The 71,113-nt window shown below is 46.2% G+C and overlaps 1 protein-coding gene and 1 pseudogene across 2 annotated transcripts; one reads left to right on the top strand and one right to left on the bottom strand.

Annotated features, from left to right (window-relative positions):
- The first annotated feature begins 25,111 nt into the window (after positions 1 to 25,111).
- On the top strand, positions 25,112 to 61,039 carry LOC136009184 (store-operated calcium entry regulator STIMATE-like). 2 transcript variants are annotated; one of them, XM_065669270.1, is made up of 8 exons: positions 25,112 to 25,342; positions 40,181 to 40,229; positions 41,383 to 41,478; positions 44,048 to 44,169; positions 52,024 to 52,136; positions 53,161 to 53,244; positions 53,950 to 54,066; positions 60,393 to 61,039. In XM_065669270.1, the coding sequence occupies exons 1-8, from the start codon at positions 25,237 to 25,239 to the stop codon at positions 60,504 to 60,506; spliced, it is 801 nt and encodes a 266-aa protein (XP_065525342.1). In that variant the 5' UTR covers positions 25,112 to 25,236; the 3' UTR covers positions 60,507 to 61,039. The 2 variants fall into 2 exon arrangements, with proteins under 2 accessions (XP_065525342.1, XP_065525383.1); XM_065669311.1 differs by lacking the exon at positions 25,112 to 25,342 and adding an exon at positions 30,478 to 30,629.
- A 7,861-nt stretch (positions 61,040 to 68,900) lies between these two features.
- LOC136006651 (USP6 N-terminal-like protein) lies at positions 68,901 to 70,263 on the bottom strand (annotated as a pseudogene).
- Positions 70,264 to 71,113: the final 850 nt, after the last annotated feature.

Genomic DNA, 71,113 nt, shown 5'->3' with positions numbered 1-71,113 from the left:
TAATTTCTCTACTTCCCTTTTATGCAGGAATCTCCATAATGGCCAGACAAGACCAAAACCTCTGACAGACAAGGATGACCAGGAGCTCACATCATATTAAGAACTGTAAATTGTGCCTCACATCTGCATTACTCATCATTGCTGCAGCACCCTGATGGGAGATCAAAGCAGTTAGCGCACTTTGAGTGAATTCTGTATCATAGTCCCTCTTCATCAGGGACTGTAGCGATAGGACAAGGGATGATGGGTTAAAACTGAAACAGGGGAAGTTCAGATTAGATAGAAGGAAGAAGTTCTTCCCTGTGAGTGTGATGAGGCACTGACACAGAGTGCCCAGGGAAGTGGTGAATGCTCCATCCCTGGCAGTGTTCAAGGCCAGGTTGGACAAAGCCTTGGGTGACATGGTCTGGTGTGAGGCATCCCTGCTCATGGGAGTAAGATAATTCCTATGGGAATAAGTATATAAGTAATTTATTTTATTTAAAAAACAAAGATTAAAATCATGCATTTGGCAGCATCTCTCTGAAACTGACTCTGAAATGGGCTTGTGAATGGCTTTTTCTCTTTAATGGCTTCTTCTGTATTAAGGAGGAAGATTAAGAATGAAATACCACTAATTGCACATAAAGGCCCCAGCTTCCACAACAGTGTAACTGTACATTGTATTCAGCTCAATCTCCATCTGTCCCTAAGAGCGTAATTGATTCTTTATTTTAATTTGAAGGAGATGACATTTCTATTTCTTCACCGCCACGTTGCTAAGCACATTTAATAAGAGTGGGTATGAGTGGAGGAGTCTACAGTATGCCATTAAAGGTAAAAGGTAACATATTTAAGGTTATAATGAGCTCAGGACTAAGTAACTCAGGGATGAGGATGGAAGGTGTATAAATACTTTCTTCACTAGGACTGTTGAGTAAGATATAGCTGTGAGTTAATAAATAAAGAAGCAAATAGAGGAGGTTTTCATGAAGTGGATTTTCTGATCTCATTTCAGACCATGCCCCTTTGGTCCTGCCTACAGGTGACTGGTTTTACTCTAGATTGGCTGACCTCTGACAAGTGGCAGCCTCTGTGCCTGTTTCCCCATCTCCACAATGAAGAGAGGAGTAGTAAACTTTGTAAACTGCTCGAAGAATTCACTGATGCAAATGCCAGTATCCTGTCCCTTGTAATTGAGCCTTGCCAACCCAATGAGCCTTTTACTCCACAGCAAACCCTGTGGCCCCTCTCCTCTTCCATCCCTTTTCTCCACCCTCCAGTGATACAGCTATGCAGGATCTATTCCCTCCTGAAATAAATATTCCTAAAGCCACATCTCTTTTAAAAGCATCATGTGCTCATAGGTCTTACCTGCACCTCTGATAACCCACAAGCCTTGAGAATACAGGTTCTTGACAAGAAATACCTTAAGATCTAATATTCCTGGCCAGCTTGCATGCACAGACAACGCTCAGCTGCAGCACAGTTTGTTCTGCTCTCCTGCTCTTCCTCTTCCTCAGTCTTGCTGCTGGGCAGCTCATTGAGGTGTGCAGGGTGTGGAGGTCAGTGAGGATGAGGAAGATCACAGTTATGGTGACCCACATCAACATTGAGCCCTTACAGACAGGGGGGTTAACAGAAAATAAAGTACATCCCTGTGAAGTGAGATGAGTTCTTATTCTCATTTGAAGCTGGAGGGTACACAGCAGAATGGATGGCATCCATTGCAGGTCTCTACTCAGAGTTAGCAGTTTGGGATTTCCCTTTCATCATACCCTGGAGCTCTCGCTGGACTGTTGGGGAATCAAACCACATGGATATAGTTTTAGTGACAAATACAGCAAAAGATACATGCAGTAAGAGCCTGATTCTGCTCTGGAGCTGTTTGGATCCAAAGACCCAAAGGAAGGAGTAATCCCTGCTTCCCTGAAATCTTGCCTATAGAAAGGAAGCAGCTTGTTCCTGCCACAGTTACACCATGAATATTGACCAGCCACACATCATAAATGCGCATTTTCTCCCAGGTTTTCTTTTGGATTGAACCAACCAGTTCCCTGTGAGATGAAACCTGGGTGCATTCAGGGGTAACTTGAAGGATTTCCCTTTGTAGGCAGCGTGACCCATAATAGGTTTACCTCCCTCTGTCCTATATGGCTCTCCAGCATCATCCCCACAAACTTCAATCTCAAGTGCGCTTAGGAGATTCTGCCAGGATCCCATGGGAAGGATGTGCCACATAAATGCCACTCAGGGACTGCATTTTCTGTTATTTTGCAGTGAAAATTAACTCTTTCCTTACAGCCAGAGAGATTCCGTGTTAATCCCAGAAGAGACAATGGCCAAGTACCAATGCAAGGTAAACATGGCAAGGTGAACAAGGTGAACATGAGCAGGATGGAAGTGACTTGGCCTGGCAGATGCAGATCTCCCCTTACAGCAAACAACATGAGCAGGGTAGATGCAGTCAATATGTCCCTGGCACTGGGCAGGTTTTATGGGGTCTTCTCTAGGGAAGGTGTACTACCAACAGCTATGACATTTTAACATGAAAAAATTCTCTACCTTCCTTTCCCTGCATTTTGACCACCTCACATCATAAGTGTGAGGTATAAATGCAAAACCTTTGTGGTGTGATATCTTGAGAATAGAGTAGGTTGTAGTACTCTGAAAAAAAGCTTTTGTCTATAGGAACATGTCTCTGCACAGGGTGAATCACAGTTTTATTTGCTCAGCTAAAACAGCTCAAACAACTCATGTTTTCGTGTTCACATCTACAGTTCCATATTGTAAAATGAAAGAAGAATTTATCCTGACAATTTTTCTTAGTCCTTATCTCAGTGTTCCTTAATTTGCCTCTTTACAACCAAAAGGATGTTGCCCAGTCCTGTCAAGAAAGCTACTTGCTGAAAAGCATTGGATTTACAGTAGTGTTTAGGTAACTAAATCACGGTCCAGTCTAGTATTAATTTATTATCTTACTGTCTGTGAAATATCCTATTTATCTAGGATCCACAAAAGACAGCTCATTACATTAGCATAAACAAAGCTTGCAAAGTAGGAGCCATGGTAAAGGGGGGTCTATGGAAGAGATGCCACCAAGACAGGTCCCGGGCAAATATTCTCTGTTTGAAAAGCAAGAAGTTAGAAATGTCAGGGATGAAAGCTCGTGTGACAATGCCTTTGCTTAAACTAGCAGGTGTAATGTCACTGCTGCATAATTGGGATGTGTCAATGGTTGTGCTTGAAAGGTTTATTCAGGTGGGTTGCACCTCCCTCCATCAGTACAACACAGGCTTCACAGCCAGTGCTCTTGACTCCTATTTGGCTTTGGAAGAAGCATATCTACAAAACCCTTCCAGTGTTTGTAATGATGCCTTTTCACAAGATTTCTCCAAACATAATTCTGTGATAGCCATAAAACAAGATTCACCTATTTATAACCAGGGGATAAGTGGTTTTTGTGTTATAACCAGCCCAAACCGGCCTAGGAAAACCTAGAGAGCAAGGCAGAGCATGCAAGGAGGAAGAGGGGGAGATGTTGGCTGTGGGCAGATCATTCTGTATTGCCTGTCTACGTCCATGGACTGGCTACAGAGTCTGGACCATCAGCCTGATGAAGTGCCTGGGATGCAGCTCCAGATTAGCACACCTCAATAGGTTTCATCAACCTGAGCATCTCCATGTGGCTCAAGAGATTGATTGAAATGCCTAAATAGTTGTGGTCTTTGGTCTCTGACAACTCTTATGTTCTTCTATTATAAAATGACTTGTGCCCTCCCCAGTAGAAAGATGGGAGTAGTGAGCTATGTCCATGAAGACAGATCCTGATCTGATCAGTGTGACAGCACACGGCGGAGAATTCACCTTCCTCCTCTGCTAAGTGACAACAGGAGCCAAGATAGGGAAGGAATTTGGTTTTCCTCATGACAAGCTTTTAAATAGACTGGATTTTAAGCTCAATTTTCAAAAACCTGACCCTCTAGAAGTAGCTTTCCAGTTATGGAATTAACTTTCCAGGCATGGATGGACCATGCTTCCTGACGGAACAGGCTCCAAAGGCACTTCTCCAGCTATTTCAGAGCACTCTGCTACAGCAGAAGGTCAGACAACAGAGCATGAAAAGTCGTTCAAAGGTGTTTGCACAGCAAAAGCAGAACTTCAAAAGGAGCCAGTGCAAATTCAGACCGAGTGGGAAAGGGGCAACATTTCCTTTGGGCTGCTTGGAAAATCATCCCTGTGTGCCCTTGTGAGGGCAACCGATGTGCCTACAGGGCAGCTTCCAAAAAGGATTAGCACCAGTGCTTGCAGGTTGGAGGCACAGAAAGGTGTCTTTCCATGTGAGTGGTCACAGCCCAACAATCCATCATTAGGCCATTCTGCCTCTCCATTCTTCATTTCACCAGGTATTTTGAATGCTAATCTGCTTAAATGCTTTTTATAGCTGGTAGCTGGAGGCTAGTTGAGTTGAAAAACTGTACAGCCGTACAGCCGTTTACAGGGCTGCTTTAAGACACGGCATATATTATGTATGAAGCTTTATAACAACTATCCATATCAGAGCTGATGGAGAACATGAAAGCAATACAGCAGCACTCCTTCCTATAGCACTTTGTTACAGGTGACAAGAGATAGAAGATCCAAAGGCTGAACAAAACCAGTAGCAGGAAATTATTTTCCTAAGAGACTCCTACAGAATGTAATGAAAAATAAGACTTTTAAAGTTACTGTGAAACAAAGGGACCCTTTAATTAAAAAGAATGTGATCCCTTAAATGTTGAAGGTTGTATTCATCTGTCTCAATTAGGATATATTGAGACAACTGCATCTGAAATATTAATCCCCTATGTAACTGGTGGAGCAAATCACTGTAAGGACATGCACAGGAAACTCGTATCACTCCAGGGTAAATAACAAATGTTGTAACTGTGCTTGGGACTTCTGATTCCCACATTTGAGTATCTATTCCACTCATGCCCTGCCTCAGTGCAAGGAAAATTGGCTCCCACGACCAAAGTAGCCTGTGAGGCCCCATGGTCTGGAGCTTCAGGTGAAAAGAGTTCTATATCTAACTCAAATCCAAGAAGAAATCCTGGCCCTTAGGATTCCCCACAGGGTCACTATTCATATGACAAAATTACTACATGCACGTAGGGGTTTCACTGCGCTGGCTCTACACTGCTTTGAGCACATTTGAATTCAACCCTAAATGAGTGCTATAACTTGGAGAAGTTTTCCTTATCAAAGACAAACTCAAAACTACCTTAAATTCACTATTGCTGTAATCTTTCCCTGTGCATACAGAAATCCTAATCATCCTCCTCCTATCCCAAATCAAAGCTATCAACTCCCATCTTCATGTTTCAATGCTGATTACAAACAGAAAGTCATGATTCTCCTGGAGTTTAGACAGTTTTGCTTTCATGCCAAAGTGGAGCACAAAAGTTGAGTTTCTCTCTCAGTGATTTCAGCTTTTTCCTTTCTGGAGAGCTCAAGACCCAGCTCTTGTGAATTAAAACCAATTCCCATCACTAAATGCTTCTCATTTACACCCACAGAGCACTTGGTCCAGCTGTTCCATTTGTGTTCTCCCTCGTTACCATGGTGGTCTACCTCCAGGTAAAGCAAAACTTGTATAAACGCATTATAAGAAGCTCATGAGAAAGACACATGGGTGTAATGAGACTGAATGAAAATACATGTAATGAAAGCTTGGAGGGAAAACATTCTCTCTTGGAGGAGTGTTATCACATTAGCACTGGTTATGAAGAGCTAATGTCCACTTTAAGTGATATCAAGAGCTGGAGCAATTGAAAGACAATAAGAAGACAACGAGTAATGAATCAATTTTATCGTGTTCTGTTGAGCAGTGCTGGCTAGAAGAGAATGCGTTGGTACGGCTCACTAAAAGGGATGGATGGGAACTGACAGCAGCAGGGACAAGCACTCCCACGATTTCTGAAGAAAGAAATGATTTTTGGAATTATTTCTGCCTTAGCCAATAGGATTCTGCTGAAAAAATTGGAAGTTTTCTTCTGGAGCTCAGCAGACACAGCAAGCAAACACCATGCTCTTTATTTATGCAGAGAGAAAATACCAGCTTCATTGGAGAGACAAACTCACTTTGCACCTTTCCTGAAGCTGGCTGTGCTGGCGTCCCCAGGAAAGGTTTTGTGTCACTCAGATCTCTTTATGGGACTTGTCTCTGCTGCCACATCTTCCTTTTTCATGCACTACATCCCTAAGCCACCACTCTCCATTTCACCTCCTAGGTTTGGTACAGGTTCCTAATTCACACTTGCATCCTGATGCACACACACCTACCCAGAAGCGTTGAACACACTAGCACTGACCTATCTAAGGCTGTTGAAATACATTCCCTGTTGAAAACAGGGTAAAATGAGCCCACAGAGACATTTATTCCTACTACAGCAAGACTGATTCCTGCAACCAAGCAAGATAGGGTGTCCTTACTCTAGGCTGAATGGTAGCAACTGTTGTCTTCTGAAATGACAGTGATGTAAAGACTCTCTGATTAGTTAGGACCACTTCACACACAAGCTTCCATCCCAAGGTCACTGCTGCAGTCTTCCAGTGTATAGTATATAGTTCCCCAATTTAGGCTGCCCAGATGTTCATTATGGTTAAAAAGACACCTCCATAGGGCGATCCCAAGCACTTCTAGATATTGGTCCCACACAGAAGGACTTGCAGGCTGGAGAATTGCATGTCTTTTCCTGGAAGAGCAGTCCAGGCAACAGGCTTAAGATAGATGCCCAGTTTCTCCTGGCTAACTCTCAGCAAGAGTCCCCAAATGTCTTTGCAGCGCCTATATGGTGAGTTTTGCCTTGGGAGTGGACTCAAGCCCACCATCCCCATGCTGTAATACTTGGTCAGAGAAGAAAAGCCAATGCTATTTCATTTCCACTACAATGAACAAGTTCCTTTTCTTACTGCTTCCTATGTTTCTATGTCTTTCATCCCTGTTTAATTCTTCATCAAAGCACAATTTAAATATAATTTCATAATCTCACTGACCAATATTATTTCTCCCCTGTGTTAAGCTGCAAACATCTCTGATTGTAAGTTGCAAACATCTCTGATAGCAAACAGATACCATCTGGCCTTTGGGAATATCTGGACATTCAGAAGTTTGTGTTTCAGTTGTAACATCCAGAAGAGAGGAGGTAAGAGAACAAAAACGTACATCCTACATCAGCATTAAGCTATCAGGTCAACTGTTACAACAGCAACAGCAAGGGTGAAAAAAGAAGAAACAGAAAAAAGTAGAAACACCACTTATGGTGAGTCTGAAATAAGCACTGAATTCAAGAATAAATCCTTATTGAATGGTATACAATAACAGACCTACTCCTCCCAGACAAAGAGGAAAAATGTCGGTTTTGGAACCTCACCTTGAGCTGTGTCAAAGGCTAAGATCTCAAGAGAGGTCATGTGGGAACAGATAGCAAAAGTCACTAGGCACAGATCTCCTTGCAAAAAATTAGGTTTCCTGCCTGTAGAGTTACTGTTCAGCTGAAATGAGTAAAATTTAAGTCAGTTAAGTCTTGTTTTCAACTGCATGTACCACATGAAGGTGGTTCTAAAACTACACACCTTCACTGGTGCAACATCATAAAGACTTCTAAGAGTAGACCTGGTCTCAGACACATGCAGAGATTTGTAAATCATTTTCACAAATACTAATTTTCTATCACTTTTTGTTACAAGAACTTTTTGTTATATTATGAAAAAACATATTCAGGTTGGTTAAACAAGGAGCTGCTGGGCAAACTCAAGTGGAAAAGGAGAATCTATGGATTATGGAAGGAGGGGCTGGCCGCTTGGGAGGAATATAGGACAGTTGTTAGAGGATGTAGGGAGGCAATTAGGACAGCTAAGGCCTCCTTGGAACTCAATCTTGCTAGTCGGGTTAAAGACAATAGAAAGGGCTTCTTCAAATACATAGCAAATAAAACTAACACAAGAGGCAATATAGGCCCACTGCTGAACGAAGTGGGTACCCTGGAGACAGAGGATATAAAGAAGGCAGAGGTGCTGAATGCCTTCTTTGCCTCTGTCTTTACTCCTGCAGACTCTCCCCGAGGGCCCCGGATTTCTATAGCCCCAGAAGGAGTCAGGACAAAGGAGGAGTTTGCTTTGGTAGATGAGGATTGGGTTAGGGATCAGCTATGCAATCTGGACATCTGTAAATCGATGGGTCCGGATGGAATGCACCCACGGGTGCTGAGGGAGCTGGCGGAGGTCATTGCTAGGCCACTTTCCATCATCTTTGGAAAGTCGTGGGAAACGGGCAAGGTGCCTGAGGATTGGCGGATGGCAAAGGTCACACCAATCTATAAGAAGGGCAAGAAGGAGGACCCGGGTAATTATAGACCGGTCAGCCTTACCTCCATCCCTGGAAAGGTGATGGAACAACTTATTCTTGACTCCATCACTAGGCATATCAAGGATGAGGGGGTCATTAAGAACAGCCAACATGGTTTTATGAGGGGGAAGTCATGTATGACCAACCTTATAGCCTTCTATGAGGAAGTGACTAGGTGGAGGGATGATGGTAGAGCGGTAGATGTAGTTTTTCTTGATTTCAGTAAGGCATTTGATACTGTCTCCCACAGCATCCTCATAGATAAGCTAAGGAAGTGTGGGCTTGACGATCAAGTAGTGAGGTGGATCGAGAACTGGTTGAAAGGAAGAAGGCAGAGAGTTGTGGTCAATGGCGCAGAATCTAGCTGGAGGTCTGTGACTAGTGGAGTTCCTCAGGGGTCGGTGCTGGGACCGGTGCTGTTTAATATTTTCATCAATGACCTGGATGAGGGAACTGAGTGCACCCTCAGCAAGTTTGCTGATGACACAAAACTGGGAGGAGTGGCTGACACACCAGAGGACTGTGCTGCCATTCAGCGAGACCTGGACAGGCTGGAGAGTTGGGCGGGGAGAAACTTGATGAAATTTAACAAGGGCAAGTGTAGAGTCTTGCATCTGGGGAAGAACAACCCCATGTACCAGTACAGGTTGGGGGTTGACCTGCTGGAAAGTAGTGAAGGGGAAAGGGACCTGGGGGTCCTGGTGGATAGGAGGATGACCATGAGCCAGCAATGTGCTCTTGTGGCCAAGAAGGCAAATGGCATCTTAGGGTGCATTAGAAAGGGAGTGGTTAGTAGGTCAAGAGAGGTTCTCCTCCCCCTCTACTCAGCCTTGGTGAGGCCGCATCTGGAATATTGTGTCCAGTTCTGGGCCCCTCTGTTCAAGAAGGACAGGGAATTGCTTGAAGGAGTCCAGCGCAGAGCCACAAAGATGATTAAGGGAGTGGAACATCTCCCTTATGAGGAGAGGCTGAGGGAGCTGGGTCTCTTTAGCTTGGAGAAGAGGAGACTGAGGGGTGACCTCATCAATGTTTACAAATATGTAAAGGGTAGGTGTCAGGATGATGGAGCTAGGCTTTTTTCAGTGATATCCAGTGATAGGACAAGGGGCAATGGGTGTAAACTGGAGCATAGGAAGTTCCACGTTAACATCAGGAAGAACTTCTTTACTGTAAGAGTGACAGAGCACTGGAACAGGTTGCCCAGGGGGGTTGTGGAGTCTCCTACACTGGAGATATTCAAGGCCCGCCTGGACAAGTTCCTGTGTGATGTACTGTAGGTTACCCTGCTCTTGCAGGGGGGTTGGACTAGATGATCTTTTTAGGTCCCTTCCAACCCTTGGGATTCTGTGATTCTGTGATTCTGTTTTTCCTTCTGAACCATCTGTAGGAAAAATCACCTTGTGGATGCTACTTGCATAGTTTACAAAAAGCCTGCAGGCATCTTTCCATGGGTACACATGTGTATGCTCACCTAATTATGTTCCTGAATGAACCACTCCAGCAATAAACCCTGATTTACCTACAGATACTTTCCAGCTTCCAGGAGCCATATGTCAAATCAGTCCCTAAATAGAATAACCTTTGCTCAGCTTCCCCAAGGAGCAAACACTGGATCAGAAAATCAATGTCTATTTGTCACCAACTGGCTGAGTCCAGAAGCACTTGCTGGGGAGCTGTGAGTGTGGGGACAGAACTGCTCACCTACTGTATGGTTGTCTTCAAGCAAAGGTCCCTGGTAGGTTTGATAGGACGTTAAGGTGACAGTACTACATCTTCCTTGTCCAAATAGTAGGCAAATAAGTAAATAAAAGACATTTCCATTAGAAAAAGACATCCCTATTAGAAACACCTTGTCATGCTGTAAAATAAGCCTATCAGTTCACTAGAGGGAAACTTGGTTTTGCCCTTCTACCACAATGAAGGGAAAGACACCCTCTGCCTTAGAATTTTAACCACCCCTTCTAGCTCTGGAGAACTCAGCTATTCCAGGAGCCACGTGCAGCTTGATACGTACGTGTATGACCAAGGCTCTCTCCAAAGTGTAGAGGAGGCCACCATCCCTGCTCTGAAAGCATTGCTGTTTCCCACACTGAGATCATGGCCATCTGATACTAAGCATCTCATTGCAGCAGAAAATGGAAAGCTATTGATGGAAGAGGAAGCAGATGAGATGCATATGTCAGCTGCAGCAGCAATAGAAGCTGAAGTTACAAAGCTGTTTAAGGCCTGCTCTTCATAAGGCCAACCGTGGCAAAACACATTGGGGTCTGCAATGCAAACAAATAGGCAGCTGCTGGAAGGGGACAAATGGGATTTCCAGCCAAAGAAAAAGCAGGCACAGGCTATGGTTCTTCCCAACTGACTGTAGATGTTTAGGATTAAGGTGTCCAGGTCCCATGAAGAGAGATTGCACTGTTGGAGAGCAATTAATCTCATTATTTCAGACAGCAGTATTAACAGAGTTCTAAGAGGAGATGTATTCTATGATTCTAAGAGGAGATGTAGAGAACTCTGTTTCCCTCTGCAGGCTCTGGAGGCAGCTCAGACAGGTAACAGACTAATGGTCTAACTTTGGACAGCTGAAATTGACTGAGATGAATCCCACCCCACTGATATTTGGGTCTGAGTGACAAGAGTACTGCCATACTTTACATACAAAAACCCTGACCAAGGGTGCTTCAGCATCCTTAAGGGCAACAAGTGAATGTGCTGAGCTTATAATCATTATCCTTCTTTGTTAGAACTGACACCACCTTAGTGCTCTCTCTTTTTTTAATTGCATGCTGTCAGCATTGCTTTGTCATCTGATTTTTCAGCAGAATCAACATTTTTTTAATCAGGATATATTCTTGGTGATAATATTCTTTTCAAAGGGAAATTTGTCTTTCTTTAGCTACTTCTATACTTGGAGTTTAACATTATGTAGATGTTACCTACATCCTTCTGCCTTTATATTGTATTTATGCATGAGTTTGGATTAGATGGCCAAAGACAGGTCACCGTCTTGCCCATTGCTGCGGGCTAGTGCTCAGAAGTAAACCCAGTTTTAGCTTGCATCAAGACATGGAGGTGTTTCTTTCACAGCCTGAGCCATTGACCACGGTTCAAGATAGTCGCAGATGGACCTTCTACCCTTGCCTTGCCAATGAGGGAACAAGGTTGGTTCCGTTTGTTCTGGAAACCTTTGCAGGAAAGGTCCTTGCAGACACTGTTGAGAAAATAATGATCATAGAGAATAAATCAAAGATTTGAACCATAATGAAATCTGCAACTAACTCTGGAAAGTATTTCAGGCAGTTATGGAAAGCAAAAACGGCTGCAGGGTGGGGTGGATCTGTATGGCTGCTGCCCTGCTCCACCAAATAGTTTTCTCCTGCTAAAGATGGAAATGCAGTAAAAACCCCATGTCTCCTCTGGGATACAGCTTCTCTGGGCAGTTGCCAGGCATTTCGGATAGCTTTGCATCTGCACAGTGCAGGGTTTTGGAACAGAGAAAAGAATACAGCCTGGTCTGTGAGCTGTGCTCTGGGGCTCCCTTGTAATCAGATTCAAAGCTCCTTTTGTCTATCCCAGATGTTAAATTCAAGCATGGGGTGAAAAGACACAAGTTGAGAAAGCCTGGAAAGCCACCTTTGACTGTATGTCTGCATCTCAAACACCTTACACTGTTCAAAAAGCAATATACCCAATGTCCTGCAGCTTCGCCCCCAGGACCAAAGGAGATGGTGAGCTCAGTATGTGTCTGTATTTATACTATAATATTTCTGCTCTAAATTGCATGTTGACTTATTTGTGGCATGGGTCCAGTGTTTGGGAACTGAAATGTGAAAACATATCTGTAAGTGATGGACTCATTCAACTGAGGTTGTTTTGTATCAGATCTCATCTAAAGAGTGTTTTACAGATCTGAGCTAACATCAACTGGGGCCAGGAAGAAGATTCCCCTTGAATTCAAACAACACAGAACTAACCTAAGTAACCTTATCACTGTGTTCATTGCTTTGGAAAACCACTGGATATCATCATAAGTGAAAAATAACAACAGTAAAGTTATGATTTTAAACAAAAGGCATATTTTAGAACAACTTGTCAGGTTTCCTGTCACAGAAGAAACAAGCAGTTCCCCCCCCCCCCCCCCCCCTTGATACTGTCTTTGTGACTTTTTTCCTGCTTAAACAGAGGATTGAACCCAAAATAGAGATCCCAGCACTCAATCCTCCACGAAGAACTGATTTGGGATATTCAGTTCATCTGCCTCTTCCACCATTTGCCTTCTCCAGCACAAAAACAATGTTTGTTGGATGATGTACTGGGATGAGACTCACACTGGCTGGTTTCCTGGATAGGATCCTAAGTATCCCAAGAAAAACAACACAGGTCTCATTGCTTTTATTCCTCCCTCCCGTTTAATGTTCAGTATGATCATTATGGACTCTCTTGTGCTTCTTGTACAGCTATCAAGAACTTTGGAATCTCTGCACTTGACTTTCATCCTGAAAAAAGGGTGCGCCTGTTTCTCATCAGAAACCAGCTAGAAGAGGAACAAACAACAGTTTTAAGACAGTTGATGGGTTTTTAGCAATCCCTTGGAAGAAACACTGGGGCAAATTTTACTGTGTTTCTAGGCTGAAGTCAGGCTTCTTCCTGAAGCTTAAAAAGGCTTATTTGCTGCAATATTCATTGTGTAATTTCTAAACCCAGCACCTTTAACACCCCTTTTCCTGAACACCCAGATGTTTCTCTGGAAGGAAATACCCCTTTTAATCCAAAGAGTGAAACTTAGCCAGAGAGTCTCTTCTGAAAGCTGTTTTGTACCCATACGGTTACGTCATGCTCCTAACCTGTAGTTCTGCAGCTGAGATTGCACCATAAATGCAAACCAGAGTGCTCGAGGAGGGTATTAGCTTCAAGTTAGGCAGCATTCGCTGTTTTGGAAATATCCCCGGAGAGGTAACTGAGGTCTCTTTCAGGATGACTGTGTGCAGCCTGAATCAAAATATCATCTCTACTGCAGCTGTAAAAAATGCATTAAAGGAGGTAGAAATGATGTCTTAGCTGTAACATTTATAAAACATCAAGGACAACTTTTGAAGGAACCTGTGGTTTTCAAGTGCTAATGGAAGAAAGCTTTGGGAGCAAGGAATATTAGCCAGGTCTTAGAAAATGAGCATTTGATTTCTTGATGAGCGATAGAACTCAGGGGGAAAGAATCAAGGTCCTCTCTGGTTCATGCTGCATGAATTTTGTGCATATTTAACACTTTGTCACTTGGGTAGGTCTCCATTTCCTAACTGATCTTTCCTCATAAATAGTTACCCAGGCAGTCAGATCCCGACATCCAGTAAAAGATCTGACAGGACTCATCCAAACCCACAATCGTGTAGAGAAAAAGGCTTCCTTTTCCCTGGGGAAATTTCAGGTCTGCCAGAGAAATGGAAGAGCTGTAAAGGATAAAACTGTATTTGATTTGATTTTTCTCTCTTTACCCTTTTTTCTTGCCTGAGAAGTCTGATCCCCCCGAAGTGGAAAGGTGTGAGACAGGGAGATGGGCAAGTGCTGCTGCCTCAACACAATCCCTGCCTGAAATAAGCGCAGGTTGTGTCTGCCCTCAGAAGGGATGACAGGATCATGGTGTAACCACAAACCTCAGTGACATCCAAAGATTGATTAACAAGCTGAAATATTGTCAGTAGCACCTCCAAGCAGGATTAGGAGTCAGATCTCCAAAAGCATAGGGTTAGGACATTACCCACCTCTTCCAATAAATAATGGTGCATCACAGGGAGAGGATGGAGACACAGGCTGGCTAAAAACACCCAACATAGCAGTTCAGAAAATGCAGTTCATGGAGAACTTTGGAGACAGAAGAATAGAATCCCCCTGCCACAGGCAGGGACACCTTCCACTGGAGCAGCTTGCTCCAAGCCCCTGTGTCCAACCTGGCCTTGAACACTGCCAGGGATGGGGCAGCCACAGCTTCTCTGGGCACCCTGTGCCAGCACCTCAGCACCCTCACAGGGAAGAGCTTCTGCCTAAGAGCTCATCTCCATCTACCCTCTGGCAGGTTAAAGCCTTTTCCCTTGGCCTGTCCCTACAGGCCCTTGTCCAAAGCCTCTCTCCAGGTTTCCTGCAGCCCCTTTAGGCACTGGAGCTGCTCTCAGGTCTCCCTTTAAGGAGCCTTCTCCAGGCTGCCCCAGCCCAGCTCTCTCAGCCTGGCTCCAGAGCAGAGCTGAATCAACTCATCCACCCTCCCAGCTCAAGCAGCAGTTACTTACATGTCCCTGAGATAAGATTATCTAAAATAGATGGAAGTTCTTAAAACCCTCAAGCAGCAGAATTTCTCCCTCTGCCCCCAACAACTTCCTGTATCTCTCAACTAGTCTTATTCCTTAAAAAGATGTCTTGATGCCAATCCAAACCAGCTTTGCTGCAGTTCAAATCCCAGAGCATTCTGCCCATGCTGCAATGGCTGTAAATTCAAACATCATCTCAAGCTTGAAGGAGCTTGTATCTGGCTTGTTCTTACAAAAGATGGGACCCAGACATGAATTGGAATGTAGTACACTCCCAAAGTTCAGCCCCATATCAGGGAGGTACAGAGAGCAAGCTGAAATTGTCCTGTTATTTTTGGTTTATGGTTTGAGAAGAAAGTTTAGTTTTCAAGAAAAAAATTGATCTGAAAATCAAATTTTGAGCCTTTCAAACAGTTCTACTCGTATCTAAATAGTCACAAGTTCCAGGATCTTCTTACCATCACAAACCCCACATTCTAGGCCTAAAGTTCTGGTGTGATGCACTTGCACAGCACCCACGAGGAACTCTGGTCTCAGGCGATGTTTCATGGCATTGCAGTATTACTGTAATAATAATTAGATGTCCTACCAAAAATGAGACCACTCAGGAAATCTAGAGCTGCCTGTGGGTATGCTTAGGTGGGTGCCTGTACTCCAGTTAGACACTGCTTGGTTTTGTCCTGTCATCTGTTAAGATACAGGTATACAGGTTACGTTCATTTCAGTGGCAAAGTTGATTCAAGAACTCACTGCCTCTTGCCCCAGCTCTGCAGCTCACCATCCTCATAGATAGTGCCAAGTTAAACTTTATGGGAGTTTCCTTATACACAAAGTGATCTGAGATAAAGGAGAACCAAATCATGTTGGTAATTGCTTGCAGGGCTGCTGCCCCTTCTGGGCTAGCTCCAAGCTATTGCACTGGGGAATAAAATAAGGCTATGCAAACCATTTGCTCTGGTTGATCAAATAAACTCATCTCACTTTTTACTGTGATGGACTAATTGTGGTCCACGGGCTAGGTAGCGTCCTCAAGATGTGAAGAATGGAAAGAACTGCAGCTGTCCTCCAGTTTACTCGGAGGAAAACACAGAATGATTTACCAACTGGCCCAAGATACTGTACAAATACGGTAGCAAAGCCAGCCACTGAAACTGAAGTTTCAGTCCAAACCTTTAACCACTAAGTCATCATCCATCAAGCTGGAGTTCTACTAACAGTACATTAACTATCTGGTCCAAGATGGGCTCTGCACTCCAGGGGTAGAGTAGAAAGGTAGAAAGGGGATTTCTCAGCTGTCATGAGCTCTGCGCAGAACTGAGGGGTTCCTAGCACCAGTGAAGATTTCCCACCATCACTGAAGTCCATAGCCACTGAGATGGTGTAGGACCATCATCTCTGTAGGGATGTAGGGTGATATATGAGCTTGAAGGGGTCAACCCTGAGGCAAACCCATCATCCCAGGGATGATGGGACCTGTGAGAGGTTCCTCTGTGCTTCTGTAGGTGTTTTGCCTCCTGCAACAGGTGATGAGGTGGCTATACAGGACCAGTGGGATGTTCTTAAAGGGGTGATTTGCACAGCTGAGGTGTTCTGAATGAGTGAAAGGAGGAAAGGAACCTGCCTCTTTCCACAGATCAACACAGCCCAGACCTGAAAACCACTGTCACCTTCCCTTCTGGCTTACACAGCCAGTGGTGAACAAGGCAAATGCTGTTTGAGAGCCTCATCTCCAAGCCAAACACAGCATGTGAACAACACCACAGGCCCTGTAAAGTGTGAAATCATTCGCATTCATTCAGAGCAAGACACTGAACATCTGAAAACACAGCTAAAGCACTTACTGACTGCACAAGAATTACCTTGACAATTACTCCTTGGAGTATTCTGCAATACGAAGTTTTGGCTGATAACAAAATTGGTGTTGGCCTCTTGCTTATGAATATAACCTAGAACTGATTGTTAAATGTGTCAGGCCTTGTAAAACATGTAATTCAGCAAGAATGAGGTCTATCCACTATTTAATCAGCAGGGATCGTTGCTGCTGGCAGCATGAATAAAGCCTCTTCCAAATATCAGTCAAAGGAAGTTTTCTCAAGAGACCTTGTTTTCAGAAGCAATTTCTCCATCAGATGAGAAATAAAAGCAGATTAACGATTTCCATGAGTGTCATCCTGGAAAGGGCAGTTTGCTGTGCCCCCCTCCAATTCACCATAATAACCATCAGCAGACCTCCTCATCCCTACCATCACACTGGGGACTTTGCGGGTACAAAACACATGAGTGCATATGGGGCAAGTGAGTTGAAGAAAAAGATGTTGTGCTATAAGAAACCAGCACTCATGATTCTGTGACTCTTTTCTGATGCATGGGGCCACCGCTGAACTGCCTGTAGATGGAACAGGCTTAGTTCGTCTGAGAGCTGACCAGAATGGTCAGAGGAAGATGTCCTTCAAGAGGGTATTTCTCCCCTGTGGTTGTGAAAGGAGCCAAGAGACATCTCAACAGGGGACACAAAGCCAGGTGAGGGGGATCTTACCCAAAGGTAGATTGTACAGAGCAGTGACCAGTGGGACTTTAGACATGGACAGGAATCATAGAATGGTTTAGGCTGGAAAGGACTTTAAGATCATCCAGTTCCAACCCCCCTGCCATGGGCAGGGACACCTCACATTAAACCATGTCACCCAAGGCTCTGTCCAGCCTGGCCTTGAACACTGCCAGGGATGGAGCATTCACCACTTCTTTGGGCAACCTGTGCCAGTGCCTCACCACCCTCACAGTAAAGAACTGGGAAGGGGTGACATGCAGACAGTTGTCATTAGCCATTGCAATGGGCTGGATGGTTCCCAGTGCTCCAAAACACCAATTTTTAGTAATAAAATTGGCTTTTCAAGCAAGAACAAAGAAAAACCTCCAAAACATTTTGTCCTCAAGGAATACAGGCAGCCCTTTGCAATGGATTGTAAATACTGAACATGGGAAGATGATGAATGAGGTCTCAACACTTACAGGGTATAAGATAGAGCAGGATTACTGGAAAAACCACACTCTAACCTAGCTCAGCACCATACAGTTATTGTACATGTTTCCTGACAACTGCCACTGCAGATTACTCAGATCTTTCCCAGAATGCTTGCACTGGATCCATGCTGCTACTCTTGTGTGTTGAGTCCACATGTCACACACAACATGGGAATGACACAGAAGGTGTCCTGGTATCCCCGTTGTGATGTCCCCAGTCGACGTTAGGTTTTAACATGTAACAGGCTGTCTTTTTCTGCCCTGACTCAAGTGCTGATGGGCTCTACCACTGCTGTAACTCAAGCAAATGAAAAAGCTCTCTTTGGGCCCAAAATGAACATCTGATTTGTTCAGTCACTGTCTTATCAGCCAGAAAGGAATCATGAACAGCTCATAATAGTGCTGTTCTTTTCAGAAACAATCAGGGAGATGTGGAGAACAGTTCTTATAACTTTAATGACTACTGCTAATATTCTCTGTACTGGAATAATTTTGCCACAAGTTTTTGGTGTCTTTCTCCAAAGACACCTATTATTCCTGCAGATTTTCCTGGAGTAAAAAAATCCCCATTTCTTTCCCAATTCCTATTTTCTAAATGCTGTATGTTATAGAATCATAGAATAGTTAGGGTTGGAAAGGACCTCAAGATCATCTACTTCCAACCCCCCTGTCATGGACAGGGACATCTCACACTAAACCATCCCACACAAGAACACATCCAACCTGGCCTTGAACACCGCCAGGGAAGGAGCACTCACAACCTCCCTGGGCAACCCATTCCAGTGCCTCACCACCCTAACAGGAAAGAATTTCCTCCTTAGATCCAATCTAAACTTCCCCTGTTTAAGTTTTAACCCGTTACCCCTTGTCCTGTCACTACAGTCCCTGACGAAGAGTCCCTCCCCAGCATCCCTATAGGCCCCCTTCAGGTACTGGAAGGCTGCTATGAGGTCCCCACGCAGCCTTCTCTTCTCCAGGCTGAACAGCCCCAACTTCCTCAGCCTGTCGTCATACGGGAGGTGCTCCAGTCCCTGATCATCCTCGTGGCCTCCTCTGGACTTGTTCCAGCAGTTCCATGTCCTTTTTATGTTGAGGACACCAGAACTGCACACAATGCTCCAGGTGAGGTCTCACAAGAGCAGAGTAGAGGGGCAGGATCACCTCCTTCGACCTGCTGGTCACGCTCCTTTTGATGCAGCCCAGGATACGGTTGCTTTCTGGGCTGCGAGCGCTCACTGAAGCCGGCTCATGTTCATTTTCTCATCGACCAGCACCCCCAAGTCCTTCTCTGCAGGGCCTCTCTGAATCTCTTCTTTGCCCAACCTGTAGCTGTGCCTGGGATTGCTCTGACCCAGGTGTAGGACCCTGCATTTGTCATGGTTGAACTTCATAAGGTTGGCATCAGCCCACCTCACAAGCTTGTCGAGGGTCCCTCTGGATGGCATCCCTTCCCTCCAGCGTATCAACCGGACCACACAGCTTGGTGTCATCGGCAAACTTGGTGAGGGCGCACTCAATCCCACTGTCCATGTCAGCGACGAAGATGTTAAACAAGACTGGTCCCAACACCGATCCCTGAGGGACACCACTCGTTACCGGTCTCCAGCCAGACATTGACCCATTGACCACAACTCTTTGTGTGCGGCCGTCCAGCCAGTTCTTTATCCACTGAGTGGTCCATCCATCAAATTGATATCTCTCCAATTTTCCCCTTCTTGAAAATGGAGGTTATATTTCCCTTTTTCCAGTCATTGGGAACTTCACCTGACTGCCATGATTTTTCAAATACGATGGCCAGTGGCTTAGCAACTTCATTCTCCAGCTCCTTCAGGACCCGCAGATGGATTCCATCAGGTCCCATGGACTTGTGCACCTTCAGATTTTGAAGATGGTCTCAAACCAGATCCTCTTCTACAGTGGGCCCAAGGTCTTCAATCTCACAGTCCCTGCGTCTGCCTTCCAAGATTTGGGTGGTGCAGTCAGAGCCTTTGCCAGTGAATACTGAGGCAAAGAAGTCATTCAGAACCTCAGCCTTCTCCAAACCCAGGGTAGCCAGTTCTGATAGCTTCCAGAGAGGGCCTACGTTGTCCCTATTCTGTTTTTTATTCACTACGTACCTATAGAATCCCTTCCTGTTATCCTTAACATCCCTAACCGAGTTTAATTCTAACTGGGCCTTAGCCTTCCTAAGGCTAGGGCCTTGGTCCCTAGCTTCCCAGAGAACATCCCTGTATTCTTCCCAGGATGCCTGTCCTTGCTTCCACCTTTTATAAGCCTCTTTTTTCCTTCAGAGTTTCCTCCAGCAGCTCCTGGCCCTCCTGCTGCACTTCCTTCTAGTTGGGATGCAGCACTCCTGAGCTTGTAGCAGGTGATCCTTGAATATCAACCAAGAGTCTTGGGCCCCCCTGCCCTCCAGGGCTATATCCCATGGAACCTTACTAAGCAGGCTCCTGAAGAGGCCAAAGTCTGCTCTTTTGAAGTCCAGGGCAGTGAGCTTGCTACACGCTCTTCTCACTCTCCTGGGGATCTCAAATTCGACCATCTCGTGATCGCTGCATCCAAGGCTGCCCTGGAGTACCACATTCTCAACAAGCCCTTCCCTGTTGGTGAGCACGAGGTCAAGCATGGCACCTCTCCTTGTGGGCTCCTCTGTTACTTGCAGAAGGAAGTTGTCTTCCACACAATCGAGGAACCTCCTGGATTCTTGTGCTGGGCTGTTCCGTCCCTCCAGCATATATCAGGGTGGTTGAAGTCCCCCATGAGGACAAGGGTCTGTGAGCGTGAGGCTGTTCCTATCTGTCTGTAGAGTGCTTCATCCGCAGACTCCCTCTGATCAGGCGGTCTGTGACAGATCCCCACAGTAATGTCTCCCATCGCTGTTCTCCCTTTAACCCTGACCCACAAACTCTCTGTTCACTGCTCACCTGTCCCCAGACAGAGTTCCATACTCTCCAGCCTATCCCTAACATAAATAGCAACTCCCCCTCCCCGCCTGCCGGGCCTGTCTTTTTGAAGAGCCTCTGAAGAGTCCGTTCCAGCACTCCAGTCATAGGAGCCATCCCACCATGTTTCTGTGATGCCTATTATATCATACCCCCATAGATGTGCACACATCTCTCATTCCTCTTGTTTGTTCCCCATGCTACGGGCGTTTGTATAGAGGCATCTGAGCCGAGCTCCAAATGAAGCCGGCTCATTGGCTGGAGAGGCTGGAATATCTCTACATTGCTCCGAGCATTTATTATAGGTGCTGGCAACTGACCAGGATTGTTGGGATGGAATGATGCCCCCCACTCCCAACACATCTAATTTAAAACATCCTTGACCAGCCTGGCAAGCCTCCTACCTGGCCTCCCAAAGAGGAGTCTTATAAATAATAAGTCTTATAAATGGATTGTTTGCTAATTTTTCATAGCATCTTCCTGGCTGCTGGAATAAAGCTGCTGGTCTCTGGTTCCACAGGTTCTCATTCCCCTTCTCACAGTATTTGCCCTTCTCCAGTCCTCTGAAACATCCTCACCAAGTCCCCTGTGATAACCAACCCCTGAAGAGCCAGGCTTTACTCTGCCCACTTCACAGCTACTCTCACAGCGGTCTCATCTGGCTCTTGAATACACCAGACTTGCTTCCTCTTGTCTTTTAACCTGTTCTTGTCCTGCAGTGTTTCTGCTCCCACTGTTTTTAAATATTTTGCTTCTAATCCCTTTTTTAAGGGTTAAAAAAAACCTGAAGTATTTTCTGGGGTTTCCATCATTTATTTTTTACTATCTGAGAACTCACGGATTCATTCCATCTTACATTTTCCTCTGGCTTTCATGCACGTACAGAATTGCCTGGATTGACTTTTTGCATCCCTTGTTACTTGAAACCACTTTGGTGTCTTGGCTTTTCTTATTTCATGCTTGCACCCATGGTTTAATATTTAAATTCAGCTTTTCTGGGTCTTTTTTCTTCTTTCATGATTTAATTTCTATTTCTGAGGGAATTTCTTGAATAACTGTGTTGCTTGGTTTGTTTTTTCTCACTTTTCTGTTTTGTCATTGATATTTCTCACCTCCATTTCTGGAAGCTCACAAAGATCAATGAATAGATTCAAGTAAATCAGCATCAACTGACCATCGTATTGTGAGCCTCTCCAGACCTTTGTCCAACCAAAGTTAAGGGAAAAGAAAAGGATCACAGCCCTTATGTTCTCTTTTCTGTCATTAATGCCAACTCTTGCTGCTGAGATGGGCTGGGAAGTCTGGCCATTGCCTAGCTTCAGAGGGCATTACCCTGAGCACATTGAATGTGACCTTTCCTGCTAGGAAAACCTAGCTTTACATCCACTCAGGATAAACTCCACACCCCCAAAGGAAAATTTCCCTAAAGCAAACAATCAGTTGAGCTGAGGGCACCAGCTCCCAGTTTGGGTGCAGCTGTCCTAATGACTGTAGTGTGTGCTGCTCACAGCCAGGCAGACACACACTTTAGGAATGGTGCCAGGTATAAAGAGTGCTTTCTTACACATCTCCTTTTTTAATAAGCAGGAGAGATGGAAAACCTTGGGGAAAAAAAGGAAAGGAGACATCTGTGGGGCATCTTAGTTGCCAAAATAATATAAGAGGATTTAGTAGCCAGAGCGAGCTCCCAGACTCCCCCTAGGATACAGACAAGCCCTAAGGGCTTTTTGCATGGGTTCAGAAACTCCAAGTATTTTGAAGTGCAAGTCATGCTTTTGATAAAGCAAAGCTGTGGTTTCACAGTGGAGTGTGGAGCAGCAATAGCCACTAAAGGATCTCTGCCTCTTCCTGCAATGAGGGGTGAGATCAGGAGGGCTTCTGTTTATTGACTTCTTATAGCCTGAGTGTTTTCACACATGGGAGGCACTGTGCTCCCTTGTAAACACATCAGCACGTGAAAACAAGGCCTTCAGACAACTTTGCACTGCTGAACTCAGCAGCTGGGAGAAATCACTGCTAACTGGGCTAGCAACGAAAGGGAGGAGGCAGCACTGGTTTGGAGAGAGCCTTAGGAACACTGTCCCCTTCTACAGTGCACTGATGCATTGTAGATACCTTCCCTTATGGGTAATTTGCAGGTTATTCATAGAAAATGAAATAGGTTTAAGAAAGACCAATCTGGTTTCAATGTCTTTTAATTCCTGCGTGCTCATCAATTGCTGTGCCATACCTGGGCAAACAGAATCTGAGGTAATTCCCAGATCATCATCCAGCAACCAGTTCTTGCAAATGGTTCTTTAGCAGCAAATGCAAAGTGTCTGAGTAAATCTGTGTAAAGATACGCATTTGCTTACTAGATGGCTCCACATATACTGTGTTCAACTGGTTTATATAAGGATATCCTCTTTAATATTTGATTTAGAATTCAATATAAAGGCGACTGATTGCAAAACACAATCAGATTTGGCAACTCAGGGGAGTGAAACTGACAATTACACATACAAAATCAGCCAAAAATGAGTTAGGAAGATGAAACTTCCAGCTTGCTGACTGAAGTCATGATTAAAGTTGGGGAGCTGAATGAGCATCTCTCAGCCCAAAATACTCCTGATGGAGGTTATTTCAGTGATGTGGAGCGAGCAGGTTGGTACCTGGGGATGTGCTGGCTCAGTTGAGGGGCTGGGGAAACTCAGGGCAAGCAGGACCAGGCAGCAGGAGGAAGGACAAACCTCCAGGCAGCTTATCTGACCAGGGCTAACCTCTGCCCAAACTGCTGGCACTAATGTCCTCACCATGACAGGGGATTCCCAAGCCCACATTTAACACAGTTTCATCCTGATTTGTAAATGGGATTTGCTCTGGAAGTGCGCCAGCTCCCATGATTTTCTGGTCTCATAATGTTTAAGGCCACTGCTCTGAGTCGTATGATATGATGATGCAGTCTCTTTGGCTCTGTAACTACCTCTCAAGGTCAGGATCACAGATCATCTTACCTCAGACCACAGAAACAGAAGCTATCCTCACTAGGACTGCCCCAACCTGGCATCCCAGTCCCACCAGGCCCCACATCTCCATAGAACCACAGACTGGTTTGGGTTAGAAGGGATCTTAGAGCTCATCCAGTTCCAAGCCCCTGCCATGGGTAGGGACACCTTCCACTAGAGCAGCTTGCTCCAAGCCCCATCCAAACAGGCCTTGAATCTCCTGCACCCCCATCTCCATCTCCCTCCCCATCTCCATCTCCTTCCTCATCCCTGTCCCTGTCCCTGTCTCCGTCTCCATCTCCCTCTCCGTTCCCATCTCCATTCCCATCTCTATGCCCACTCTTTTCCCACCTGCACCCTCACCCTATTTCACATGTCCATTTCCCCCCCACCCCTGTCTCCCTCCCCATTCCCATTGCCATCTTGATCACAGTCTCCCTCCTTATTCCCATCTCCATCTCCATTTCTATCAGCATCCCAATTGCTATTCCTCTCCCCATCTCCCTCCCTGTCCCCATCTCCATCCCGATCGCAATCTCCCTCCTTATTCCCATCTCCCTCCCCATACCTGTTATAAAAATTCTGTCTTGGCCATGGTCTGATTTAATTATTTTATTACAATTGATTAATATAGAGAGGCAATAAGCAAGCAGCGCTGGGTGCGTAGGGGAATCTCTGCTCCACCAAGACGCACACCAGGGTCTTTGGGGTCCAGTCTCTTATACTGGTCTTTAGTCTCAGCCAGTCCCTTCTTCATCTGTACCCAGATGCTGACGTGGCCCCTTTTCATTGTTCTTTTCTTGTTGCTGAGGTCTGCTTTTCGGTGAAGAGACTTCTTGGAAGAGGTACTGAACCCCTTGGTAATTTATTAATAAAGAATCGTTTATCACAAGCTTAATCACAGCCCTGGTTCTATCCTTATATGGTTATTTAGTCAAAGCATAGGCTTCACAAACCCCTTCCTTAAAGCATTCAAGCAGTAAAACAAAACCTTATTAACAGTCAAAAATTATTAAAGACTATTCTATTCCTTTGTTTCTTCTTCTCTCCCTTCATTATATTGACAGCAACATTTATTATAATCAAAGTCATTTTTATACATCCCGCACATGGTACACTGGTCACAGGTGCATTGGTAACAGTGATTCCCAAGTTCTTGACACGAATCACTCTTGTATTCTTTACAATACCTATCTCAGTCCTGATCCCAATCTCCTATCCCCATTTCCTTCTCTATCCCCATCCCATTCTCCCTCCTTATCCTCATCCCCATCCCAATTGCTATTCCTCTCCCCATCTCCCTCCCTGTCCCCATCTCCATCCGAATCACAATCTCCCGCCTTGTTCCCATCTCCCTCCCCATACCTATCTCCATCCTGATCCCAATCTCCCATCCCCATTTCCTTTTCTATCCCCATCCCCATCCCCATCTCGATCATCCCCATCCCTATTTCTATCCCTATCCCTAACCCTCCGGCCCCACCCCGTCCCGCCCGCTCCGGGTGTGGCCGCTCCGCCGGGGCGGGCCGGGGGGCGGTGGTTGCGCGGGGGCCGCCTTTGTGCGCGGAGGGGCCGTTTCATCCTGCTCTGCTCCGTCCCGTTCCGCACCTCCTCACCCCGCTCCGTCCATGGCCTCTCGCCCCGCTCACGGCTGCGGTAGTGGCGCTCTGCTGGGGCGCTTTGGGGTGCTGCTGCAGGCGCTGCTGGCCCTCTGCGCTTTCAGTACCCTCATGCGTGAGTACCCGGGGTGCGGGGGGGACTCTCGGTGCCTCTCAACCAGCGCTGCCAGAGTGGCTGGGGACCCGGTTCCTTATAAACACCAAGTTCTGCGTTGTCTATGCTGGGGTTTAAAGTGGAGTGCGGGAGTTTGTTCGCGGCGCTGAGCAGGCAGTTAGGGCGCCAGATGCTGCTGCTGCTTAAAACTCTTGTTTCCAGCCGTAATCTGATGGTAATGAAGCACCGCGAAGTTGCGGAGATAATCTGTTCAAATTGGCTCCGCTTGCATGAGCGATTGCTCAGTCGCTTAGAAGATTTTAATGAAGCGTGAGAGCTAATGGGGTAACCTGGTGATTTACAAGGAAGAAGCAAAAATACATCCCAGGGTGGGTGTTGGATGTCAGCGTTGCTTGATGAGAGCCATAGTGGCCCGATTTGTGATGTGGTGTTTAACTTTGCTTTAACTGTGAAGTTTAGGGGCTGAAAGGCTGGGGAAGGAGGTTACTGGGGTATATGGTTGCTGTGGAGGGGTGATAGGAGCAATAAGAAGGTGGGGAACCCTGAAACCTGAGAAGGACTAGGAATCTTTACTGATTTGTGCTGCAGCTGCGTTTTCCTCAGAGCAACGTGTTGCTTCTCTTTAGGGTTAAGTGGTTTAACACAAGCTGGATAATGTGCCAGAGCTCGATCTGTTTTCCTTGTTTAAAACCCTGTAGTGACGGTGAACTGAAACTTCCAAGTTTTCTGGCTCACTAGCTGCACATTTTGAGGCTCGTTTGCCCCTTTCTGCCTCTTGGAAACCACTTCCAAAGTGCTGCGGTTAACACCAAGCTGCCAGGGAATTCTGCAACAAGTTCTTCCTGTGATAACCGATAGCTTTTTTCCAGCTGGAGTAGCCCAGTTGCCACACTTCACTGCTTGTGTTTCACCAAGTAGTGACAGTAAGGACTAGTTCTGTGTGTCTGTTCCCCTTAGCGATGTGCACATATGGGTTAATTGTCCCATAAACTCCACAGGGTGTCTGGTAAAATCAAGGATATCAGTTCATCATATCAAAATACTCCTGTGGATGAAGGCTGTGTAACCCCTGCTTAGCAAATCATCAACCCTGAGCTAACCTCCCCCTGGTGCAGGGGCTGATATTTCCTTGAACATCAACCATCTCATGGTTAATGGGGAGAAACTGAAAGCTGATCCTGTTGTGGTTTCATTGTGAATCAGCTCAATGTCTAAAGCTGTGAACGAAACTGCTGGCTGGGCCCCCAAAAGCAGATGTGTTTACAGCCCTGGGATCTCAACCGAAGCACCTCCTCTGGCTGCAGCTGGTGGTCCCTTACTCACCCCAACTGCCTCTTATCTGTGCCCTGTTCTCTCCCCATGTGTGGAGGGTTTCTTAGGTCTGCTGTTGGGGCTGTTTGTGTGCAGGCTTCTAACCCATGCTGGTTGTAGCAGGTTTATCAATGACTTCACATTAGACACTAACTTAAGAAGCAGCTTTTGGGTTATTCACATGGCCTGTTTGGATGGGAGCCTCTTGAGCTGGTGGTGATGTGTGTCCATCTCAGAGATACTCATAGATACCTGAGAACCTTGACTGCATCTTCATCAGCTCATCATCCAGCCAGCAGCCCCAGCTGAAACCAAACTTGGGACACTGCTGTTACTGGAGTCAGTGTCAGCACTTGAGTACTTCTTCCTTCAGTACCGTGACATCCCTGGGGATGTATTTCTGCTGTTTGTATGTCTGTCACTTCTGCTTTGATGGGATATTGCAGGCTAGCTTGCTTGGTGTTACAGGTCAGTGAGTGGAAATTCAGTTCCTGCCTGAACCCAAGCCAATGCTTTTTGTGTTCCTTCTGCTTTAAAGTACCAGCTCAGCTGTAGGAGCACCTGAATTTGAGTAGTTAATGTTTCTAAGTTGTGCAGATATGGTTCAGAGCACTAGATGTTTTCACATCTACAGGAACTCCCACTAAGAGTAACATGATGTATTGTGTATTGTGTGCAGTTCTGGTGTCCTCAACATAAAAAGGACATGGAACTGCTGGAACAAGTCCAGAGGAGGCCACGAGGATGATCAGGGGACTGGAGCACCTCCCGTATGAAGACAGGCTGAGGAAGTTGGGGCTGTTCAGCCTGGAGAAGAGAAGGCTGCGTGGGGACCTCATAGCAGCCTTCCAGTATCTGAAGGGGTCCTATAGGGATGCTGGTGAGGGACTTTTCATTAGGGCCTGTAGTGACAGGACAAGGGGTAATGGGCTCAACCTTAAACAGGGGAAGTTTAGATTGGATATAAGGAGGAAATTCTTTGCTGTTAGGGTGGTGAGGCACTGGAATGGGTTGCCCAGGGAAGTTGTGAATTCTCCATCCCTGGCGGTGTTCAAGGCCAGGTTGGACGAAGCCGTGAGTGGCATGGTTTAGTGTGAGGTGTCCCTGCCCATGGCAGGAGGGTTGGAACTAGGTGATCTTGAGGTCCTTTCCAACCCTAACTATTCTAGGATTCTATGATGCTCTGCAAAGTTTTGCATGTGGGTGTGCACAGGATGTGCTCACAGAGTGCACATCCAGAACATGGGTCCCAAGTATAGCCCATTGCAGGAAGAATAAGATTATATGTTTTTATCAGAAGAGTGTGTCCTTGTAGTTCTGTCTCTTGAGGCTGTGGAGTCTCTCCTGCGAAACTGGGAGGGGAACCCAACGAAAGAGGAAGTTAGTGTTGCATGATTGTCTGAATGGGATGACTGGTGTGGTTGCTCCCATTGCTGTGGCATACACAAAATGCATTGTGAAAACAGGTCCCAGAAGTAAATGATGCCCAGCCTTGGCAGGGAGTCAGGAAAGCTGTTTAGTGTAGTTATCTTAGCTGTCAACTACCATAAGCAATAGTGATGACAGAGTTCATTTGAGCCTGCAAACACTCTTGCTTTTCCAGCAAGTTCTTTAAGGCTGTACCCAAGCCTAGTTCCAGTATGGCTTGGGGCTTGCTGTGGCTGCAACTTTACCCCACTTGGTAATCAAATGACAATGAGTTGTTGCCCTTCCCATGTGCCTGTGGTGGCTTTGGAGGCGCTTTGGCTGTAAGGATATTTGCAAGAGCCGAGACACAAATACTAGAAAGAAGAGGCAGTGAAGCCAAGCAGATGTGTGTATGTGTGGCAATCCGGTTTCCTCGGCAAGAAGTTGCCCTTAGGGAGGTCAGGACTTGGAGGAGTGTGGATAATTGTGCAATCCCATCTGAAGTCATTTGTAATGCTTTGCCTTGATGCTCACTCATGTAAGTGGAGAAGGCATGTTGCAGCCATCTCAGCTGCAGATGCTGGGTGTGATTTGGGGGTTGGGTCCCTGTAGTTGCTGCTATTTGTTTAAACCTTTTGAAGCAGATTTGGGGAGTTAAAGGATCTTCTCCTCCATTGTGAATGGAAAAAGCTTTCCTTTGAGCTGGTAAACTTGTTTTCTACCCCACCACAAAGGACTTGTAAGAATATTTATTGCTTTCCCAGCTTCCTCTTTCTGAAACTGTCTTGGCAGCTCTGAGCTGAATAAGGCTTAGTAGCACTTGTGCTGCAGGTGTCAGAATAGACTTGGGTCTTAAAGAGGTCACCCTGCCAGACAAGGAGGGCTGTGTTGGACTGAGCTGTGTATCTCCCTCTGCACGGTGAAACCTGGTTTTCAGCTTGACATTTGAAGATGTCTTGATCCTGCCTAATGTGGCAGCAGTGTCCCTTTATCTCCTCTTGCACATCACTGCTGGATGCATTCTTCTTGCCCATCTTGCCTTGAGTTTAGTTGAAAAAAGCAGAGCTGTTTGTGGCATGGACCCTGGTGATGGAGCTGCTTTGTTAGCAGCTTGGTGATGTATTGCGCATTGGTCCAAGAAGCTTGTCCTGAGGCAGGACCACAGAACAGGAGTTTGCCAGACTGACTGTAAAAGAAGCAGTGGCTCTTGACTTTAGAAAACTGTTGGTAAAGAGCATAAGAATTATCACTTGCTCTATGGTGTGTGCTTTCCTGGTCTCTGTGGACTTACCAGCTGGCCTTGCAGTGCATTTTTCACCAGGATGGTGGGATTGGTTAAGGAAAATGGGAAGCAGCATCCTAATGTATGGAAGTGTCTGAACTTTGAGAGGGACTGGTAGAGGCCCTAGTGGTCATCTCCACCTGACAAATCAAACTGAAGCAACCTGTTGTGACTTTTTAGTAGGCCATGCAGTGTTAGGAGAAAGGGTGATGGTTTAAAACTAAAGGAGGGTAGATTCAGACTAGATATAGGGAAGAAATCTTTCACAGTGAGTGTGATGAGACATTGTCACAGGTAGCCCAGAAAGGTGGTGGATGCTCCATCGCTGGAAATATTCAAGGTCAGGTTGCATGAGGCTCTGAGCAAACTGATGTAGTTGGAGATGTCCCTGCTTATTGCAGGGTGCTTGGACTAGATGAGCTTTAAAGGTCCCTTCCAACACAAACCTTTCTATGGTCCTGCCCCAGTGCTAAGTTCAGGCCTGTTGCTGTATGTAGTTTGAATTGTTGCTCTGTTTCTGTGCTTCAAAATTACCCTGGGTGCTTTCTGTGTCGTGTTTTGACTTTTGCACTGAAAATCTCTCTTAAGGTCGGGTGGAGTGTGAGTGCATGTCAGGAAAGCGAAGAAATGAATTGTAGAGCAGTTGATCTGTTCAAACTTCCATTCTGTTTTCAAAGTCAGTCTAAAGGGACATGAAAGCGCTGTACCGTGCCCAAGAGGGGCTCTGCTGACTTTGCTTCTTCTAACACAACCATGTAGCTGTGTTTGATTTTGATTATTCACACACATATATTTAAATGGCAACTTCTCCACTGCAGATGCTTTCCCTCTATGGGAAAACAAAGCCACAAAGTTTAACTGTGTCTCCGGAGGTGCTTTGTGGACTGCAGTAGCCCCTTTAAACGTAGGTTTGTGGGTTAAGCAGAAAGCTACATATGGCAGGGCTCTCAAGATGTTTTTCTGCTTCAGTGCATCTGAAAACTGGCTGAGCTGGAAAGCGCACGTTGCGCATTGCAAGCTGGAAGGTCTGCGCAGCTCTTGATGTGCTTCACTGAGCCACATGCAGCTTTTGACAAAGCTTTTGCATTTCAGCTGTTGATGATGTTGACCTGTTCTTGGAAGTCGCCTTTTGAACAGCGGAAGCTGCCCTGAGGTTCCTGGTGGTTTCTGAAGGAACAAATGGATGGGGCGAGCTGAGAAATGAGCTGGTGAACTAGAACTGCATGAGGAGTTATCCCTCACCCAAGGGTTGCGAAGCACCTTACTGTATTCATTCTGCAGCATGTGGTGAGCCGGTGATATTATAAGTGTTTGTTAACCCTGTACAAGAAACTTTACAGGGAAATGAATCTTCCGTGATTGAGATGGAGCAATTAGAGCTTTAAGGAGGAGTCTGTTAAACTTCCAGCTGATTTTTTTAACAGCATTTGTGAGAAAACTGCATGGCAGACTTTAACAATAACTATCAGCCCAGTTGCATCACTTCATTCTTCAGGTGGTGTTCTCTCAAACTTGGTTGTTATGGTGTTAAGATAAAACGTTTCTTGTCTAAACCCTATTTGTCAAGGCGCTGACTCAAAATGATGCTTTACCTGGATAGAGTCACTACTGCTTCCCCCAGGACAGAGTTAAATAAAACACTCTGCATTTGAGCTGCAGCCTAGCTCCAATAGAGGTCTCTTACAAGACTTATTGTGTCATCAAATATATGCCTTGTTCTCAATATGCAAATCATGGCTGATGTTTATGATCCCAAAGCTGTGGTTTGTGACCCCTGGCATTTGACTAGAATGATAACAGTAAAAATCCACATTGAAAGCAGACACACAGAGTGGAACTTAAAGCTGAGAAGCAAACCAAAGTACTGTATGGCCTTCATTTGGGCAGTTAGGGTTTCCACATGGATCAATGTTCCAGCTGAGGCTCTTAATACATCTCTACAGGGTGGATGATGGGGAAGTGGTGCCACTTTGTGAGTTCCAGAGCTTCCCCTGCACTAGACCTGCAGATGACTCTGAATCTGTGTGGGGAGTAGGAACATATGGGCTAAACAGTGTCAGCAGCTACATGAGAAAGGGGAGGGGAGATCAGCTGTTAGCTGAGATCTCAGGGAGGAAAGATATTGAAGTCTTTGGTTAGGAAAAAGCAGAAGTATTTCTTGTGGTCCACCTGCATCAGCCTCACTGTGCAGCACCCTGCAGGGTTTTGCACAGGGCTGTTGCTCCAGCAGACAATTCTGAATGCTCAGACCTGGTCCATGTATGCTCCTCTAACAAACTTTCTAGTCCACAATAAAACCCCCTCTTCTTATCTAAAAGATGCTGTAGAACAGCTCAGCAACAGCTGAGTATCTTCAGCAGGAGCTAGCTCAGTCTATATACTTCCCTGCTGCCTCATCTCTTGCAGAGCCAGAGATAACCCAGAACGCATTGTCTATTCCTATTACTTCCCTAAAGTATCCCCTCTTCCTTCTTTTGCTAGGTTCTTGAAGCATTACTACAAGGGTGTTTGGGGATAAATGACTAAATACGAGTGCAGACTAGAGGACCTAAGTCCGTAGCATAAGTCTCCTTAAACCATTGGTAGGACTTTCTCTGCTCCCTGAACTGATGGAGGGTGAATGCTTTGAGCCTCTCCACACACTTATCTCACAAGCAGCACGTTGGCTGCTCTCTGCAAACAGTGGCTGCTGCTTCCTCCTATTGTGTCTGGGTTTGAGCTGCCTGAGTAGCTGCATGCTCAGGCTAAGAATAATGCAGACCCCAGGGTTTTGGTCTCTGTATCCTGCCTGTTGGCTTCTTTCCTGCTTGGAAAAAGCCTGCAAAAGGGTGTGTCCTTCAAAATAGGTTGAAATTGTGTTATTGGAGACTGTACAGCCTATAAATAACATGGAGGGTGGGCAGCGGAAGAGCTTCTGTTTCCTGTCTGGTACAGTAGCCCTGGGTCCTCTTCTGTAAAGGCCAGAAATAAAGTCCTCATCCTTACTAGTGTGGTGGTGCTCCAGAGATGGGCTTTATAGTAGACAGTTTAGCCTTTCTCTTAAAAGCAGGTAACCAGTTCTGGACACTGCAGCCTTCACTTTTGGTGGACCAGTCACAAGGATATTAAAACTTCAGCACTTTCTCTAAGTACTTCTAATATCAGGTTCACTTTCAGTATTCATCCTCTGGGGCCTATCACTGAGCTCAGTGGGGTCAGGCTTGCATCTCCTCTAAATCAGATCCTAAAAGCTTTGTTTGTTGAGTCGACGTCTCCCTTACAAAGCTCAAACTGTTGAATCCTTTGGTTGATTTCAGCAAGATTTATCAAGGAGATGGGCTGACTCTCAGCCAAGCTTCTCCTAGGGAATCAAGTTTTCCCCCTTTAAGCCTGATTTAGTAGTGTGTTTTGCTAGTCCACAGCTAATTCTGCCTAAATTAGAGGGTTTATTTCCAAGAGGCCCCTGTCCTGTTGCATTTGTCTGGATGCAGTGTGGGGTCAGTGGGGTGCAGGGAGGGTGTTGCATGCATGAGTGCTCTACCACAAATGGGCTGAGGAGCAGCACAAGGGAATTGGGTGTTTGGTGCTATTTTTGATTTGATTGTAATAGAGAATTTTTGTTTAAAACCAGAAGTAGACTGTGGGACTGCATTGCTTCAGACTCGGGTTATAATGGATATAATTAAATATATATATCACTGTATATAACTATATTTATATGTATATGCGAGATATATATTTACATATATAATGTAACTCCCCTATAATTACCTTAGTATAGGAGAGTTATATGTGTCTAGAACAGGCAAAGCTGTCCCCTTCTTCATGGCTTGACTTTGTGAATGAAGATTTGGGAAGGGCTTTACCCACGCTTACTACAAGTGTGCTGACAACTAGAAAGGCCAATGTGGGACAGGCAAATCCGGTTGCAAAAAGCACAGCAAAAAGTCTCCTTGGGTGGTGTAAGTGGGGTGTGATTCTTTCTACGTTGTCTTTTCTCCTCGAGACTAGTTCTTCTTGTGTTCTCAAAGGAGACAACAGCGTTATGTATGGTGTGTCTCCAAGTCATCCGGTTGAAGGCCAAGGTGGACCACTGATGGTAGTCAATATGGCCAAGGCTGAGGTATTGTTTCAGGGAGTCCTTACATCTCTTGGTTGGGGCACTTCTCTTGAGGCAACTTCTTACTGCATCAGGAAAACACTATAATAAATGTCTACCTGTTATTACTCTGAAAAAACCCAAGAGAGAATGGCTGTCAGTGAGCTTTTATCTTCCAGTTTTCTGACTATTTACAGATCTATAATGAAAACCTCTCCTCCCAAACTTGTTTCTTTACATTTCACACGTTCTCATTTACATGTCCAACTTCCAAGCAGCCTGGTGGCCCTGAAGGCATTTCAAGTGTGTAAGGTCTTTATTGTCCTTGACCGAAGAGGAAGGGCTTGGCACTGTTTTGTTTCCTGCCCTGCCATTTCTCACTCATAGGCAGGGTGTGTCTCTCATTGCCACTCATCCTCCTTCCCTTTCAGTTCGCCTTCACAGCTTTTTACCTGCAGTAACCAGAGCCAAGTAGGGGAACAGTGGTCACTTATGAGGACAGAAGATCCAGAAGGCAGACTGGCATCTCCCTCATGCTAGGCTCCTGTTTAATAGGACAGATACGGGATCCCTTCTTCTGACTCCTCTAGGAGCATCTTCTTCCCACCTACCCAGCCTTTCCTTGGGATGCTTTGGACCATGTGGCAAGTCTAGATGGGCACAGAGCACTTCACCTCCCTGCTGCATCAGGGCTGTGTGCCTTGAAGCAGCCTCTATGCTTCAGTTTGGGACTTCATGATGCTTTTGTTGATCTTGAGGACTGTCTTTGAAGCCTTTCTGAAGGCAATGCACTTCTACAGTATAAATTGTTTGACTGTTGGCATCCACCTCTTTTACTGTTAATTGAAATTTAAATGGAATCACTTTGAATTCAATTAGAATGGGCTTAGTGCAGGCTTGGGTCCTGTGGGAAGAACCTGGACAAGCACTCTCAATTTTCCTCCATTCAGCAGCTGGTATTTTCATGGTGCTTGCTGTAGCATCCTGCTCTGTTACAAGGGCCCTCAGCCATGAACATGAGGTCTTCATCTTTATTTCACCCAGCATCTCCCATCAACCTGTGACATCTCTGCAGCAGCAGTACCACTGCTGGGTGGTTTTGTGCTGTCAGACGTAGAACTCCTGAATTTGCTACTCTTCAGAACAAATAGCTTTGCCCTGGTAAAAGGGGCAACTCAGTAGGCCGCTGACACCAGCTAGGATTCACCTTAAACATGGTACAAACACCCAGGCTTTACACCACCAGTAGCAGTGTGAGTTGAGGCTGATTTCTCGAGCTTCCCCACTTGAACTCAATCCTGGAGCAATTGTTCCCAACCTGTACTCAACTTTGCTGCTTTTAGACTTTACGCATTTGTCTGGAAGCTTGCCTGTACCTCTGGTATGCTCTGGTGTTTTTTTCCCCTTGGAAAGATTGGTGGAGAGGGAAAGGGATCTAAACATTCGTGTGGATTTGACTTGCTTAATGTGGTGTTAGGGCTAGTTTCTTGTTTAGTGTTACTGGTTGTGAAGTCCTGTTTTGTAGTGATGATGTGAAAGGCATGAAGTGAGATTGGGCTTTCTACAGAGGTGTGCAGTCACATTGCTTCCTTGCAAAAGCCAGCTTGCTTTACAAATGGACAAAGCTGAGGAGGGAAGCAGAGTTAAAATAGAATCATAGAATCAACTGAGTTGGAAAAGACCTTTCAGATCATCAAGTCCAGCCTTTACCCTAGGACTGCCAAGTCCACCACTAACCAACCCATGGCATTAAGTGCCTCTCCATCCAAAATAATTAATACTGTGGCTGTAGCACTGTTAGGAGGACAAATTCCTGATAACTTCTGGTGTAGACCCATGCTAGTCTCGTATTTAATCTGATGGGATGTCAGTTCTGTCCCATTTTATGCAACCCTTTGTGCACTGAACTCAATTTCTAGTTGGGTGTAGGTGCTAGAACTTCAATATCACATATTTGTTTGCTTGATGCATGCATAAGATGGCCAACTTGGGGTGGACTGGTCTGTCTGAGCCATAGCAGCAAACCCACATCTACAGCTGGTGAAAAACCAAGTTGACCCCGGTGAGTAGAGACACGTTTTAGGAAGGGCAAAGGAGACTTCAGCCTTTCTCCAGCCTCAGCCAGCTGAGCTGCACATGCCATGGCTTGGGAGGGAACAGCTGCTGCTCAGCCTGTTGCTCCAGAGCCCACTCTGCTCCCGAAGCACAGAAGCAGCAGTGCTGCTTCAAAGTTGACTTCATTAGCTCTTTGAGTGTTTAAAGACCTGGTGCTGTTTTCATGTGGATTTAGCATCACCCATACCCTCTGGGTGATGGCTACCAAAGGACTCTGCTGCCTCTTCGAGCTCTGTTGATCTTGACTGGATTCTGGTTCAATTTGGAGACAGCCTGCTGCAGCCCTGCACAGTAAATGCCCTATTAAGCAGTTAATTATTTCTCTATAATACTAGCTTTTATCTTTAATACAACAGTTTTACTGTCTCTGATAATTACACAGTCTTGAATAACTCTCTTAAATCTAATGAGGCATGACAAGCTGTGTTCAACAAGGCAAGACACCATTAACTTCTTGCCTCTTACTTGTCATCTTATCATGCTGAATTATTGCATTTCTAGCCTGAGTGGCTGTGGATATGTAACATGTCACTTCTCATTAAGAAAATACTGAGAATCATCCCTGTTGCTCTCATGGTCAGGTTAGTGGTCAGCTTGGTGGCCTACAGACCCCTCCAACTGCAGCATCATGCTCTTGGCCCCATGAGCTGAGCACGATAGGTTCAGTTTAGGTACTTCAGGCTCCTCAAACAGCTAGGTTGGTCCAGGGGTCTCTTGTTTATGGGTGAGTGTAATGCAAGTGGCCTTTTAAAGGGTATCAGGGATGATAGACCTTGTTTGTGTTGATGGAAGTTATTGCTTCATCAGGGATTGTGGTGGTAGGACAAGGGGTGATGGGTTCAAACTGAAGCAGGGAAAGTTCAGGTTAGATATAAGGAAGAAGTTCTTTGCTGTGAAGGTGGTGAGGAGCTGGCACAGGTTGCCCAAAGAAGTGACAAATGCTCCATCCCTGGCAGTGTTCAAGGCCAGGTTGGACAGACCCTTGGGCAATATGGTCTAGTGTGAGGGGTGTCCCTGCCCATGGCAGGGGGTTGGAACTGAATGATCTTAAGGTCCTTTCCAACCCAAACCATTCTATGATCTTGTGGTGGGATTTGGCTGGATAAGGGAAACAATGTAGTTTTTCTGGACAGGGATAGGACACAAACTGCTGCATCAGTGCCTCGTGTAACTTGACGTGACTGCTGCTTCATTGCTCATTAATGTCAGTAATGTATCAGATCGTTGGAGTGCTGGTTTTCTATGGGTTTGATAGTGGCACTAAAACCCCTCCATGTGCTTGATTGAAATCCTGGGCTGTGGGGATTGTCTTTTCATATATTGTGCTTTCACCCTGCCAGTAAAACTAGTACAAAGTTGTACTTCTGGAATGTTGAGGCTCAGGCAGGGAAGTTCCTGCATCCTTCCCGGCTGGACCAGGAAGGCATTTCCCAGGGGAATGAGCCCAGGCTGTCCCGTGGGGCGGATGTGCTCAAGTGCATCTGGGCTGAGCAGGTCAGTTAATTACTGTCTAGATACAGAACAGCAAAGAGCCCTTTGTTTGGGATGTATCCATCTAATGTGTTAGTGCTTTATCCCAGCCTTTACTGAGCCTGCTGCTGGCTCTGCTTCTCGAGGTGGGTTTGCCTTGTGGTCTATGTATGAGTTTTGCTGTCAAAGCTGTGTATTTCCCCACTGAGCAGAGGAGGAAAAAGCCTTACTTCAGGTTATAACCTCAGTCATTCAGATTCCCTGTGGATATGTTATGGGATGCCCATGGGACTAGCTACTGTGCTGTGCCTGAATTAGATCAGTTCCTGGCTCTGAAAGGGCTTTTTTTTTTACTTGGAGGCTATTTGCTTCTCTGCAGTTTAATTAACTGAAAGGCTAACGAGTAAGAAGAATATAAATCTGCAAGAGAGCTGAATATCAAGTCCTGTTTAAAACTGTGCTGTCCTTATCAGCAGTGTTAGTGATCTAAACTGGGCCAGAGGTATTGAGTGTGCCCTGTTCCTCTGTCCTGGGTTCAGCAGTAGCAGTTATTTTTCTCCTTCTTAGTAGCTAGTGCAGTGCTGTGTTTTCATTTTTTGGCCTGGGAACAGTGCTGATAACGCCGATGTTTTCAGTTGCTGCTCAAATGTTTGTTCTGACCAAGGACTTTCTGAGCCTCATGCTCTGCCAGGGAGGAGGGGAGGCTGGGAGGAAGCAGAGACAGGACACCTGACCCAAACTGACCAAAGAGGTATCCATACCACAGCACGTCATGCCCAGGAGGTAACTGGGAGTTACCCGGAAGGGCTAGTGGACTGCAGGGTTGGACAAGGTATCGGTTGGTGCTCGGCTGGGGGGAGTGGGGCGAGTTATCAGTCAGCTGGTGCTGAGGTGTTGTATTCTTTCCTCTTGTTATTTCTTTATCATTATTATTATTGGTGGTAACAGCAGTGATCTGTGTTATACCTTAGTTACTAAACTGTTCTTATCTCAACCCGTGGGAGTTGCATTCTTTTCGATTCTCCTCTCCGTCCCTCCAGGAGCAGGGGGAGGGCAAGAAGGGGGGGAGTGAGTGAACGAGGTTTGTGGTTGGGTTTAAACCATGACATCCTCCCATGGGCAGTAAGGAAACTCGTGTCTATAGGAGTGCATATCCTTACCCTGCTGGAGAGCAGAAAGAACATGCAGCTCTGATGTCCCTGCTTTTATCTATGTCCCTGTCTCCATACCCAGAAGTTGCCCTGGGAAGTGTCCTCATATGCCAAGAACTGTTAGCAGTGAAAAAAATCCCTTTGGTTGTACATTTGAAAGCAGTGGATGATTACATGAAGCTGGGTGGAGATGAAGAAAGAATAGCTGTGATGAAGTGGGATGGTGTGTGTGTGTTCTGGCTTCTGGTTGCTTTTAAAAGGAGCTACAGGGCTTCAAATTGTGAACACTTGGTTATGATAAAACCTAATCGTGTTTGGGCTCCTGTAGTCTGTGTCCTCTTCAGTACTCACTGCAATGGTTTGCCTGGTTTTGGGCAGAGCTGGGGTGTATAGCAGGATTTGGTGATTGATGCTCACAATTGGTACTCCTGGGGTGGTTTCTCTAACAGGGTTGTACACTGAATATTGATTCACACTCAAATGTTCTGCTGCTTTCAGGCTCCCGGTTTCACTAGATGGCACCACCAAGCAGCGGCTCTGCTCTCATCCCTGTGAGGATGTTAGAGAAAATGCACTGAATGTTTATTTTTGACCATTTCCCTCCAAAACCATCACAGCTCCTTATTTTTAACTCTGGATCCTGTTGAAGCTGGCAATGCGTATGGGAAACTGATTGTGGCAGCTTTAACCTGCTGTTGGTGACAAGGAGAGTGATTCCAGCGGCAGAGCAAGGATGGGGAGCTGCATCCTGTGTCTACCTGAGATTTGGAGGCAGCGTGCTTGGGGCAGCAGTTGTAATGATGACGTCTGTAGCTCTGGATGTAGCTGTTGGCAACCTTACCACAATGCAAGACAGTGCCACTGAATGCCCTTTACTTCTGGGGTATTTCTTTCTTCTAATTAATAAATCTAATGCAGTGTAAAAGCCTCTTCCGCATCTGCTTGTTCCAGAGCAGAAAAACCTGTAGGTTTAAAGGGAGAAGAGTTGGCCTGGTAGTTGGTGCTATCTAAGATAGGCTCCTAGCTGGAGAAGACAGCAAACCAGTCAAAAATGACTTCTGCATGAGATATGGAACTTTGTATTTTTCCATTAGCAGCTCCTGTTTGTGCATGCAAAAACTGGTTGAGCCCAAGGAGAGCATTGGAGCTCTGTGTCAAATTAACTAGGACCTTCTGAGATGCTTCTGCAATGCTCAGTTCATGGAGAGCTTGGGAGGTAGAATCCCAGAATGATTTGTGTTGGAAGGGACCTTCAAAGCTAATCTAGTCCAATTCTCCTGCAGTGAGCAGGGACATCTTCAACTAGGCCACATTTCTCAAAGCCGTGTCCAATCTTGACTTTTCAAGGAAGGAAGAGTTGCATCCAGTATCTTTCTTAGGGCATATTTTTGGTGGTACTGAAGCCATGTGTCTAAGACCACTGCTCCACAGTGGTAGCCAGTGGGCATGCAAAATACTGTGTAATGAGATAAGGTTTTAATACTAGCTGGCATGGAGCCATGACAGCTCACAGGGGGTTTGGGGATTGGCATTGGTACCTTCATGCTGGAGATGCGTGCAGGGCACTGCATCCTTCAAGGTCTTCTGGTCCTGTTATCTGCAAGAGGAGATGGCTTTGTGGCCCTGCTGTGACCCAGAAGTTTAGTGAACTCATGGGCCATAACCATTTCAGTGTCAGTACCATTATTTGTTTGCCTGGAAGAATTACTAGGGCTGGTAGATAGTGATGATCCCTCCCTAGCTTCCCTTGGGTCACTTCCCATGGCATGATCATGCTGCTGCTGAAGGATGCCAGAACCAAACACCTACCTCCCAAACACCTCTACTGTGCCTCCTTCTGACCTATGGGTGCACAATTTCTCTCTGGTCAGTTGGGAGCCAAGTTGCTCGGATTTGCTCAGCTTTAGACTGGGGAATACTGAGGGTGCTCCAGAGTTCTTTGACTGCTTTTGCATTGAAGGTTGGCACAGCCTGCACTTGTGTTCAGCTCTGCTGGTTGATGTAACCTCTCATTCTCTTTGCAGTAAAACGATTTAAGGAACCAAAGGCAGAGAGGCGTCCCTGGAGGATATGGTGAGACTTTAATTTGGAGTTTGATTAGACCATGTATATGTAATACTATTTTCTCTTGTACTGACAACCTTCTAGACCCTCTGAATATCACAGAATCCCAGAGCGGTTTGTGTTGGAAGGGACCTTAAAGCTCATCCAGCTCCAACCCCTGCCACGGGCAGGGACCCCTTCCACTGGAGCAGCTTGCTCCAAGCCCCTGTGTCCAACCTGGCCTTGAGCACTGCCAGGGATGGGGCAGCCACAGCTTCTCTGGGCACCCTGTGCCAGCGCCTCAGCACCCTCACAGGGAAGAGCTTCCACCTTATATCTAACTTGAACTTCCCCTGTTTCCGTTTGAACCCATAACCCCTTGGCCTGTCACCACAGTCCCTAATGAAGAGTCCCTCTCCAGCATCCTTGTAGGCCCCTTCAGACACTGGAAGCTGCTCTGAGCTCTCCATGCAGCTTCTCCGGGCTGAACAGCCCCATTTAGTCATTAAATTAAATGCTCTGCTCCCAAGACACTTCAAGAGAGTAGCTGGTGCTCCCTAGAAGTAAAATTCTCTGCCCAGCTCCTCTAGAAAAGCTCGGTTTTACTGTAGGTGATGGAACGGAGAGGTTTTAGCCCACATGCCAGCAGATTGGAGGGGACCGTCTCCCAGACAGCGTCAAGTCTTGTTCTTCAATTCAATTAACCGTTTTGGTGTCCTTTGACCCAGCTCAGGCATAGCCCAGTCCGTGTTGATGTAAGGTAGCTGGGTATTGCTACCTCTACAAAGGATCTCTGTCTATTGTAGGGTTTATGGGGTGTAGAGAGGTGGGCATATGGGTTGGGCTTGAAGTACAGTCAGGGCAGCTTGGCAGCTTAGAGCTACCAGTCAGTGTTAGTGATGAAAAGGCTGTCAGTCTCCTCAGTTTGGTTCTTCCTCTATAATAACTTGGGAATTCAACCTAACTCCCTATGCATGGGTACAAACACTGTAAGTCACTGGTGTATCTGTTTATATTCTTTTTCCTTAAGTATCTGAAGTTGTCCAAACTGCCTCTTACCACCATGCACAGCTTCTTGGACATCAGTGCATCTTGGAGGGAAGCAGATCCACACAGGGCCCCTGCTTGGGTGACTGCTCTGCTGCTGGTGCTCCAGGACACTGATCTTTGTCTTTTCCTCCAGGTTTTATGATACATCCAAGCAAGCAATAGGTTCCCTCTTCATCCACTTTGCCAATGTTTTTCTGTCGGATCTCACTGAAGAGGACCCTTGCTCTCTGTAAGTATATGAGGTGCTTGCATTCACATCCTATATCTGGAAAAGGAAGAAGCAAGCCTGCTTGGAAATGTCATACATGGTGGAAACTGATCTATTTGAAGGACTAACTGGGGATAAACCGTCTTGAACTTGTTTTCAGGGTATGGGTTATCTAATGGTCTTTGCAGTCTGACAGAGATGAAGTGATGGGGTCATGCTTTTGTGACGATCAGAAGTGTCTGGAAATGTACTGGCAAAAAACGACAGTAAATAATGCAGTGTGGTCTTGAGGAATTGCCACTGAACACAACCAGCTTGTACCCAGGTATACAAGAAGCCACCAGCATCCTGGCCTGTATCAGCACCAGTGTGGCAGCAGGGCCAGGGCAGTGATTGTGCCCCTGTGCTGGGCACTGGTGAGGCTGCACCTCAAATCCTGTGCTCAGCTCTGGGCCCCTCACTACAAGAGAGACATTGAGGGGCTGGAGCGGGGCCAGAGAAGGGCAGCGGAGCTGGTGCAGGGCCTGGAGCCCAAGTGTGATGGGGAACGGCTGAGGGACCTGGGGGGGTCAGATGGAGAAGAGAAGGCTCAGGGGGGACCTGATGGCTCCCTACAAGTGCCTGAGAGGAGGATGGAGCCAGGAGGGGCTGGGCTCTGCTCCCAAGGAGCAAGGGATGGGACAAGAGGAACCGGCCTCAAGCTGCCCCAGGGCAGGTTTAGATGGAGCTGAGGAACAATTCCTGCCCCAGAGGGTGCTCAGGCATTGGAACAGGCTGCCCAGGGCAGGGCTGCAGGCACCGGCCCTGCAAGGGTTCACACAGCGTGGAGACGAGGCCTCAGTGCCATGGGGCAGTGGTGGCCTTGGCAGTGCTATGGAATGGTTGGACTGGATGAGCTTAAAGGTCTTTTCCAGCCTGGTTGGTTCTATGGTTCTATGTCAAATGTCCTATTTGTTGGAGCACCAGACTTGGTAATCTGGCTGGTCTCGGGGCAGTATTGAGAATGTTTTCCTAACCATGTGGGTGAAGGTCCAATGTATGGATGTGGTTTTTGGATATTCAGTTGCACCTACCACTTGTAGCCCTGTTTGGGGGCTTTCTAAGCCAGCATTTGCACTTAATATAGGAGTGCCATCTTTATGTCAGACCAGCCACTTCACAGCTACAGATTTTGTTTAAGAATTAACTTTATCCTGTTTTGATAAACTCCTTAAGGCTTCAGAGTGCTGCTGAAAACCTCCTGGCCCACCTCCCTTTTATGTATTGAAGTGCTGCACATTGATATGTTTCTTAAAACAGAAGTCTGGGGCTAAATATAGCCTCTGAAATGATTCGTTGTCGTTTTAAACATACACTGTTAAAATAAGCCTGTTCATACTTGTGAAAGTGCCCTTTGGGTTTCAATGTATGTTTTAAGTTTCCCTGTGCTGCCTGAGTTATCATCATGAACAGGCAGCTGAAAACCCTACAGCCCTGTCTCTGGGCTTTGAGGCTCCCACACTACATGTCCTGCAGAGTGTAAACCATCAGAGCCTTGTGTTTGTATCAGAAGACTCTGATTTCAGCAGCATGTAATAAGCTGTTCATAGACTTTGGATGTAGGAAAAGTTAATGTTGTGATTTCAAAAGCAGATGGTTATTTTCAGTGTCTGTATTCAGAGGTAGGATCAAGTTCTGGATAAGGAAATGTTCGTTCCTGTAGCTCTGTGCTTGGTATTGTCTTCATGCCGTAGAAATCTGGCCTCATCTGACAGCAGATATTCCAGTAATGGAAAACTGGCCAGAAAACATCAGTCTGATACCTTTTTCCTCTGGAGTTCATTAAAATACCAAGTCCTGGATTAGAGCTTGGGCCCTGCAATCTGCAGGAGGTCTCCTGCTGCCGGCACTCTGTCCAGTGAGGCTTAAACATCCAAAGCTGCAGAGCAAGTCCATTGAGCCCGTATCTCCTGGTAGGGATGCATTCAGCTCCTGAATCTGCAGTGGGACCCTGAACTGGAGGCTTTTGGGGACCCCAGGGTGCCAGGAAGCTGAGCCAGGACCCATCACCTCTCCCAAGAGTTTCTGCCTCTCCATCTGTGTCTCTGCTCATAGGAGCCTCTTATAGCTGCTCACTAAAATGGACTTTTTTTCCCCTCCTGTGGCACAGCTGGCAGAGCAGATGTGGTGTCCAAGAAGCTTCCATTTCCTTGTATGAAACTGCAGGAATGTTTGGTTCTGTTTCCCTTAAACTTGGGATTTCATCCTAGTAAGGACAAATGATGCTGCAAATGGAAAGCCTCCTTTTTGGGGGTAACTCTTAAGCAAGGCTAGCCCAGAAAGTGTTTAATGCTGTAGGAATAAGTGAGTGATGCCAGAGACTTGATGGAGCCTGCTCCCTTTTATGCTAAACAGGCTTTGAGCTAAGAAATTGCTGGTAAGGCTGTAGGAAAATCCAGTAAAAGAGTGAGGAAGTGAGCTTGGACTATTGAGTGGGGTTTTCTTTTAAGTCTTGGTGTGTTTCTTATGGATCCCACACTGGAAAAAGAAAATTTTTGAATAAGAACACAACTGAAACCTGAGTTTTCCTCTCCTGCCTTCTTTTCCTTAGCTACCTTATTAATTTCATCCTTGATGCCACGCTGGGGATGCTACTGATCTGGCTTGGTGTGAAAGTTGTCTCCTGGATCGTGCAGCATAAGAAGTACACGTACCTGGTCTTCGGAGAATATGGTAGGTGTCATAACCATAACTGCTCCCAGCTGTGAATGGGGAGAAGAAAATGGGAGGAATTACAGTCTGGGGATAAAAACACGTGTTCTTCTGGGAGCTCATGGAGTGTAGCAGTGACCAGTGTATTGTTAAATGCTGGCACATCACTAGGGCACAGGTACCTCTGCCTGCTGCCTTGCCAAACATACCTGAGCATAGCAGGTTGGTGATTAAATCCTTGAGTGGATAATAAAGCCCAGGGCATGCATATGATAAATTAAGGTATTTAGGGGTGGTGTTGGTGACTCTTGTGGGGTTCTTTCAGCGTTTTTTTCCTAGCCTCTTAGCTCAAAGCAGGGAGGACTTCTTGCACTTGCCTTGAGCTGTTGTAGGTATCAAGAGTAGGACCCAACCTGGCCCCAGACCCGAGTTCTCAAATGACTTGTGGGGTTGGGGGAGTGAGGGTTGCCAGATAACAACAACTACTACTAATTATTATTACTATTATTATTAATATTATTATGAATAATATTCTGCATGCCAAGGTCTTGCTTCTCTCCAATTCCTGCCTTGAGGCAAAGTTCCAGCAAAGCCTTTATCAGCTAGCCCCACTAGAGGGTAGCACTGCTCTTCAGAAAGAGCAGAACCAGCTTTAAGGGAAGCAGTGCTGCTCTGAGGCTGCAGGGAAGGGGAAATTAACCTTTTGTCTGTTTGAGCTTGGAATGGTTGGAAGGGACCTTAAAGATCATCTCGTTCCAACCCAATATTTTTGTTATATGTTTTTATATTTTTCCTTATATTTCCTTATATCTAATATAATGACAACTTCAGCCTTACTCTAGAAAATACACCCTATTCATATCACTCACATTCCTACCTTTAAGATGTTAATCATTAAGTCTATTCTGAAGGTAGTCTTATTGCTTTCTATTTTTAGTAGCTGGTCTGATAACTGAGCTGGTGGAACCTGGACCAAATGAGGATTATCATATAGACCCTATTAGCTTGTGAGCTCTTATTCAGGCTCGCATTCAGCATGTGTAAATGGATCATGGCACAGAATGGAGGGGGTGGTTGGGTTTGTGAAACAGCAGAAGCAGCTATTGCATAGATGACAACAGGTGGGTTGAGATGATGGGACATGAGAGGACGGAAGAAGGCTTAAAGGCAGCGGTGATCTCCAAAGCATGTTCAGCATCCTGATAGCATCTATTCGGTGGGGACTACCTATTTTTCCTTAGTGGCTTATTTCTCAGAGTGCTAACATAACACATATGAGACAGAAGAGGAATCCAGTTATTCTTGGTTCATGGATGGCACTTTTTCCGTTTTAAGCAGCAAGGACTCGAAGCCCAACCACAGCCATCCCAGGACACAGCTTCATGTGCCACGTCTGCAGTTAAGCAGAAGCAAGCATCCAAGTGTATTGACAGCTTGCTTTAACCCTGCAGAGCAGTAATGAACTTCTGTTGAGCTGTCACTGGCCCCTTGCAAGGGCTGGCTTAGACTACAGAAGCAGCTCACTCCTCTGAGGAATTCTTGCTTTCATTAACAGTAATAGAAGTTACTGCTGTTGCTTGCTTGAATTTAGCTCTTGAATTGGGGATTGAATATCCCATCCACCGAGCACTGCTCTTGGCACAGGTCTCTGGCCAGAGTGACCACAATGGAAAAGTCAAGTAGGAGTCAAGTGGCATGTCTGGTGCTACCCTGCTGTAGGCGTAGGGAAGGAAAACACTGCTGTTCTCAGCTCAGGTGTTAAGTAGCTTCCAAAACAGTTTGGAAGATGCCAGTAAACTCCATGCAGTTTGTTGCAGGCTCCAGCAATAAGACTCATTTTCTGGTCTAATTGCTGTACCAGACTTTGTGTTGCTTCCCTCAATTTTCCTGAGGCCCAGAAACATCTCTTGCAGTCCTGCAGAGGAGGAAAGGCAGAAGGGAAGAAGCAAATCCATGTTGCAGACAGTGCTGAGTGCCATTGCTCCAGCTGTCAGAAAAGACTGGTTGTGTCTTTGGCCAGTGTAACCAGTACCCATCTAGGGTGTGTACTGGGGGGGGAGGAATCTATTGCAGCTGCTTCCTTTCTGACCCTCCAGCTCTTAGTTGCATCCCAAACCACTGCAGTTATCCTTTGGTTTGGGCTCCAGTGGTTCCTTTTGCTCTGCTGCTGGTAAACCCATCTCCACCACTTCAGGTGGTTCTTCCTTGTGCAACTGCAATAGCTTCATTAATGGACAAGCAAAGAAAAGGGAAGGAAAAGCACCTACATCTGTGCTGTTCTTTTAAGTGTCCAACCATCCAGAGCTGTTTAGAAAGGTCAATTACTTCCATATGTCCAGAAACCAGGAGACAGCCATTCTGAGATCAGCTTCTCTCAGCCAAAGACTGCTGCAGCCAGGAATGGCCTGGTTTTCAGCTAGTGGAGAGTCAAAGGCTCCTATAGGCTTGTGTTCCTCCATTTTTGCCCAACAGCTTGTGATTACTCTTTGGACTGCCTCTAAGCACAGGAAACAGCATTTTAAGTGGCTGCTGTCTCTTCTGAAGGTGCTTGGCTCCAAAAAACAAAGATTGGAGAGCTTTATTCTTCAGCTGGATTCAAGTAGAGAATGATGGTTGCCTTACACATACCTAAGGCTAACAAACTCCACAAATGCTCTGTACACCATTGCTGTAGCGGGGTAGCAGCAGACCATGTCTATAGGTGTTCTCCCTATAGGGGACTTCTGCATGAAAGAGAATTTAAGTTGCAAAGGACCTGGGAGGTGAATACTCAGGGTATTGGAGGTGCTGCTGGGCTTATACGGACTGAGCAGGGGAGATGCTGGCTGGAGTCAGAGCATGCAGATGAAGCCTGAGTCAGTTTTGTGCCCTGCCTTCTTCTTCCTCCCCTATCCCAAGGCAGCACCAGACACCCAGGTGGAAATCTATGGGTGGCTGCAGTGTCCTGGCATTTAGCTGTGTCTAATAACTCTAAAGCATTACTTAAAAGAAATACTCCAGTATTTCTGAAGTAAGCAGATGCTATGAATTTGCATTAAGAGATGGTTTCTGCAGTGTGCAAGTAAAATGCTCTAGGGGAGTATTAAGAAACAAGTGGGAGAAAAAGAGGGTGTCCTTGCTTGAAAACATCTCTGTGGATGTTGACTTGTGTATGACTCTGGTTGTAGTCACTGATTAGACTAAGCTTGATGCTCTGTGCTCATCCACTGTCTGGAAATGGAAAGACATGTTGCTTGGGGGCCTTTAAAGTCTGTTTAGTGCCCTGTTGAACTCTTCTTGTCAAGCTTAGTTAGAGGAAACTATGCTCTGTGCCAGCTGCTGAGTTGAACTGAGGATCCGTATAGGCTGCTTTTGGCTCTGTTGTGATGTTATGGAAATGTTGTACAACAGCCAAGGGAGCTGGCTGCTGGTGCTTGAGGAAATACTGCTGAAAATAGCCCTAACCTGAGGGGGTGTCCTGTCCTTAGCATGCCTGGCCTTTCTGCCCCAGGACCAGGGGGGGAAAGAGGACTGAGGATCCATCCTCACATGGTCAAGTGTGTGGTCGGGTCCCTTGCTCCAAGCAGGGGTGCAAACCTTTGAACCTGCTGGATTGAGATGACAGTGGCAGTGTTTATCCCATTACAACAGCAGTGTCTCCAAGAACCAAAGGGACCAGAGCAGTGACACAGCAAACTGGGAACTGATTCCAGCTGTGCAATCACTTTAGTTCAGATGTAGAACATGCCAGAGAGGGTCTGGGGTGTCTGCTGGACCCATCTGACTGCTCTGGTGCATCAGATCCCAACCTCTGAAAACCTATTCTTGGCCTCTAAGTGAGCACTTCTGTGCAATTCAGAGGCTTTTTCTTACCCTCCTCTGTACTTGGTGCTGTTACATCCCTTGGGTTTGGAGGTAGCATTTTGGTGTATCTTAAGAGGCGTTCATTGACTCTTTCTATCCCCACCATGCCACCCAGCACAACTTTCAGTGCTCTCAAATACTTGTTTTTCTCACATCCACCCCAAACCCTCCTCTTCGGCTGTGGTTGAGCTTTTTTGCTACCTGTTCAGTGCACACACAGTCCCCAGATGACTGTAAATAAAGCTCTTTGGCAGCAGCATGTGAGCTATGCTGACAGCTTGGTACATTAGGCAGGGTGGATTAAAACGAATCCTGTTGTGTGGTAACAACTCAAATGCCTCAAGCAGAGCTGCTTTTGCTGTATGAGCAGCTGGGCTCCCACACACAAGAGGAATATCCAAGGTGTGCGTTTGGATGAGGTTCTGGGCACTGGTGGTCCTAAGTATGCATCAAGGAGGTTTTTCTGATGGTGGGGAGCACCAGCAGTGCTGCTTGAAGAGCAAAGTCTAAATGCAGTGTGTGCATCCTTTGGGTGAAGGAGGATGTTTCTATCAGGGTGGCTATAAGCAGGTTCACTAAGCTAAAAGGAGAGGTTGGTGGTGAACTCAGTTCATAGAGTTGACGTGTCCCAAGTTACCTTCCTGTTGGGCTGGGGACAAGAAACTGAAAGTGTTCAAAGGGAGCATGATGCATGTGATCTCCTAAGAGGTGTGATGTGGAGGCTGCAAAGATCCTCTGGACCAGTTCCCCACTCTTCTATGAGGAAAGGGAAGCTCTGGACACAGAAAAGGAGAGCTGTTTGGGGGTTTTGTTTGGTGTGTTTTAGCCTCTAGGTAGCAGACTGGGTTTTGCTGGCTGGCAATGTTATGTGGCACTGACAGTCTTGTTAGTGCTCACCTAGATTTAAGTCATGGAAGCACTTCATGCAAGATGGATCTTCTCCCATCCACGGAGCAGGGCACCTCTGGACAGCACTGTATCCATTAAAGACATTGACTTGCATCTGAGGATGCTTCTGACCATCTTGCTGTAGGAAGTCGGCACCTAAATTTAGGCGTGTGGCTAGCTGATACCAGATCTCCTGTCTTGCTTCCTAACTGTGGAAGGAGATGTGGCCAGTCTGTTTCATGGGCTTGTCCAGGGACCGCACCAAAGGCTCCCTCTTCCACAATGAGATGCCAGCAGGTGGTGATTTGTGTGTTACTGGCATTAGTCAGAGTTAGATGGATTAGTGGTGAGTTAGACTTGGATGATGGCCACTCTGGTGTGGATCAGTGATCCTTCAAACCTGCCAAGGTAAGGAGCAGCCACCTGACATCCTTGGTTAAGAGGAAACAAGCCACTGATTGATATCCATTTAACATATACATATGTATTTATATATTTGTATGTATTTGGGTGGCGTGATTTAGTGGGAGGTGTCCCTGCCCATGGCAGGGTGGTTGGAACTGGATGATCTTGAGGTCCTTTCCAGCCCTAACTGTTCTATGATTCTCTCTATATATACACACATACACACTTTCAGTCCCATGGGGGTGCTGGGGAGGATCTCTTCGTCAGGGACTGTAGTGACAGGACAAGGGGTAACGGGTTAAAACTGAAACAGGGGAAGTTTAGATTGGATATAAGGAGGAAGTTCTTTCCTGTTAGGGTGGTGAGGCACTGGAATGGGTTGCCCAGGGAGGTTGTGAATGCTCCATCCCTGGCAGTGTTCAAAGCCAGGTTGGATGAAGCCTTGTGTGGGATGGTTTAGTGTGAGGTGTCCCTGCCCATGGCAGGGGGATTGGAACTAGACGATCTTGAGGTCCTTTCCAGTCCTAACTATTCTATGATTCTATGTTTTGGTACGTTGCTATCAAATGGTGGAATAAGGAAAAATATACATATGCCCTTGCTGGGAAGCAGATTCCCCTAGAGCTGGGCTTGATTGGATACCAGCTCTTAGTAAGCCCTGGTATGACCTGCTGGTCTCTATGGCCAGAGCTTATGCAAGCCTCTGGTGTTGTCTTCCTTTGCCGCGTCTCAACAGTACTGTGCCAAGAAGAGTGGGGCAGAGCTCCCATCCCCTGCCGTCCCACAGCATTGGCATCTCATGGTGGGTTGGGTTCCCGTGCACTGATGTAACCTGAATTCTGCCAAATTCCAGCCCAATCAGTGTTGCCAGGGGTTATCTTCATATTCAAGAGTAAATGCTGCAGCTTTCCTAAGTCAGATACTGTAGCTCAGATTTGCAGACCTGAGATATTCTTATGAGCCTGAGAAGATGATAACCAGCTGGCAGGGTACTCACAGAGGGCTGAAGCAAGCGCATGTAATAGATATAGCACCATTATTGTTGTGAGCAATACAAGTATGCTATTACTTATTACTTGGTGAGTATCCCATTGGAAACATTCATATTTAACTAGCATCGATTCTTTCTGAGTGAATTGATCTAAAACCCCAGGTGATGGAGCCCCTGTCTCTTGCTCAGACAGTGAGTATCACATAACCATCCATTCACTTCATCAGCAAGAACATTAATTCTGTTTAGGATGGAGAAGTTATGCTTCTTATATTGGAAATGGTGACCAAAAGCCTTCAGACTACTGCTGGTAACTGGGTGGGTAAGGCTTGGCAGGGAGCAGATGGCAAGGGATGTCTTTTTAGAGAGGGGGATGCAGGATACCAACTGGTCCTTGTATGGAGGAGGGTCAGTCCAAGAGTATCTTGTCTTTGGGGATTGTTTTGGGATTAGTTTTAATTTGGAAGGGATTGAGCCTGCTGTTCTGGTCAAAATACTCCAGGAATTTGTGAGCTACTTCTACAAGGCCGGTAGGGGTAGGGGGAAAAGTTGGAAGGGTCCATCTCTATGGACTTTCCCTGGTTTGAAGAGGTGAGAAGAAAGGAAGTCTCTGGTACCTTGACAGAGGGGTGCCAGAGAAGGGGCAAAACAGGTGATTGATGCCCCAGAGCAACACGTGTTTGCAAGGAACTGTTTGAGTGGGATGCTTTCTGGGTTTTCAAGCTTTCCCTATATAAATGATTTTAGTGGTCTGTGCTTTGAGGAGATGGGATACTTACCCATTGCACAAGCAGAGCTTCTTCCCTTCAAATCCCTGTATCCATCTAGCTCAAAGTAGCTCAACACCCTGGGGAGGATACTGGCAATGTCCATCAGTTGCTGAAGGAGAGAGGAAACGTGCATCTCCAAGGCCTGTATCTTTCCCCCCAGGTGGATGAGAGCATGTTGGTTACCCAAACCAAGATTCACAAAGTTGATCCACTCTCCTTATTGTTCCTGGGAATGACTTCTCTATTAAGCGCTTGTGGTATTACTGAGCCCTTGAGAGCACAGGAGCATCTGCTAGTGCTGGCATTGCTGGATAAACAGGGAATTTCAGGTCTTTAGGCAGAGCCAGAGCTGTATCTCTCCCCTTTTACAGAAGCTGCTTGCCTTGTGAGACACTTGTAGGACTTTGGCTCCAACAAAGCCATTGATCTAGGAAAAATGGGTGATGCAGGAGGAGATGCAAGGCAAGAAAGTTATTAGTGGTGGATTTCTCTTGGTGGATTTCAGAGGCAGGTTGGTGTAATGGAGAGTGGGGCAGGAGGCAGATAAATACAGGTAGTGTTAGCATCTGCTGGGTACATAGGGCTTTTCGAACCACGTCTAAAATCTGTCATTTGCATGTCCTTCAGATTAACCAGAGGTTTGCTTAATTCCTATCTTCATTTCAGAATCAGCCCTAAAAGGAGTTGGAAGACTTGAACTTAGATCTTGGTATGTTTTGATCTTTAGTGGAATAATGATTTATAGACCCGGCAGGGACACTAAACCTCTCTACCCCAGCCATGTGCTCCCACAACTATAAATGGGAAATCTCTCCACTAGTGTCAAGTTTGGTGTTGAGTACTTGTCTTGCTGCAAAACCTGCAATATGGAAACACTTTCCTGTCTCTAATCAGCCCAGGCATCAAGCACAAGGCAACTCTTCTGCAAGGGCATCTCCTCCTGCCTTCTGTCTCAGATTTGACATGCTGTTTTTGCAGGTGACCCTCCACAAGCTGCTGCCTGGATTGGCCAGTGTGTCCTCTACTTGCTGATAATGGTTTTTGAGAAGACTGTGATTAGCCTTGTCCTGCTTATACCTGGTTGGACAAAGGTAAGCCTCAGCTCTTGTGGCTTGTTTCTTGTCAGCTTTGCCTCATTAGTGGTCTCCATCATCAGTCTTCACCACTTATGACTTGTTGACATCCTTCTGTAATCTTTAGCTATTACTTAGGTTTGTGGAAACATGACTTTCCTAACACTTTGGCTTTTGGCACATTTTCTTGCTTTTCAAAAGCTAGAGGAATAAGATGCTGCTTTTATTTCATTTTCCATCCTTGGAAACTACTTGGAACTACTGCAGTTCTAGAGGATTTCAACATGATCTCTTCAAGTCAGTTCATGTTGGTGTTTCATGATCCCATGCCTAAAGTAGGGGGACCCTTAGAGATTAACTTGGAAAGAACTATCCATGTAGTATGCTGTCCTCCTCAACTGCTTCTATATGGCAGTTTGTGCAATGGTAATTGTGTTGGTCACAAGTTATTTTTAAAAGCTAAAAATAATAACCTGACGCACTTGTAGCCACATACTTGGTGGTAGTAGGTGTGACGGGTATAAAAGCCAATTTTGGGAGTCAATGGGTAACTCCAGTTTTAAGTGCATTTATGCATAGTGCTCACAAGCTGATGTGGCTTGACTGAGGATTTAGTTACAGCAATCTGACAGCACTTATCTGTTCCTGTTCAGGGCTTGTCCTTCCAGCCCAGTAGCCTGCCGTGCTCAGACTTGGATGTGAACACATTCAGCAGCGTGCACTGCTAGATCCAGAGATGCTGCTGGATTCCTCTCCATGCTTATCACATGTGGCTGGTGACCTTATTTTGCAGCAAGGAGCCAAGGAAAATCCCACCAGTAGTTGTTATGGGTAGTTATGCTGAAAGACTAGGAGTACTTCTTGCTCTGTACAAAATCATGTGTTTGGCAACTGGGCTAAGGGAATAACCTATGTTGTCTTTCTAAGAGCTGGGATAAAGCAAAAGCAGAGCCCTATGTAAGACACTGCTGGTGTAAGAAGGCAACCAGTTTGAAGCAAATAACTGTTCAAATAATGCTTCTAAATGGTTTCTCCTCTGCAGCTTCAGCAGATCCTCCTGGGTTACATCCCAAACCCTCAGCTGGAGCTCATCCTGGTCATGCTCATTGTGCCATTTATAGTCAATGTAAGTGATGACACTGCAAGCGCTGGGTGGGGTGGTTTGGAAATCATGGTCCATCCCCATGGAGAGCTTGGGGTTAGCCTGCAGTGGCTAGGACAGGGTGGAGAGGAGTGGAAACAAGTGTATGTGTTGTTACAAATATAGAGATCTGTCCCTGCTGCTTGCCATGGTCTCTCTTCCCAGTTCATGTTCCCTTGTCCAGGCTGCTGAGTGGCTGACTTTATCTCTTTGAAGAAAGCTGGGGCTCCTTAGTTGAGGGCTACAGGCATGGGGATGCCCCAAACGCCTTTATGTTCCTATAGGATGGCTTGTCAGTGGTGACCTTTGGCAGCCTGTCACTAGCCATTTGGCTAGACTTCAAATGGTGTTACAGCAAGGCAAAGTGTTCAGGTTGCCTAAAACTAGCTCAGCAAAACCTCTTGAAGGCTCATTTTTTTCCTGGTTCCCCTCATTCTGAGTAATGCTTGACCTGCTGCTCAGTTCCTGTAGTCTCTTTGACAACTATGGAATCAGTATATGGGAAGGGACCTTCTGAATTTGACTTATCCAACCCCCATGGGCACTTTTGATGCAGGGTTAAGTTAGATATTAAATTAGGTTGATCAAGGCTGGACATCTGGAGAAACCAAAAAGAGAGAAATAGCTGTGATTGAATCACTTTGTATTTTGGTCTCTTAAATCTACTAATGTAATTTGTTTCTCCCCAAGGCCATTATGTTCTGGGTTGTGGACAGCTTGATCATGAAGAAATATAAGCAGAAGGACACCATAGACATTAATGGATCCATAGAAACTCCTCATGCTAGGAGGATTGAGGAATCTCAGGTAAGACCAAAGTGTTTCAGACCCAACTGCAAGCTTATAATATGGTCTGTGTGCTTTAATACAACATAACATCATGTTGCCTAGACCCAGGGTGATGCTTCATGAATGTTGGTGATGACCCTGCTAAGTCAAAGTGACTTCCCATGCTTGCAGCTCAGGTCAATAGAGGGCTGTTTCCTGGGAGGATCTTGTCCTATGAGCAATACCACAGCCTGTGAAGCATTGCTGAAATATTAGAGTCATATACAATAGAATCATAGAATGGTTTGTGTTAGAAAGGACCTTAAGATCATCCAGTTCCAGCCCCTGTGCCATGGGCAGGGATGCCTCACACTAGACCATGTTGCCCATATTGCCCTGAATGAGGACACTATCTTGTGGGGGATGCTTTTGCACTAACCTGGGTGGGGTTGTTGGATTGGCAGCTGAAGCTGGTGCATATCTACACTGTTGCTCTCAACTTTCCTTATTTTAATAGTAATTAATCTTGGCTTAGAGCTTGCTTTCCCTACTGGCGTTGATAGAATCCATTTATTTAAAGGCTAATATCTAGCTGGGAATCCCTGTTTTGTCAGTATTTGGTACTTCTTCAGCCAGGTGATGGCCCCCTTAGCTGTAGAGAGATGTATTTTGTGTAGTTTGAGCTTAAGTTACGGTTGGAAGGAATTCTCCAGCCCCAGGAGATGTTCGTGTTGATGACGCACAGTGTGAGCAGGTGGTGTTTGTGCTTCTCATTGACTTTTGGGCAGAGATCACAACCTGAGTCACTGGCTTGAATTCCCTTCCTTCCCCTGGCACCCAGACCTGGTTTCCAAGTGCTCTGTGTACAACTGCTGGTACCCTGCAGCTCACTGGCAAGACTCGCTGCAATAAGAGCTTCTGGCATCACAGGCTGGCTCCAGGAGCAGCTTCTGCTGAGGTATTTAGGATGTACAGAAGTATCTTTTGCTCTCTGATAGCTTTTTGATAGAGTAACTCAGCTTCTGTGCTGGGTTGGATGGCCTGTTACTGGTGACATTAAAACACACACAGAGGTGACAGTGTTTAAGGGTGTGCTTGGCAGTCTGCACCATGGATTCTGTGTCTCGAGGGCATAGTGGGGAAGCATCTGCTACTCCTTAGGATGCAGTGTCAGAGGAGGCAGGGAGGGCAGGCAGATGTGAGCAGCTGCTGAGACAAGTGAATCACTCTTCCTGGCCTTGCCTCCAGATAAACAGTGGTAGCTTGGCAAGGTCACTAGAAACATGCAGCTTCCCAAGTGGTGTGTGTGGTAGGAAATCTTTTCCCTCCTTTCTCCAAAACAATACAGTGGCCTGAGCTGGGCAGTATCAGTGTGACTCGATGGTTATGCATTGAAGCCAAGAACTCATACGTAAGACATGAAGATGGATTAACTCTGGGTGTGAACTTGTCCCTGGTTATGGCACAGTCTGGGTTTCTTGGTTGTGACTGACGTTTGAGAGTGATACTTCCTTAGGAGAGCTAGCTTGGAGGTCTGCTCAAAATGTAAAGCTGATGGTAAAGATCTTACTCACTGGATGTGCTGGTGCATTTCTGAAGGTTTAAGATCAGCTAAAATTACAGCAGATCAGAAGAAGGAGGTGACATCTCTGGTTGAGCCATCAGCCTCCTTTCCAGCATCTAGTCTCATAGATGGTGTTGCAGGTACTAGTCCTCTGTACCTGCAACAAATGAACAAATGAAGCTGCTCCATCAAAGCGGGGGGGGCGGGGGCAAGAGTTTTGTGGCCTCTAGCTCAGTTTTGCATAGTCTGAAGGGAAGATACAAGTTAATCTCCAGAAGCTAGGAAAGTCTCTTCTGGCAGCTCAACCAGATGAGTTGTTTCAAACAATAGAAACAACCCCCCCAGTCTGACTCCTGCTGTCAAAGGCTTCTTCCATCTTCCAAGTACTTGAATCCTTTTCTCAGACCATGTTTTGCTGAGATCTTCAATGTGCGGGTCATCTGTCCATCTTGAAATCCTCCAATCCATCACTGCAGTGGATCTACTCTGGTAATGGAGCTACTAAGGGGACCAGTTCCTACCTGGAGCAGCCTATGAGGACTGTCTCCTTCTCGCTCAGACATGTTCCTGTGCCTCTGGCCCAACAAATAGTTCAGACAGAGAAGGAAGCTAATGAGGAAATACAGAAGTGTGTGACCTGCTTTTCCACCTCTGTTTCTTGGCATTGGGCTTGGAGGTATAGCTCCTGCTTCACATGTCAACTTCTTAGGCTATGAATTAAAGATGATGTTGGCTGGCTGAGCCCTACAGTTCTATTGACTGAATTTTAGTCTTGAAAGCAGAAAATGAGGGGTTTATGGGCTAATGTCCTGTTCAAGTGCAGGAATTTCTCCTCTCCCTGCTGCCCGCTGGAGGAGGAGGAAGGAGGGGCTGAGACAGTGTCTGTACAGAGCAGAGTTGGCTGAGCCTAATGTGTCCTGCAGTTTATCAGGGCTCATCAGAGCTGTCTAGCAGCAGGCGCCAGCAGCTCCCCATCATGCTGCCTTCTTGAATTTCAGTCCTCTGCCTATCTTGCCAATAGAGACTGTCATTAGTTTCACTTGAGCTAGCAGTTTGTGTTGGGAAGAGGAGGGGAAGAAGAAGGACAATAGTAAGAGGGGACCGAAGTTAACCTGTTAAAACCCCACACTTAATATTCTCTATAGGGATAGTGGGAAAACTCAGCTCTGTCCTTGGCTTGGTAAATGGAAGAAACCCAGCAACCTTGACTTACTGCCTCTTTGGCTGCACTGTAGACAAAAGAACTGGCAGCCTCTTGTGGCCTTTAAGGCTCTTCTGGTGAGCCACAGATGTGGAGATGGGCTCTTGCTTATATTGGAGCAAATGCTGAACTTCTTTATACTGAAACCCTGAAAGGGACAAAACCTCCCTTCTGTTGTTTCAGACTTGTGCCCTGCCTTGGTAGATGTTCACACAGTCTGTTTATTTTCCTCCCTTCTCGTGGGATAGAAAGATCCCTCAAGGATGTCAGTCTGAATCCTGTGCTGTTCAGGCTGGGGAAGTGCATTCATCTGTGTGGCCCTTAGCTGTCCTTTGTGCATGTCCTGCTCTTGACCCGAGTCTCTTTCCCTCGCCCTGGCAAGTGCCAGTAAAATTTAGATCTTATCGGAGATGTCTTTGTTTCCTCTGCTCAGGAAAACAGATTTCAGTATGTTTTGTTTGATCCTTTTTGGGCTTGTTTTGTTGCTTTGGTTTGGTGTTTTCCCAAGGGAGGGGGATGAGTTTCTGCTCCTTTCCTGAAGGATTACATTATCGGAGACAAGCCTTGAAGCAAAACTTGGTCTAATAACAGTGGTACTTGTAAGACTCATTGGGGTGAAACTAGAGGCTAGTTTTAAGGTTGGGTGGGAAGCTAATACACTACGTGAGGACCTGCCTTTGGTCAGTATGGAGTTCAGCACCTATCCTCCTCCCCTTTGTAAGAGCTGTGACTTTTGGCATTCACAAGACTGAAGATGCTGATGAATGCCAATAGCTATGTTGCTTGCTTTTAAGTATTGAAAAATACTCCAAGAGTGAGTTTGACTTGCTTATTGCTTAGGTGAGCTGCTTTTTAAGTATCTCCAACTCAGGGTGAACTCGGATGCCTGCTACTTATGGGGAGACTGAATGAAAGTGTGCATAGAGGTGCCTCTGGAGGGAAACCATCCCACTTTTCAGTCTTACTGACTCACGGCATCTCATGTAAGCTCCAATGCAGGAGGGTGATGGCATGGTTCTTACACCTCCACCAGGCTGGTGGGACCTAACGCAGTGGGGAAATGGCCCCGGAGCTGCTTTGTTTTACAGCTCCCATGTCTTTCAGTCTCTTCCTCTGCCACTGAGATGGCTTGCTTACCTGTAAGGTCTGCTTAGATGGAGCACCAAAGAAGTAGGCAGCCTCTTCTCCCAACAGGAGGGGTTGGCAGTGCACGGGCAGCCCTGTTTCCTTACCATGACCCATGCTGTTTTGCAAGCTGCTGGCCTCCTTGTGTGGGGAGGAATGCATGAAGTATTTGAGGACTGCTGAGTGAGACAGTAGCTCCTTGTCCTGGGACTGGGAAACCAAGGCCCATTCCCTGCTGTGATCCTGACCTGGATGCGTCTGCAGGGAAATTGCCTTGTCCCAGGTTCTGCTGAAGTCTCCCAAACTGGAGTTGGGTTTGAAAACAGTATCTGAGGGTATGTCCTGTGACTGTCATAGTGATGAGATGCTGTCTTGTGATGAAACTGCCTTGGGGGATTGTAGGAAGGTTAGTTACATGAAGGGCTGTAGGCTCAAGCAGCTTCCTACAAGCTGTATGGTGGGCAGGTAGCAGCCTGAAGTGGTCTGGATGTGCAATACTTAGTGCTTGCTCACTCATCTACACTTGGCTGTGAGAGGATTAGAGTTTGCTGCTGAAACCCACCAAAATTACCAGTTCATCAGGCCGCAAAACTCGTCTGTTGCAGCCCGTCGGCTCAGTGAGTTTATAATGCTGTGTGACTAGCTGCCCATGTTTCACAGCATCACAATATTAATGTGATAAAACAGAGGAAATCTTTACTTGGGAAATCTTTACTTGGGAAATATGGAAACTTCCCAGCGTGTGTCTTGAGCCAGCAAAGAATTCCTTGAGATCAAGGGCAAAGGACAAGAATCTGATCCATTGCTGTCCTTTGAGCATCTTATGTGCTGCTGTGAGGATAACATCAGATGGAGGGGCTGGAGTGTGCACATGAGGGTGGAGAGGAAATCTTCCCCTGTGGCTCTTCTGCTCCTTTGAAGCCATTGACTCATTGGAGTTTGTTTTTTCCTGTTTAGTCATTTTGTTCCTGTGGTAACTGGCTTCGTGGTGCTGCCTGAGTGCTAACAAGTGGAGGCCACTGAATTCACAACTATGCTTGGAGATAGCCACAGATAAAATTAATCCGCTGGGCTTCTGGTTTTGTTGAAGGGATAGTGGGCTTTGGGACTGGTTGAGCTGTTGGGACAGCCTGCATGTGGATGTGCTGGGTTGAAAGCCCATGCAGCATCCTTGCCCTGTGTCTCTGAGCTGGAAGGCTGCTGTGAGCCAGGCACAGGGAGGATTCACAGTGCATGGGTTTGAAGCAAAGTGGTACCTGCCCCTTGTACCTGCATCTGCCATGACCTAATGATGCTATTTGGGTTCTGTGGTGGGGAAAGGGCTGCTGGCATTGCTTAGCTAGAGAAATAAAACTGGAGCCCCTTGACTGGGCTGTTAGACTTGTGCCCCTCTGATCTGCGAGCTCTGGTGACCTGGCCAGGTTTCTGATGTGGATGACTAGTGTTTACTATAAATCCCATGATTCAGCTGAGGTTCTGAGCACTGCTGGGCATGACACGAGCTGTAGTTTAAGGCCTGACTGCACTTCATCTGTACTTTGAGGCAGCTACTGACAGGGGTAATGCCAGTGAAGGCTTCTTTTGCCCAAATCTGGGTGTTTGAGGTAAGAGGGCTGAGATGGGGTTGAGCAACCAACAACCTCTCCAGCCATGACTATTACCCATGTGAACTTGTCCTTCCAGCCTGCTGACTGGAATTGGGCTTCAGCTCTTCTGCAGTCAGTGCAGCCATACCCCAAGTGAAATCCAGCCTCTTTCCTCTTCCAGATGATGTGGCTGGAGGATGTCCCACACGTAGCTCTGCACTGTGCAAAGGCTCTAGGCTGGTGCCAGCCAGTTAGCCCAAATGAGCTTGTTGAAGTTAGGTACTGTGTGTAGGTGCTCCTGGAGGCCATGGGCAGCCTTTTGATCACACAGGAAAGCCGTGCCCTTTCTTACCTGGAAGGTGTCAGTGCTCTGTTGTGGTTCCCACAATTCAGACTGTGCCAGGTAGAAATAAGATGCTCCAGTTTAGGACACCACTCCTGATCCTGCTGGCCATAGCTGCAGCTAACCCTGTAGCTCTGCTTGCTCTTCTGGCTGAGCTCTGGAGACAGCCAGCAGCTGGGGGCCTGGGGAAAGGTCTGCTTTGGTATAGCTTATTATAAAGTATGTGGCCTGTTTTTTATGTACACCTTCACTGAGGATGCAGCCTGGCCTGAACATGCGTGTCTGAGTCCTGTCCCACTGTAAACAGAGCTTTTAGCTATCTCTAAGGTCCCTTCCAACCCTAACTAATCTATGATCATCCTGGTGTCTGCACCCAAAACTGTTGTTGGAGATACGGTCAAGATGACCTTAAGCACCTAGGCATATGCCAGAGAGGATTAGATCTTGCAGCATCCCCCTCTAGGGATGCTTGACCCCTTCAGCAAGCAGTATCAAGAAGAGCTGAGAACTTTCAGTCCATCACCATCTCTCTGTTCTCCCTTGCAGGTTTTACTCTCTCCAGACATGGATTTTGATCAGTCTGAAAGTGACCAGGATGTTTCAGTACTCTGGGGAATGAACCAGAAGATGAAGCAGCCCAGCTATCAAGTGGTCATCTGACAACACTGAGACAAAGAAGGTGGAGGGAGGGAAACAGCACTGTGATCCCTGAGCTGGCCAAGGGAATGCTAGTTGATCCTTATGGATCTGCAGAGATCCTTTTGCCTGCCTCAGCTATACCTGTCTGCAGTTGTCTCTTTGGGATGGTATCTATGCATTCTGTACAGGCTTGAGCAGCATCTGCTTTACCTGTGATCCTGACCCCCACACATGCAGGCACGTTGGGGTTAGGGCTATGGACATGTACTCCCCCTGGCTGGCCAGCTGGGTGGAGCTTTTTGTCAGGGCTAGAGACTGAAATCAGGAGATTGTTTGCTTTTTTAATAGGCAAGGAAAAAGATCTGTCCTGTACTACCTGAACTGTGACACTTTTATATGCACAATACTCAGTAATTGGTTTGCAATATGTATTTAAATGCCTTGAATTGGAAAGGTTGTTTCAGTGGATCTTTTTTTTACTGTTTTATAAGGGAATGCAGTAAATATCTGACTGAAAACCTTCACAAATGAAATAAATGCCTTCATGCGCTTCATGTTTTGCAAAACCCTAACGCTGTGAAGAGGATGAAGGGGATCTGCTGGAATCTTTCCTCACTGGTTCCTCACAGGCCAGATTATCTTTCCGTAGCAGGGCTATCCTAGTAAAACTGGGGAAGAGCCGAGGCCACAGGGCTCAGCTTCTGTGCATGGGTTGTATGAGCCACTTCAGTGCAACGACCTGGTGCTTCAGCATGTGCTGGATTCCAGACTGGGCCAGACTTGGAGATTGATCCCAGTTGCTGACTTATAAGTGGGCATTTAGTGGGCAATGGAAGTTGACTAATTTGATTTTAGTTAGTTTAAAATAAAACTGATGCTGTGAAGGCTGGAGCATTGCTTGTATGGAGCCAGGCTGAGAGAGCTGGGCTGGTTCAACCTGGAGAAGAGAAGGCTCCTGAAGGGGGTCCTGAGAGCAGCTCCAGTGCCTAAAGGGGCTGCAGGAAACCTGGAGAGGGGCTTGGGACAAGGGCCTGTAGGGCCAGGCCAAGGGGAATGGCTTGAACCTGCCCGAGGGGAGACTGAGATGAGCTCTTAGGCAGAAGCTCTTCCCTGTGAGGGTGCTGAGGCGCTGGCACAGGGTGCCCAGAGAAGCTGTGGCTGCCCCATCCCTGGCAGTGCTCAAGGCCAGGTTGGACACAGGGGCTTGGAGCAAGCTGCTCCAGTGGAAGGTGTCCTTGCCTGTGGCAGGGGTTGGAACTGGATGAGCTTTAAGGACCCTTCCAACACAAACCAGTCTGGGATTCTATGACATCTCTGCAGGACCTGATTTGAAAACTAGATCTGAGGAGTCAACTGAAGTGCTAGTAAGCAGCTCTCATCTTCTGGGGATAAAGTTATGGCCTCTGTCAGGGCTGGGTCATCCCAGATCTGGCACCTCTTGCTGTCAGTGTGAGTTGCAGTGCTTTGCCCTGGCTCTTTGTTAACATACTCTATTTATCTATAAACACACAACAATTCAAACCACTTTGCAGCTCTCCTGGGAAGGGAGAGTGAGCACAGAGCAGAGCACAATGTGCATGCAGGCTGGGTGCAGCTGTGATGAGACCCAGCAGAGTCCAGACAGTGGACAGCCCTCAGGGCAGGGCCTGATCCAGGGTCAACTGAAGTGATAGACCCAGCTGAGCCATAGACAGTCCCGAGACTGTCCACTGGGTGGGGATTAGCTTTTATTTTCCCTCCTTCCCTTGTGTTTTCCCAAGAAAACATTCCTTATTAAGGAGTAGAAAATAAAGGATTTTGGGGTTTGGACTTAGATGTATTTAGACTTTCAAAAGCTGAGCTGAGAGCGTGTGAAGTTGTTTGGGTTTGTATGGGTTCTTTGTCTTGCTTCCCAAACATCAAAGTTTGAGTAGAGGAATTGGATGCAAGTCAAAGTCTTGCATGTCCTCAGTGAACTAGACACGCTTGGCTACACTCGCAGCTGCTCAGCCTTATACTGTATTGCTGGAAGTTAAGTCATTTTTTGCTTCTTACTTAATGAAGGGTCAAAATCCTACATCAGATGGCTTTGGAGCATGTGCCATGCAGCTTTCTGAATACACCACTTATATTGCTTAGTGAAATCAATGCAACTTCTGCTTGTCTGGCAGAGTTCTGTGCTGGTAAGGGCTGGAGAAACTCATGTGCTGTTTAAGGTCTTGGCTGAGAATAGATTAATTCCTAATAGGGAAACTGGTTTAGTTTTGTTCTTGCTATAGGGCTGCACAGAGCAGTGCTGCAGTACGTGAAGAGTGCAGATTCAAGCACAGCAATGTCCTGGTTCTAAAATGGAGGGTGACATGTTCTTCATTTTCACCCTTACCTAAGGCTGGCTGAGAAGGTTCACAACAGGCAACAGCAGGGTAAGTATGACATGGGGGAAGGTTGTCCCTCTTGAGCATTGTGTGGCCAGTGTTGTTTCAGCAGCCCTAAATTCAGGAGTCCTGTTCCCTTGTCTGAAGTGGTGGTGTGCAATCGTTTCCGTTGCACTCCGAGTGATTGCTCAGCCCTCATTCCTCGTTCCTCAGCCATCTGAGCGGCTTGCAATGCAATGGTTTGCAGTCTTTAACCATATCACTGGGAAACTATGTGCTCTGTGGCACAGTTGTAGAGGAGAACAAGCATGTGCCTGTATGTGTAGTCATTGCAGTGTGCTTCCTTAGTGGTCCCTTGCTATCACGAAGGGTTATGAGGACTGATCCTGACATGTTCAGAGAGAGGGCAGTGTTGTGATGCTCACTTTATAGTTGCAAAAGCTGAAGTTTGCAATCCAAGGCCTGTGCCTTTGCTCTTACTGCTCTTGGTGCAGCAGGAGCACAAACTCTGGCTTCTCATTCTCTAGTCTGTGTTTAAAGGCTGAACCGCTCTTTTCTGTGTGGTTAAATTCTCAGTTTAATGTGTGAATAGAACCTTAGGGTCCATTCAAGTAACAGGCTTGCTGCTGCCTACCAGGTGTGGAGAGGCTCAAGAGCATCATTGACCTTTAATTTTCCACTGAAATTACTTTGGTTCACAACCTGTTGTTAACTTGTGAGTGGGTCTTTCAGCCAGCCAGTAACATGAGCTTGTCCAGCAGCTTCAAAGCTCATTTTATCTTCTCCAAATGAAAGCTTCATTGCAGTGTTCACCATAAAATATTGTGAAATGGATAACTGGAGCCTAAAATGAGAACTTGAGTATATTGCTCCAGGTGCTTCATATGGCTGGGAAGCTGGACTTGATCATTGTTCTCTTCAGGCCCTGAAAGAAGTACATTTCCTTGGCTGGCATAGGAACAAGAGGAGTAACGATGCACCTGAAGCATTAGCAACATGTGTATGTGTATATATACATATCTATATATAGGAGAGATGAGATGAGAGGAAACCTTAAGCCAATCAATCCCCTTAGCAATACACTTGAACAGTTAAATGTGGGAGGAAAGTAAAGATTTCAAAGAAATCTCTTCAGTGAGGACAGTATGAAGAAGACCAGGCTGTCTATAAATTCACCACCACTATTGTCTGCATCCTGTTCTAGTGATAATGGGAGGTTGTTTGGAAATGGGCTGGTGATCTCTCTTTCCACTCTTGTCTTGGCTGGAGAAGTCAACTTCACAGATGTTCTTTCCCATCTCATTTTTGGCCCATGTGCATGCTGCAGAACATTAACCTCTTGGGTTATTGCATGCCTTCAGTTCTCTCTTGTAAGAGAGCTAACACAGCTGGGCCTAAAGCAGTATTTCTTTTAATGTTCTGTTCCAAAGCTCAAGCCTTGCCCTGAGTTTTGCACTGACTGAGCTCTCTGTAAGCATCTTCCAGCAATTAAATCTAGCTGGTTGCTTTCAGGTAGTTCCCTTTTTGATGCAGTACATGGTATGAGTAAGCAACCATGCTTGCTGCCTGCTCTGCTGCCACAGGGCTAGCAGTACAAATCAGAAGGCAAAGCAACTGGAAAATCGCCACCCCAACCCCAGCAACAATATGATTAAATATAAAATATTAAATATGAAAAAAATCAGTCAAGATTGAACCCATTGCTGTAGCTCTCTGGCAACTCTGCTTCCTCCTAACACATGGATATCATTTAGTTCCTGGGGATGCTTCCACACCCGCCTTCTTTCAGCTCTGGAAAGGCAGAGTACACAAGCTCAATTTGGCCTTGCCGTCTAAATGTCTTTGTGGTTGTCAAAGTCCTCTTTGGCCGAGTTCTCTATTAAAGAAACTCCCTTGTGGCTGATCTATAGCATTATTCAGTGATGCTTCACTTTGAAATAGATCACAGCCTTGCAGTTTGGGGTTGGAGGCTTGCACCGCCTGCAGTGGGGGTGTCTCCCGGACCCTTCCGTAACCTCCTTCCTGCTGTGCACAGATTCCTGCAGCATAAGCAAGGAGAAGGAGCCAGGGGAAATTGGGATGAAAGTTATTTTACAACTTGGAGTAAATAAAGACCTTCTCCCTGATTAGAAAAGCAGCTAGAAATGTCTAGTCTAAGTTCAAGATGCTGTTTGTAGGGTCAAAAGCTGTCCTGAGTGCTGGTTCATCATCTTTTAGAGAATTTAAATCTCTGCTAAGCAGAAGGGATGCTCTGCTCATGGAGGTGGCAGCCCTATTGGAAGCTCACAGTGGAATTTGTTTCTCTGAGGGAGTTGAGATTCAAGCTATCACTAAACCTGCAATGTTATATAAATGAGGTGCTTCACGGAATGGGAGCCTGCACCACTCCTGTTGCTGCTTTTTAAGCATGCAGCCTGTGAACTGAGACAGCAGTAACCCACATGAAGGTTTTCACCAGTGTTTTAAGGGTCTGCAGGGGTTTCGGAAACATCATGCTTAGTGGTAAATCCAGACCTCATCCTAATAACCAAGAAAGCAATACTGTCTTGTGGCCTGTTGATTTATAAGGTTTTGATGTCTTTGTTACCTCTTTGATGCTAACAGGGCACTACAGATGAATATCCAGCCACCTCTCCTGTCTCTCCCTTCCCCAGGGACCATGATTGGAGCAGATGCTCCAAGTCACAAAGCATAAAGGGAGGACACCCAAGGATGTCTCTCTAGACAGGCACTGTGCTGTATGATTATGCCTCTCTCTGTGTGACTCACCAGCCCCCAGGGGTATTGCACAGATACCTGCATGGGTTAATTTTAAGGCCAGCAGCTCTCTGCATTGCTTGACATGAGTGCTCGACCGCTTCTCCCTTCATTCCTATTGGGAGCTCACTCATCATGCTTTTACCATGTCCTCAACCCTTTCCCCTGCAACCTCCTTGTCTTCAGGAATTTGATGAACAACATCCATCCAGAATGAAAGAGAGACAGCTGATTTCCAAGGGCAAAAAGCCTTGGTTTCTTTGACACCAAAAAGTAAAGAAATATTCATAAGTTGCCTAGCTCTAGAGGCTTCAGAAGGGAACCACTGTCACACATGCTGCTCAAATGCATGGCTCTGATCCATCTTAAAGGCTGTTACTTGTCCCAGAGCTGGTCCCTGTGTCAAAAGGATGAGAAGCCAAATAGTCTTTATAGCTCCCATCAATCAGTTTGTCTGCATTGTTTTTTGCAAACCAGCAGCCAACTTCCTGCTAGCCATTGTAGATCCTCCTCTGCTTCCACACCACAGGAACGAGCCATCCCTTCACTTTCAGGGCGTTTGTAGGGTTTGGCTTCAATGCTTCAGTTTGATTCTGACCAACCTGCTGATGACTTGTGTTTAGAGGTTCCAGGAGAAGTTTAACTTCGTGCTTCAAGAACTGACCTGCAAGGCAAGATAAAGCAGAGTCTATGACTGGCTGTTTTGTACCATGTTTTGAGGGTTCTTCCTGTATGAGGTTCTAAAGAGCTTCTCTGCAATGGAAAGATGAACCTAAGTCCTGCACTTCTTTTCTAAATCTTACAAACACAGAGATTAGAATAAAACCCTATTTCCTTTTTTACTCATCAAGACACATTCACTGAGCTTAACAGCTTTTTGAGATTGCTAGTAGTAAGTACCCTTCTGTGGACCATGATTACTAGAGCATAATAACTCATACAGTGCCCATCAGCAAGAATAAGGAAGATAGAGGCCTGAAGCCCAAAGTTTTCATGGGGACAAGCTCTTTTAGGCCAAACATAAGTGTGGATTTAGAGGTTTGTGCATGCAAGTGGCCTGAATCCAAAACCCCACTTCTGAAGGATCATCTGCTTAATCTGGGGGTACATGAACGGACTATGTCCATGAGACCTGATGAAATCCATCTGCGGGTCCTGAAGGAGCTGGCAAATGAAGCTGCTAAGCCACTGGCCATCGTATTTGAAAAAACGTGGCAGTCAGGTGAAGTTCCCGACGACTGGAAAAAGGGAAATATAACCCCCATTTTCAAGAAGGGGAAAATGGAAGACCCGGGGAGTTACAGACCAGTCAGTCTCACCTCTGTGCCTGGTAAAATCTTGGAGCATATTCTCCTGGAGGGCATGCTAAGGCACATGAAAAACAACAAGGGGCTTGGTGGCAGCCAGCATGGCTTCACTAAGGGGAAATCCTGCCTGACCAATTTGGTGGCCTTCTATGAGGGGGCTACGGAACTGATGGACAAGGGTAAAGCAGTTGATGTCATCTACCTGGACTTGTGCAAAGCGTTTGACACTGTCCCACACGACATCCTTCTCTCTAAATTGGAGAGACATCAATTTGATGGATGGACCACTCGGTGGATAAAGAACTGGCTGGACGGCCGCACACAAAGAGTTGTGGTCAATGGGTCGATGTCTGGCTGGAGACCGGTAACGAGTGGTGTCCCTCAGGGATCGGTGTTGGGACCGGTCTTGTTTAACATCTTCATCGCTGACATGGACAGTGGGATTGAGTGCGCCCTCAGCAAGTTTGCCGATGACACCAAGCATCCCTTCCCTTCAGCGTATCAACCGGACCACACAGCTTTCCCTCACAAGCCCAGTGCAGGCACCCTCTACACTGTGAGCTCTGCCCTGCAGCCTCCCCTCTCCTCGGCGCTGTCTGGGTGCCTACGCTGGCCACCGCCGGGGCAGGCAGAGCAGAGCTCCCAGAGCGGGCCCTGGCCATACGGCGGGTGCTCACCATCCCGCGCAAACGGCCTCGCCGCGCTCCCTGGGGCAGGTTTTTACCCACTCAGGGCTGGTGCCGCTGCTCCTGGCTCTGCCCCCTGTGAGTCCTGGCTCAGAGCTGCCGGCTCCTGGGCAGGTCCTGTCGAGGACTTGAGGCTCCCTCGGTTGCTCTGGCCGCTCTGAGTTGAGGCTCCTGGACGCTGATCTCTCCCCTGCTCCGGTGTTAAAGGCATCCTCTCTCAAGCTGTGAATGGTATGGAATAAGGGGTGGATACTGTCCTGGGTTTACCAGGAGCCATTTTGCTCCTTCTTAGTAGCTGGTGTAAGCTCTGTGTTTTGACTTCCAGCCTGGGAACAGAGCTGATAACACCGATTGGTTTTAATTGTTGTTAAGTAATGTTTATTCTGGCCAAGGACTTTGTGAGTCTCATGCTCTGCCGGGGACGAGGGGAGGCCAAGAAGAAGCAGACAGGACACCTGACCCAAGCAAGCCAAAGAGGTATTCCATACCACAGTACGTCATGCCCAGGGAGGTAACTGGGAGTTACCCAGAAGGGCACGGTCTCTCTTTGGGGGGGGTCGAACTCATTCGGCGGTGGTATCGTATTCTCTTCTCTTGTTATTTTCTCTTATCAATATTATCATTGATGGTAGCAGCAGTGATTTGTGTTACACCTTAGTTACTGGGCTGTTCTTATCTCAACCCGTGGGAGTTACATTCTCTTGATTCTCCTCCCCATCCCTCTGGGAGTAGGGAGGAATGGGGGGGGGGGGGGGGAAGAAAGAGAGAGAAAGAGAAAAGGGGGGGGATGTGAATTAACGAGCTTTTGTGGTTGGGTTTAAACTGCAACAATTTTTAATATAATTTTTGTAGTACATACGGCCATTACATGGTCAGCTTCTTTTCTTAGGTTTTTTTGTCCCTGGTTTTCCAAAACTGTTGAGGTATCGAGCAAAATAGGAAGTAATACGCTCTATGTTGCTAACATTGGCTGTATTTAATCCACCTTCTTTTTCTGATGGGAGAAAAATGCTGTTCCAGTAGACAAGAATTTGCTTTTACAATCACATTGGTTCTGTCAGAATCCATATTCAAATCTTAAAAGTTACTGTAAGAGATGTTCAGTTGCAGCAACATATGTATACTGTGCATACACTCTTATGTCTATGTGCATTGAATCACCTTCAATAGCTTCAATGCAAGTCTAAGAACTCTACTAGCCTTCAGTGAAAGCCTGAAACACCTCTGAAATAGTGTCATTTTTGAGACGCATGTGAACTGTCTGTATTTCATAGAAGAACTGACTGCTAACACAGTAATGGTGATTGCGTTTGGGCTTTGCCTCTTTATTGAGTACAGTTAAGATTCTCAGAGAGGCACAGATTCATGCACAGACAATCCATCATTTCTGTTTTGAGAGTGTTGGGCTTGTGCAGATAGGCTTGAATATTGGTGCTATGATGAGCCATGGTCTTCAAAGGCTGGTGAAGTCCTGTATCTGATTGGACTATTCACAGAAACAGGATGAATGGTATGGTCTTGAAAATCCGTTGACTGAAAATGCTGATATACCTGGAAATCTTCCAAGTGGCCTTTGTTAACATCTTGGCTCCAGGGCTGCCTGTAGAGTTCATGTCTGTAAATAAAAGCAGTATCTGGCCACTTTCTATCTTCTGGTAAATAATCCACCGGAGGGGTTATGAATTTGACACCTGGGGGGGATCACGAGTTGCTGGTATAAGCATCAACAGAGGCTACTTCTATCAGCCCAGGGCTTGTTGAAGGAGGATTTTGGCGACTGGCAGGATAGGAGTTCATTTGTACTTTATCTGGAGAATAATCTACTGAAATAAAAGAACCATATGGCCTCCCAGAAGGGCTGGTTTGATTCCCACGATGAGGTAGAGGAACAGAACTCATATTGCCCATACTGGAAACATGCATTCGAGAATTTCCAAGGTAAGAAGGTGGATTCCTGTAACATGGTAGTGGCTGTTCTACATTCAGTCCGTGAGGTGGTCCATCGGACTGCAAGGAGTATTTTGGAGACCTGGGTTGTGATGTGAAGGTGTAATTGGGTATTTTTAATGGAGCTGGTTTTCTGTCAGGTTGCTTTCCTGGACTATTAGAATATGCTACATGCCTCAGGCTCTGTGGTTGAGCTCTCTCAAGCATCTCTTCAACAAGATTCTCATTCTCAGCTTCCTGAACATTGTCAGACTGAGACGAATTCGACCCTCACTTACCTTCATCTACAGCCAAACCCCTCGTCTTCTGCTTTACATTCAAAGGCTGTGTGTCTACAGTACTTGGTGGTGGGCCTGAAACCGAATGGTTTACTGGCCTGTCTTTCACTTCTGCAGAAAGTTTCATTGCCTTTTCAATTATTCTGATACCAGATGGCTTATTCCACTTAGGTACGAATTCCCTTCTAGTATTTGAAGCAGCATTAGATTTCTGATTAGCAGCTGCATTATTATACTGTCTCGAGTTTTCCTGCTGTGCTGGCTGAGGCTTTCTTCTGGTGTCTACCTCATTCGGACCGCTTTGCTGTTCTCTCCAGGTTTTTTGTTGCCCCCTTTAGGTACTGGAAGACTGTTACAAGGTCTCACCGGAGCCTTCTCTTCTCCAGGCTGAACAAGCCAAACTCTCTCAGCCTGTCTCCATAGCAGAGGTGCTCCAGCCCCCTGAGCATCCTTGTGGTCTCCTCTGGATTCACTCAAGCAGAGCCACAGTTTCTACCATAGGCTTGTCCCAGCCTGCCTCTCCCAGGGCCTGAGTTAATAGCAGTCAAGGTTTTTATGATGGAAAGGTATGGTCCGTAATATCTATCTTTCAGTAGGCAGATGGCCATTCCTACAGGTTAGAAAAATCTCAGAATAAGGTGGTTTTTGCCGTGTCTGCTTTTTGTAAAGACTCCCAAAATGAAAATGTCATAAAGATTATTTCCGTTATACTAAGAATTATTTTTCCTCATTTCTGACTGTGAATGTATCTCTTAGATAACCCATTTTACCCCACTGAAAGATGAAAGCAAAGCCTGCAGATGAACCAGAGAGATTCGGTCCATTGCTATTTCCGTGTTTGTATACTTTAAACTTTAGGAAAGGCTGAATGTTGCAAGCAGAAAATAGGATGTTATCCCATAGTTCAAGTTCAGAATTTCAAGTTCAAGTTCACCCCTTTAAGGGGTGGCATAGCAGATGCACCAGCTATGCTCTAGGGAAACGAGGCCCCTTAATTAAGAAATTAAATACCTTATCAGCCTAAGTGCTGGTTTTAGGTCCTGTGTTTGAAGAATTCAACTGTTTTACGCTGCTTTCTAGTAGATAGGTATCCTTGTGACAAAGTCCCTTCTACCTTCAGCATGAATTGCAACCTTGCTACAGAGAAATGAAAGACTAAACGGACGCAGTGCCTGAGCTTTGGTTGTGGCAGATTATTGCTGTAATTTCGTCAGAGGGGATTTAATTCTCTGCTACATCTGTCCCCAAAAAATAAGTGGAAGACTAAGATGTGATAATATCCCTGCATCTCCAGATGCA

The sequence above is a fragment of the Lathamus discolor genome, chromosome 1 (genome assembly GCF_037157495.1).
Source record: "Lathamus discolor isolate bLatDis1 chromosome 1, bLatDis1.hap1, whole genome shotgun sequence".
Taxonomy (NCBI): domain Eukaryota; kingdom Metazoa; phylum Chordata; class Aves; order Psittaciformes; family Psittacidae; genus Lathamus; species Lathamus discolor.
The sequence above is the reverse complement of the archived record's forward strand: the minus strand, read 5'-3'. Positions and strand labels throughout refer to the sequence as shown.

Excerpts from the sequence above, each read along its gene's own strand:
- LOC136009184 (XM_065669270.1), top strand. The coding sequence starts at position 25,237 with ATGGCCTCTCGCCCCGCTCACGGCTGCGGTAGTGGCGCTCTGCTGGGG. Across the intron at positions 25,343-40,180 it reads CGCTTTCAGTACCCTCATGC|TAAAACGATTTAAGGAACCA; the intron begins GTGAGTACCCGG and ends TTCTCTTTGCAG. Across the intron at positions 44,170-52,023 it reads CCTGGTCTTCGGAGAATATG|GTGACCCTCCACAAGCTGCT; the intron begins GTAGGTGTCATA and ends CTGTTTTTGCAG.